The 68,110-nt window shown below is 56.4% G+C and overlaps 3 protein-coding genes and 3 gene segments (V, D, J or C); all 6 read right to left on the reverse strand.

The window, feature by feature from the left end:
• LOC130148194 (collagen alpha-1(I) chain-like) overlaps positions 1 to 921 on the reverse strand; it is a 1,423-nt gene extending 502 nt beyond the window's left edge. Inside the window, exons 1-2 of the mRNA XM_056336502.1 lie at positions 697 to 921; positions 1 to 173 (exon numbers count right to left, since the gene is read on the reverse strand). The exon at positions 1 to 173 is cut by the window's left edge and continues 502 nt beyond it. Of these exons, the coding sequence (XP_056192477.1) occupies positions 1 to 173; positions 697 to 748 (225 nt within the window). The 5' untranslated portion in view covers positions 749 to 921. The remainder of the gene's footprint in view (positions 174 to 696) is intronic.
• A 13,398-nt stretch (positions 922 to 14,319) lies between these two features.
• On the reverse strand, positions 14,320 to 15,843 carry LOC130148293 (collagen alpha-1(I) chain-like). The gene is made up of 2 exons (XM_056336736.1): positions 15,619 to 15,843; positions 14,320 to 14,994 (listed from the first exon to the last, which is right to left on the reverse strand). Exons 1-2 carry the CDS (start codon positions 15,668 to 15,670, stop codon positions 14,402 to 14,404), a joined length of 645 nt encoding a protein of 214 aa, XP_056192711.1. The 5' UTR covers positions 15,671 to 15,843; the 3' UTR covers positions 14,320 to 14,401.
• Positions 15,844 to 22,011: 6,168 nt separating this feature from the next.
• On the reverse strand, positions 22,012 to 24,240 carry LOC130149287 (T cell receptor alpha variable 13-1-like). The segment is given in 4 exon segments: positions 22,012 to 22,026; positions 22,445 to 22,604; positions 22,812 to 23,115; positions 23,908 to 24,240. Coding segments are annotated over 4 exon segments (525 nt in total).
• A 25,007-nt stretch (positions 24,241 to 49,247) lies between these two features.
• Positions 49,248 to 50,705, reverse strand: LOC130148522 (T cell receptor alpha variable 12-3-like). The segment is given in 2 exon segments: positions 49,248 to 49,739; positions 50,532 to 50,705. Coding segments are annotated over 2 exon segments (438 nt in total).
• Positions 50,706 to 54,965: 4,260 nt separating this feature from the next.
• On the reverse strand, positions 54,966 to 56,593 carry LOC130148283 (collagen alpha-1(I) chain-like). The gene is made up of 2 exons (XM_056336720.1): positions 56,366 to 56,593; positions 54,966 to 55,828 (listed from the first exon to the last, which is right to left on the reverse strand). Exons 1-2 carry the CDS (start codon positions 56,415 to 56,417, stop codon positions 55,236 to 55,238), a joined length of 645 nt encoding a protein of 214 aa, XP_056192695.1. The 5' UTR covers positions 56,418 to 56,593; the 3' UTR covers positions 54,966 to 55,235.
• A 7,520-nt stretch (positions 56,594 to 64,113) lies between these two features.
• On the reverse strand, positions 64,114 to 65,758 carry LOC130148475 (T cell receptor alpha variable 13-1-like). The segment is given in 2 exon segments: positions 64,114 to 64,633; positions 65,426 to 65,758. Coding segments are annotated over 2 exon segments (438 nt in total).
• Positions 65,759 to 68,110: the final 2,352 nt, after the last annotated feature.

The raw sequence follows: 68,110 nt of genomic DNA on the forward strand, positions 1-68,110 counted from the left end.
GGACCCTTTGTGACCGCTCGTGATGAATGCGGGGCCTCGGCCCGGGAGCTGGCGGTACCAGTAGATGAAGTCTGTTGTCAATATGCTGGGGTGTGAGCAGTTGATGGCGATGCCGGTGTCCTCGGTGGTCTCTGCCGACGGCTCCTGCTGCACCTGGGCTCTGCCCACAGCCACTGCCGAGGAGAAAAAGAAGGGGGAATCCTCAAAACCTGCTTTGTGCCCTGCCCCGCCTGCCGTTCGCCATGGCAAATCCCAGTCGGGAACATTCGGGCATGGCGGGGGAAGAAGAGTTTCCAGAGGATGTCTAGCGGTGCATTAACGGAGGTGTCCGTTAACGGCTGGCAGACATACGAACGCGAGAGTGACAGGTGGAGTCACTGGAGAAAAACAGGGACAAAGGGAAGGAGCCCGAGGGGAAGCAGCAGCGGGGAAGGAGCCCGAGGGGAAGCAGCAGCGGGGAAGGAGCGGCTGCAGGCGCTCCGCGGCAGAAGGCGGAGGGAAGGAGGCAGCGGGCAGGGCTGGACAGCGAGAGCACGGCGAGTTTCCGCAGGGAAGGCGGGATGGCAGCAGAGGGAGGGAGGGACGCGAGCCCGGCGCGGCGGCAGGGCTCCGTGCAGAAGCCCGAGGGGACGGCAGCCCCGCGGGGGCCCCCGCAGGCCGAGCCCCGGCCCGCCCCCCGCCGCCAGCCCCGCGCACCCAGCAGCAGCGCGGCCAGCCCCGCCAGCCCTGCGCCCCGGCCCCGCCGCATGCCGCCGCTCCGCCGCCCGCGCCTCGCTGCCCCGCGCCAGCCCCGGCTCTGGGCGGCGGCCGCGGCGCCTCCTCTCCGCCGCCTCCTCTGCTCCGCGCCGCCGCCAGCTCCGCCCCGGGGCTGAGCCCGGCGCCGGCGCCGCTCGGGGGCTCGCCGCAGCCTGGGGCAGCAGCGGGGCCTCGGCCCGGGAGATGGAGCAGCTTCCGGAGCTGCCTCCCCGCTCCGGGGCTGGAAGCGGCAGCCCCCGCTGCCCTGCGGGTGCCGGGGAGCAGCCTCAGAGCCTGCCTTCTGCTGCCTCTGCAGCCCACTTGGGTCATAGAGAAGGTGTGCGAGAAGATGCCGCTCCAGCTGTTGCCCAGCAGTGCTGAGAAAAGGGGAGCAATCGCCTCTCGGCCTCTTGGCAATGCTTTGTCTGAGGCGGCCGAGGATTCCCTTGGAACTCCTTGGCGCAGGGGCACAGTACTGGCTCATGGCCAGCTTGGTGTCTACCAGAAGCCCAGTTTGTTCTCTGCACAGGACTGCTTTCTATGGGTGACCCCGGGCTGCCCTGGTGCGTGGTGCTGTTCTTCCAAGGACAGGAGTTTTTCCCTTTCCCTTGTTTCCCTTGTTTCCCGCCCGCATCCCCACCGGGAGCTCTGAGAGAGCAGAGCTGCAGGAAACGACTCTGCCAGGGGAACCCAGAACGAGAAAGGGAGGAGAAAATTCTTGTTCTTAGCATGCCTGAAATGCCTGTGCTGTGCTCCTGCCTCCTCCAGCAGTGGCACCTGTTGCTCCTGCACTCAGCAGCTTCTGCCTTGCCAGGGTGGAGGGGCGACAGGCCTGCAGCTGGGGACCAACCTCTCTGACACATCCTCCCATGCAATGTCGTGGGAGTCTCTCCTTCCCTGATGCCTGTGTCCTCTCTCTCACAGCACAAGGCCTTGGTGGGGTTGGCCTGTCCTAGCGCCTTCACGGTGCCTAGCGCCAAGCTCCTGTCAGCACAGCCCAAGGCTGCAGCTCTTACAAACATCATCTTCAACACCCCCAAGCCCTGCAGACACCAACTGTCCCACTCAGCCCCACAGGCACTGTGGACTTTCTCCTTCTATCCAAAAGAAGATCGGTACTCGAGGAAGCAACACAGGAAGCTTTGTGCCCCGCTGCTCAACCCCTCTTATAAATCAGCTTCTGCCAAGCTCACCCAACACCACACAGCCTTTCCCGATGACCGTAACCCTGCCAATTTCCCTTTCCTCCAAACCAGCTGGATCTCCAGCTGTCCTGCCCTTACTTCCAGTCCCATCAAACAAACCTGCCAAACTGTTTCTGCTCTTCCCATAGCATGATGTAGGCTGGACAGGGCCGGTCAGGGCTGTGTCCAGACGAGTCTTGAAAACGTCCAAGGCCAGAGCCTGCACAACATTTATGGACAGTGCATTCCAGTCCTTGAGCTTTTTCAGGGTCAAAAAGAACTGGAAAATAAGGTCCTCACATGTCAGTAGAATTCCGCAGGTTCCAAACTGTGTCTGTGGCCTCTCGGCCTACCGGCACCGTGCACTTGGAGAAGAGCCTGGCTTCATCTTCTCCACGTGCTCAGAGCACGTAGCTGTAGACACCCATAAGGTCTCCCTTTGAGCCTTCTTTTGCTAAGGCCTCGTTCCCTCAGGCTCTGAGTGCATCATGCCCTCAAGCTCCCTGCCTGCCTTGGGGCCTCCCGCTGGACTCCCTCCAACACGCCTGTACCTTGCCTGCACACCGAGGAGCCCCAGCCTGAACGCAGGAGCCCAGGCATGGTCTCAGGAGTGCCAAAGAGAGGAGAAGGATGACTTCCCTGCCTGTGCTGGCTCCGCTTTCGCTGGCATCTCAGAGCGCAGTAGGTGTGCTTTGCCACAAGGGCACACTGCTGACTCACCTGCAGCCACTGGCCACCAGGCATCCCCTGCCTCCCCAGCTGCCTGACCTCCAACCTGTGTCTACAGCACGGTCCCAGCGCCCTCCAGAAGCTGAAAGGTGCCTCTCCCCGGAGGAAGTGCTCGATCATGGCTCAGGCCTTTGGAGAACAATCCTCTTCTGGTGTGTCCTACCTGCATGGTCGCTTCTGGTGGAACTGCAGCGTAAATTCCTTCTGCCTGTGATCTGTCAAGCCAGAAAGGTATTTCAGCATTGCCTGGCTCCGTGTCCGCCGTATCTATCCGTTTGTCAGCTTTGGCACTGGGCTCATGCTCCACCTCGCTTTCTATAAGCTGCCAAAGGCTGATCCATGCATCTGAACAGGGTGAGATTGCAGGCTCAGGGTTCAGCCAACCCCCAGGGGCAAGGCAAGGAGGGATCTTCCCTCCTTGGGCTCATTTGGCCAGGAATTAAGTCACGAGCATGATCATGCCTCCTGCCTAGAACCATTCTCTCCAACGGCAGCTCTCGGTGGATGCTGGGGGGAGCCTAGGAGCAAGACAAGTAGGATCCTTCTGCTGAGGATTCACTCCTGTGTTCCAAGCCCCTGGGCTTGGACTTGGCTGAAAAAGTCGCCCCCATACCAATCTCCACAGCTTTCCTCACTGGCACAGAGGCTGGGGAGGCACACGCCCAGCCTAACCACAACCCACAGCACCATGTTGCCCTCTGCTTTACAGCCAGGCTTCATCCATCCCTCCAAGTACCCACCTGGAGAACCCCTGGCGGCCTGTGCTGCCCTGGGCTCCAGGACACCACCGCTGAGGCAAGCGTGCTGGCTGGCCGCTTTGAACCGCATGCAAAGAATGCCTGGAGAAGGGATCCTTTACCACCGGTTCACGGCGAGGGCCTCTGCCGCTGCACAAACCAGGTTTTCCTCTGTGCTTCTGAAGCCCAAGAATGTCGACTCTGAACAGCTGAGTGCTGTTCAGAGCCGTGCAGGCTTCCTCTCCACCACAGACCTTGTGCTCAGGAATTGGCTGCAGTGCTGGGGGAAGAGGATTCTCTTACCTGTAAATCTCATCCCTTCTGGGAGATGGAATTGTCTCTTGGCAGCCACCACAGCCTCATATCCTATTTCCTCCACGAAAACCCCGATGTTTTGACAGAAATGTACAAGTGGAAGGATGGAAATCCCTACACCCCTGTCCTCCACCGAGAGGGGATTATGGCTAATGAAGCACATACAAGCATAGCAAAAATGTGAAAAGGCCAACACCATTATAAGGGCGTTTCTGTTGCATGCCTGGCAAGTAAGGCCTTTTGCCAAAGCCCTGCCAGAGCGCTGCTACTGGCTCTTGGCACGACCTCTAGCTTGCTTGCCCAACGGAGACCATGGAAAGATAGAAAAGGGGCACAGGACCCACCCAAGTTTTAGACCTCAAACTAAGGGCATTGCTGCCAGCGGTTGTCCTTTCCAATGGAGATTTAAATCATGCTGCAGCTCTTCTGTGCAGAAGACGGGCACTGAGCTGTCTCAGGCTGCGCTTCTCATTTCAATGCTGTGGCCTGGTTCTATGCCTCATGTGTCTTCACCTACACGGGAGCCCCCGAGAAAAGGTCACTAGGCAGAGTAGCGGCTGTTCTCTGCGTGGTTCTTCCTCTTCTGCTCAACACCTTGGTTTACACCCTAAGAAAGGAGGATGTGAAAGCTGCTCTGAGCAGGGTCAAGAGCTGGCATTTCTTCACATGAGGGAAACAACCAGCAGGGTGCCATCACCCTCACCCCCACATCACCGTAGGTCAGGGAGTTGGTGATCCAGGTATCCTGAGGAGGCCCTGGCCTCTGCTGTGCCCTGCTACAAGCAGAGCCTGGCCTTCAGGCCCGTGTTGTTCTGCACAGATCCCTTGGCCAGGGGACAAACTCAGCCCGTCCATTGCAGCCGATGAGCTTTCAGGCAGCTTCGGCTTGGTGCCAGTGATTGCACTGCCCTTGTGTCCTTGCCTCTATCTGAAGTGCAGCAGGAAGGTCTCATGTGAACATGGCTTCTGTTTCGCAGCAGAAATGCTGAATAGAGCTGTTTTATTTCATGACAATCGTCTTAGAGTTTGACTGACCAAGAAGGGGTGACCTTTTCATGGGCAGGACGAGCGTGGTGTGCTGTGCCCTGACTGGAGCCACCTATTTGACAGCACGTAGCTTAGGGCTCCCAGCGTCTGAAGGACATAGGATTATCTGTACTGCCATCTCTTTCTTCAGTGGCATTCTCTGGGATAAGAAATGGCCATTTACAGAGTCTGGGTGCCTTTCCACTGGGAATCAAACCAGCAGCTCCTGGTGCAAAACGTTTGGTGCAGCTGGCAGGTCCCCGTGGGAAATGCCTTTGCAGGGGAAGGACAGTGATTTAAAGAATCACTCTAGCAATATATGAGCAAGCGCAGGTTATCTTTATTTGGCAGCGGTGGGTGCATGGGGGATCGCTGCACCAAAGTCATGCACAGCAAGGGAACCTTTCAGCCCCTTCTTTATACAAGTCACTCATGTCTATTCATTAACTTTCCATGAACTCATTAACATATTTCACACCTGGACAATTAGCACAACATTCCCTCTGTCACCCATTCAAGGATTTAGTACATCTTCAAGTTAACAATATTAAGATATCTCATGCCTGGACAATTTAGCACCCTCCCTGTGTCACCCATTCAAGGATTTAGTACACCCTCAAGTTAACAATAAGGGTCTCCTCAGACAAACATGAGCACATGTTCTTTAAATAAATCGTATATGGCCCATTATTCAATAGTGAAGCAGAGACAGAGCAAATGCCCGACTGGGCCCGCGCACACAGCCATGGAAGGCTGTTACGGGACACGTGGCCTAGGTGGTTTTCCTGGTGAAGCGGGAAGTGAGGAGGGATTATCGGAATGTCCCAGCCCCCCTGAACAACTAACTTGTTTCAGGCAGCGTGGGCCCGCACAAGGAAAAGGCAAGGAGAACCTGTGCTGTGTTGGTTGTGGCATCCGTGCTGGAGGTGGACGTGGGGATGTTCGGAGCTGAAGCAGCAGCCCCAGGTGAGATGCAGGCGCGGTAGCTCAAACGCATCTGGGCAGCACATGGTGGTGTGGGAGCAGGGGGCACACGGGGGTGGCATCCCTCCTCACCTGCAAACCAGCCCAGGGAAGGGGTGTCCCCTCTTCAGCCCTGGGGCAGGGACAGGGCTGGCCAGGGGCGGGAATGAACACAGCCCTTGAGTTCTGCTTGTGACACTGCGGAGCCAGCACAACACTCGCCGTGTTACGGCTCTGCTGGATACTGGGGCAGAAGTAACCCTAATTCATGGCAATCTGCACCATCACCCCAAGACGAAAGCAATGACCGGTAACACAGTTGGGAAGGGGCTGTTGGGGGCAGAGGCAGAAGAGTTGTCTCCAAAAGTCTTTCTAACCTTGCAGCCAGGAGGAAACGAGCTACTTACAAGTTGGGGTGGGCTTCCAGAGTGCCCTGCTACATATCACAGGCCGTGATCCCTTAGCAGGAAAGGCTTTCCATATCCAGCGGGGGAAAATATTCCTCCCACATCCACCCAGCTCACGGCGGGGAGGACTTTGCCCCCCACATTATGCAGCCCCCTCCCTCCAGGACAGTAGCCTCAGAGCAGGACTGGCTGCCTTCAGGGCTTGCTGACAGGTCTCCACCAAGCCAAACACTCCTAGAGCCTGGGGTTATCCAGCAGGGGCATTTGCCTTTCAGTAACCCGGGCTGGCCTGTAAAGCAAGCGACTGGGTCCTGGTGTAGGACTGTAGGTCCCTGGCTTTTGGGCATGGTACAAAATGTTTTAACCAGAATGTATAAGCTAATGAACAATACTATATGGACATACGGTTTTGTTTAATAATCTGCACATCTTCTTGAAGAAAGAGAACATCCACATACTTTTGATTCAGGATGTGCCATGCAAAGAACTATCAAGGATAATTAGCTGAGGCAATTGCTGCTTGGGACAAGGTGACTCTGCAGAAGAATTACATCCAGGAAAGTTGTACCTCATCCTTGTTGCACAGGTAGCAAGAGATTTGTCCTTAAGCAAACTGCCTTCATTATAATACTATAACTCACAGCCCTTACACCAGATGCCTCGGCCCACAAAGACACCCTTCCTCAACGAGCATGTGTAGTTGACCAGTAAGATTGTGTAACCGTTAAGTAGATTACCCTCCACTCAGTGTTAGAGGGTTGGAAATTAACAAATTCATATTCATCTACTCTGACTGTGGAAACTACCAAGTTGTGTGAGTTCACTCACCACTGAAAGCTAGAGGAACTTTTTATTAAAAGCAGTATCTCGTAGACTCACATTACTCCCTCCTCTGGGAGGCAGTCCTTGACAAAGTTCTCCAGATGGGTCCTTCCCATGCACTGCCATTCTTCATAAAGTCCTTTCCACGGTCTGCAGTCCTTCAGGAATGGATTGTTCCAGTCTGGGTCCCCCCTGCTGTACAGGTCCTGCTAGAAAAATGTCTCCTCCGTAGGCTCCTCTCTGTGGGCCGCAGTTTCTCTGAGGAGCCTCCTCCAGCACAGGGTTCTCTATGCTCTGCAGCTTCCTTCAGGGCATCTCCACCTGTTGTGGCATGAGGTCCTCCGTGGGCTGCAGGGTGGGTATGTGCTGCATCATAGTCCTCCGTGGGTTGGCACAAGACAAGCTGTGTCACCAGTGTCTTCTCCATGGCTGCAGGGGAGTATCTGCTCTGGCACTTCAGGCACCGGCTCCCCCTCCTTCCTCAAAGACCTCGGTGCCTGCCAAGTTGTTTCTCTCACATTTTCTGACTCTTCTCTCGCAGGTGATGCACAGCACCTTTTACCCCTTCTTGCATATGTTATCAGAGAGGTGCTGCCAGCGCTGCTGATTAGCTCTGCTTTGGCCAGCAGCAGGACCGCCTTGGAGCCGGCTGTCATTGGCTCTGTCTATGGCTCTGACATGGGGGCAGCTTCTGGCAGCTTCTCGCAGAAGCCATCCCTGCAGCCCGTCCGCTACCACAGCCTTAGGTGAAACACGTGCACTGTCATTACCCTGGTGTGATTATGTGCAAAACCTGTTTTGTGTCTGCAGGATAAAGCCAGCCAGCTCAAGGCGCACAGAGGAGGCTGCTGGCAGCTCCCTCTTGCTACGGGCAATTACCGCACCCGCACCTGCAGGCAAAACAGCAGCAGAGCAAAGGCCAGCACATCAATTAAAACAGGGGAAAAATAACAAGAATGCGTGAGCATTCGCAGGGCAGCCAAACCATTTGCTCAGCTGCTCTGTAAATTAATGTTGCTCCTGCCTTTCTCTGCCTTTACAAGAGAGGGTATTTGCCTTCACGTGAGCCTAGAGACAGGCTCACTGCTACATCACTTCTGATGCCCCAGCCTCAGCGTCTGCGGCCCAAGGGGAGTCTGGCTTGTCCCAGACACACCCCTTCTGCGGCCACATGAGTGTGTCACTGTGGAACTGCTCCCTCTGCAAGGGCAGGGGCTGGTCCCAGACCCCTGAGGAGATCACCAAGGTCAGGCGGGAGCTGCTACCACTGAGGGATTTAATGTTTCTTTTCCTTTCTTTTCCTGGTACCATGGGAATTCTTTGGGTGGCTGCAGCAAAGGGGATGTTCTCCAGCTTTGCATTATCCTCCACACATAGGCTTGAGATGTGGACAGGCTCGATATCTGGAAGGGCCTTGAAAACGTCCACTCTGCGGTGCTTTCTTGAGCGCTTCTCATCATCAAAGAGCCTGGATCCAGACGCAGCTGCACAAGTCACACAGGCCTGTGCCTCACAGCAGTACAGGCTGGGGAGGCAGAGGCCCAGCCTCACCACAGCCCCCAGGTGCTGCTGCTGAGTAGGCTGAGCTCAGAGCTCCAGGCAAGCAGTGGCAGGGAGGGATGTGCCCCTCACAGCACCGCCCATGTTTCTATGCGCTGCTGCGTGCTGTGGGCACCACTGTGGGCTCAGTGCACAGAAATAGGCAGCGCTGTCCTGGAGCTCAGCATCCCGCACATGCAGAACCACCTGGGAGGTCTCCACAGACAGTGAAGACGAGAACCTCCCTGAATCCACCTGCGGTTTCCATTTGTGCACTCCCTGCAGCAGCATCTGAGGGGACTGTGTCTGGCGCTGCTGGTACCAGAAGATGTAGGGATTGGTAAAACTGGTGGAGAAATTGCAGCGCAGAGCTGTGCTGTGTCCTCTCTGGATGGTCATTTCTGCAGGGAACTGGAGCACAGAGTCCTTTTGGGCATGACCTGTAAAGCCAGAAACTTCTTTCAGCCTTGCTTGCCTGTGCACCAGTCCATCTGTCACTTCCTGGGCTTGCTCACTGTCCCCGCTCTCCATCTCACTTTTCCCAGGCTCTGAGATGCTGAGCTGCTTGTCCCTGCACCCTTCTTTCTGCAGCTGCTTGCCACTCCTCACCGCCCAGATCATCCTGCTTTCCAGCAGTGCGCACATGTCTTTCCAGCCACTCTTTCTCTCCGTATCTGCCTCTGAGCTATGTTAACTGCTGCTGTCTCCTTCAGCAGCGGCAGCCATGAGCTGTCCTTCTCCCACCTCTGACTGTATCTTCTTGCTAGCGAAGCTCCTCCATATGACACACCACGTCCTCTGCCCTTGCCCTGTCCCTGTACAGCATTTCAGCTCTCCTTGACTCTAGTTAGCCTTCTCTGTTTGTCCCCCGAGGTTTAGAGACAGCCCTGCAGAGGCTGGTAACCTTTTCTCCAGCACACCTAGGAGAGAAGCTCCTAGATGCCACACAGCTCCGTTCCCCAGCGTCTTCCCTCTTTCAGGCTTGGACTGTATTAGCAGCACACTCAAGAATGCTCGGTACCTGCAAATGCAGGGTAAAGTCTTGTCCTTCCTCTTATGCTCGTTACTCCTGACATCTCCCACATTATTTGCCATACCCACCTGCAGCCCCGGCTCTCCCTACAGAAACACTCCCTGATCCCCCAGGCCGTCAGGACTGACACCTCCGTGCTTCCACCACCAGCTGCGCAAACTCTTGCCTCCTTCACCCCAGCCTGGAAGTGGCATCTCACCAAAGGCTGCCAGTCCCGCCAGGGCTGCCAGCACAATCAGGGCCATGTCACGCTCTCCCTTCACGGGGTGTGCAGGCACCTGCCAGCCGGAGGGACCTGATGCTTGCAACTTCACCTCTTCCTCTGCCTCTGCCCGATCAAAGAGGCCTCCAAACCACAGCCCAGAGGGCGGAGCAAAACTCTCTCCCTGCTGCTCCAGGCAGGCCTCGTTGCACCTGTCCCCCAGCCTCTACCACCAGAACGTTCTCCAGAGCCTCGTGGTGTAGGTACCGTCCATCAGAGGGAATGGCATCCCTGGTGATCTTCTCCTGGCATCGGACCCAGGTGTCGCACACTCTCCCTTCCCCTCTGGCCGTGGAGCAGGAACCTGAAGAGAAACATCTCTGTAAAGAGCATCTGCTGCAGAAACCAGCCGCACAGGGACAGGCACGCTCCCGCACTCTGGCAGGGGGAGGACACTGCCACACAGCTCTCCGTTGTACAGGCAGTCCCCCTGTGTCCCTTCACCTGCCCACATTAGCCACAGGCGCCAGGTGCTTGTCCCACCCTGGGCCCCAGAACCGCTATCCCCAGGCAAGCCAAAGGGCTGCTCGGTTTTACTGCCTCCTGCTCCTGGAGCAGGGCTCCTCTGCCACTTCTCACCCAGGGCCCTTGGCTCACACAGCTGGCAGGGACTGCAGAAAACAGCTGGCGAGCGCAGCAGCCCCCATTCACAACCCCGCTCCCACAAGGCCTTCAGGGTCCTGCTGCTCAGCCGAGGCCGTGGCAGAAGGACGGTGGGCTGCCCTCTGCTCTCCAATGTCTGCAAACCTGCCAGGGGCTCCTGGTAATGCACTGTAGCTGCCACCACAGTCCCCAGCTGAGGCAGGACGAAGGGCTGAACCTTTCCCCTCTGCCTCTCAAGCCTGTGCACATGAACTTTCACAGCTGCGTCAGCTCCTGCAGCCGCACCAGCCTCGCTGGGGACTGGCTGGGACCAGGAGCCAACTTTGACATCTAGATGAACACGCCAACCAAATGTTTTATATATATATATATATATATATATCTGTATTTAGTATCCAATCATTGGTAAAATATGCATGATCATTAGTGAAAGATGTAGCTTAGATAGAATATAATCATTTGCAAAGATGGAGTGCATCCTTCCTTGCTTGGAGGCAGGTGGTCAAGGCTGTGAAACCAGATATATGGCCTTCTATGGAAACCGGTGGTTAAAATCAAGTAGGTAAGGGAGGCTCCCTGGGTTCCTCCTGGTAGCCCTGGCCAGGCTTTGGTGGGATCTGTGGGAGGAGTGTGAAACCAGATGTCTCTGCATTTGAAATCAGGTGATCTTGTTTATTCAACACTATAAGAGCTGGACCCTCTGACAGTGACTTTGGAGACCTCACCTACGAGTGGATGCCCTGTGTAGGACCTCCCAAATGCCGGGACAGGCTCTCCAAATCCTCACTGTAACCAGGGCTCCCAGCAGCTGTGGACCCGGATGACGGTAAAGTATTAAGGCAGTTGGTGATGTATCTTTCTTAACCGCTGTAGCCTGTCATAGGCAGCAGTGATTAGGTGCATTGCCTTGTTTTATTCTTGCTGTATCCTTTCACTTACTACTTGTTTCACTTCCTATTCTATTTTTTAAAATGTAAGTAAAGATAAACTCACTTCTTTAACTAGGGGTCTATTTCCTTTGTACTGACCCGGTCTATGGCAAAACACCTCTCTGCAGGAGGCCTTCCCACAGCAGCAGGAGCAGGCTGGAAGTGGACTGTGAAGCCGGGGCAGCCAGTTTGTAATTGTGTGCCTGAGCCAACGTTACAAAGGTACCAGCAAGAAACCACTTCTCCTTGTGGATTCAAAGCAATGGCTTGCCCCCAGGCTGTCTCAGTTGTGACTTTCTGTTCTAACAGGGCCTGGCTATGTTAGTGGGGTGGAAGAGATCCCCAGCCCCTGCCTGCTGAGCAGCAGCAATGCCCGGCTCATGTGGCAGGAGGACCTCTGCTGCCTGCCTCCCTGTGCTGACCCAAGAGGAGTCGCTCCTCGCCAGGGACCACGACTGAAGGGCAATGTTTTATCAGGGCATTTCACTTGCATGTCTGAAATCCTTTTTCCCTAGCTGTGCTACAAGGAACCATCACCTGCAGCAGCACAGCTGCACTTCCTAACCCAACCACAGTAAACCTTGTAACAAGCTGGAGTTCCTTCTTAATGAGGATAGCACCTGCAATGGTCCTTGTAGAAGAGGGAGGGATGGCATTTCTCCATACAGACGAGTAAGCCATTTGGCCACAGCACCGCCAAAGCGCTGCTCCTGGCCCTTGGCATGCCCCCTGGTTTGCCTGCCCAACCGAGGAGATCTTGGACATGGAGGAAACGGGTACAGAATCCATGCAGGTTTTACAGTCCAAACTAAGGGCGCTGCTGCCAGAGGTTCTGGGGTTTTTTGATGGTGATTTAAACCACCTACTGATGGAGCTGCCATGGTTCTTTACACCTCTCTTACTCCCCTGCTGATTGCCTTGATTTATACCCTGAGAACTCAGGTTGTCCCAGCTGCTACTATCTGCTGATTTGCAGTCAACTTCTGTCCAGCTTGTGGTGGTTCACAGTAGCAATGATGTCAGATCTGTTTCCAATGGAAGCAAATGCTCTAAAAGCATGACCAACCGCAATGGAGTAATCCTTCTGTGGACGCGATCTGCACAGTGTCCTGTGCCCTGGCTGTGGCCTGCTGATGTAAGGGGGAGTTTGTGAGCATTGTGGACTGTCTGAGAAGGGCATATATGACTGTTAATTGAAAACACTTGATTCACAGAGGTGAGGAGTGGAATGTATTTGGTTTATGGGGCAAGGTTATGGTAGCAGGGGGGCTGCCGGGGTGGCTTCTGTGAGAAGATGCCAGTCAGTGCCGCCCCATGTTGTTCAGAGCCAGTTTCAGGTGGCTACAAGACGGACCTGCCACTGACCAAAGCTGGGCCAGTCAGTGACGGTGGTGGTGCCTCCACAATAATACATTTAAGAAGGTTGAAAAAGTGGTGCACAAGAGCATGTGGGAGAGAGGAATGAGAATATGGGAGAGAAACAACTCTGCAGGCACTGAAGTCAGCAAAGAAGGAGGAGGGGATGAGGTGCTCCAGGTTCATGTGTGGCTCATGACACAGGTTGTCCCTGATGAGCTGGTGATGCAGCTTGTCCCCCTGCAGCCCATGGAGGTTAAGGGTGGGGCAGACATCCACCTGCAGCCCATGGAGGAGCCCATGCCACAGCAGGTGGATGTGCCCTGAAGGAAGCTGTGACCCCATGGAGATCCCATCATGGAGCAGGCTTCTGGCAAGATCTGTGGCCCCACGGGGGATCCACGCTGTAGCAGTTTGGGAAGAACTGCAGCCCACGGAAAGGACTCGTGTTGGAGAAGGACAGTCTCCCACGGGAGGGACCCCACACCGCAGCAGGGAAAGAGCATGAGGAGGAAGAGGCGGCAGAGGGAATGAGTTATGAACTGACTGCAGCACCCATTGCACATCCTCCTGTGTTCCTCTGGGGGAGGAAGTAGGGACGTCAGGACGGAAGGTGAGCCCAGGCATAAGGAAGTGTTGCAGGGAAGGTGTTTTAAAATTTATTCTCATTTCTCATTCTCCTACTCTGATTTGATTGGCAAGAAATTAATTTCTCCAAGCTGAGCCTGTTTGCCTGTGACACCAACTGCTGGGTCAAAATTTCCCTGTCCTTGCCACAAACCATGAGCCTTCTTATTTTTCCATCCTGGTGAGTAGTGGGAGTGATAGAGCAGAGTGGGGGAGACGTTGCAGCCAGGCAAGGTCAACCCAACCCCAACACGCCATGCTCATGCTGGCCCAGTACAGCAGTAGAAATGGTCTAACAACCTTCCTGGTGCAGAAGGGACATTGCAGCAGCAGAGCCACCTGGGAGGAGGTGACCAAAAAGCCCACTGCCCACACTCCCGGCGCTGGCAGGGAGCAGAGCTTCTTTGTCATGACAGTGCTTTTTGCCAAGCACTTTGCGTATGGTGACACCATGACTGAAGGCCATGGCTGAGAGGATCGGGAACTCAGGCATAGCCAGGAAGAAGCAGGAAAATAACAGCAGGAGACACAAAGGATTGTTCTGTTGGCAAGGAATCTTGGGGACAGCATCTGGGGGACGATGGTGGTGACACAGCAGATCTCCAGGAAGGAAAGCCTGACAGGAAGAAATGCACAAGGATCTGCAGGGAATTGCCTGATTTGAATGCCCAGGGAGCTTGTTAGTGTTAATAACAACTCCAAGCTGAGATCTTTGTGTGCGTCCTTGGGATGGGGAAAATTACCGGGTGGAAGCTGCTGCTGTGTTTGCCCAAGGCAGCCAGGCAAAGGTGAGACACCCACTAAGCTGAGCATCGTGCTGGAGCATTTGCGTTCGCTTTATTCTTGACATCGTGAACTCCCTGTGCCATGGCAGCACTTGGAGGACCTAGAGGTGTCACTTGGCCTTCCTAAAAGTCATGAAGAGCTCAGCATCCTTGGCAAGAGGAGAAGCAGCCTGAGGTGGCCTGGATGGGAATCGGTCCCCTCTGGGAAGGCGTTGCGGGACAATGCCGGCAGGCCTTTTCAGACAGGCCAGGGGACGCCACGGTACCCGCAAGGCTCTGACCCCGTGCTGGGCAAGCACGAGCGCGTGGTGGGAAACACGCTGCGCCCCGCTGCCTTGCACAGACCCTCTCAGGCTCCCCGTGCAGCGCGGCCCAAGCGCGGCTGTTTGCTGCCTCGGAGCACCGATGCGCAGCAGCCCTCGAGGAGGAGAGGTGCTGAGCCCGGGCAGCGACTGCAAGGGGCACCCGCTGATCCCGGTGCCGGTGCCGGTGCCGCAGGCGGTGGCGGGAAGCGCCCGCGGCCGGGCGGGCCGAGGCGGCAGCGCCCCCTGGCGGGCCCGGCCGGGGCTGTCCCCCCGCCCCCGACACACACGCCCGGCCCCGGCCGCCGAGGTTCGTGCCCGGCCGCAGCCCCGGCTCCGAGCCCCGTGTCTCCCACGGCGCAGTAATACACCGCCGCGTCCCTGCGCCGGGGCCGGGCGAGCCACAGGGCGCTGGACCGGCGGTCTGCCGCCACCGACATCCGCCCCGGAGGGTCCTGCACCTCTCTGGACCCTTTGTGACCGCTCGTGATGAATGCGGGGCCTCGGCCCGGGAGCTGGCGGTACCACACTATCGACTCTTCTGTCCGTATGCTGGGGTGTGAGCAGTTGATGGCGATGCCGGTGTCCTCGGTGGTCTCTGCCGACGGCTCCTGCTGCACCTGGGCTCTGCCCACAGCCACTGCCGAGGAGAAAAAGAAGGGGGAATCCTCAAAACCTGCTTGGTGCCCTGCCCCGCCTGCCGTTCGCCATGGCAAATCCCAGTCGGGAACATTCGGGCATGGGGGGGGGAGAAGAGTTTCCAGAGGATGTCTAGCGGTGCATTAACGGAGGTGTCCGTTAACGGCTGGCAGACATACGAACGCGAGAGTGACAGGTGGAGTCACTGGAGAAAAACAGGGACAAAGGGAAGGAGCCCGAGGGGAAGCAGCAGCGGGGAAGGAGCCCGAGGGGAAGCAGCAGCGGGGAAGCAGCAGCGGGGAAGGAGCCCGAGGGGAAGCAGCAGCGGGGAAGGAGCCCGAGGGGAAGCAGCAGCGGGGAAGGAGCCCGAGGGGAAGCAGCAGCGGGGAAGGAGCGGCTGCAGGCGCTCCGCGGCAGAAGGCGGAGGGAAGGAGGCAGCGGGCAGGGCTGGACAGCGAGAGCACGGCGAGTTTCCGCAGGGAAGGCGGGATGGCAGCAGAGGGAGGGAGGGACGCGAGCCCGGCGCGGCGGCAGGGCTCCGTGCAGAAGCCCGAGGGGACGGCAGCCCCGCGGGGGCCCCCGCAGGCCGAGCCCCGGCCCGCCCCCCGCCGCCAGCCCCGCGCACCCAGCAGCAGCGCGGCCAGCCCCGCCAGCCCTGCGCCCCGGCCCCGCCGCATGCCGCCGCTCCGCCGCCCGCGCCTCGCTGCCCCGCGCCAGCCCCGGCTCTGGGCGGCGGCCGCGGCGCCTCCTCTCCGCCGCCTCCTCTGCTCCGCGCCGCCGCCAGCTCCGCCCCGGGGCTGAGCCCGGCGCCGGCGCCGCTCGGGGGCTCGCCGCAGCCTGGGGCAGCAGCGGGGCCTCGGCCCGGGAGATGGAGCAGCTTCCGGAGCTGCCTCCCCGCTCCGGGGCTGGAAGCGGCAGCCCCCGCTGCCCTGCGGGTGCCGGGGAGCAGCCTCAGAGCCTGCCTTCTGCTGCCTCTGCAGCCCACTTGGGTCATAGAGAAGGTGTGCGAGAAGATGCCGCTCCAGCTGTTGCCCAGCAGTGCTGAGAAAAGGGGAGCAATCGCCTCTCTTGGCCTCTTGGCAATGCTTTGTCTGAGGCGGCCGAGGATTCCCTTGGAACTCCTTGGCGCAGGGGCACAGTACTGGCTCATGGCCAGCTTGGTGTCTACCAGAAGCCTAGTTTGTTCTCTGCACAGGACTGCTTTCTATGGGTGACCCCGGGCTGCCCTGGTGCGTGGTGCTGTTCTTCCAAGGACAGGAGTTTTTCCCTTTCCCTTGTTTCCCTTGTTTCCCGCCCGCGTCCCCACCGGGAGCTCTGAGAGAGCAGAGCTGCCAGAAACGACTCTGCCAGGGGAACCCAGAACGAGAAAGGGAGGAGAGAATTCTTGTTCTTAGCATGCCTGAAATGCCTGTGCTGTGCTCCTGCCTCCTCCAGCAGTGGCACCTGTTGCTCCTGCACTCAGCAGCTTCTGCCTTGCCAGGGTGGAGGGGCGACAGGCCTGCAGCTGGGGACCAACCTCTCTGACACATCCTCCCATGCAATGTCGTGGGAGTCTCTCCTTCCCTGATGCCTGTGTCCTCTCTCTCACAGCACAAGGCCTTGGTGGGGTTGGCCTGTCCTAGCGCCTTCACGGTGCCTAGCGCCAAGCTCCTGTCAGCACAGCCCAAGGCTGCAGCTCTTACAAACATCATCTTCAACACCCCCAAGCCCTGCAGACACCAACTGTCCCACTCAGCCCCACAGGCACTGTGGGCTTTCTCCTTCTATCCAAAAGAAGATCGGTACTCGAGGAAGCAACACAGGAAGCTTTGTGCCCCGCTGCTCAACCCCTCTTATAAATCAGCTTCTGCCAAGCTCACCCAACACCACACAGCCTTTCCCGATGACCGTAACCCTGCCAATTTCCCTTTCCTCCAAAGCAGCTGGATCTCCAGCTGTCCTCCCCTTACTTCCAGTCCCATCAAACAAACCTGCCAAACTGTTTCTGCTCTTCCCATAGCATGATGTAGGTTGGACAGGGCCGGTCAGGGCTGTGTCCAGACGAGTCTTGAAAACGTCCAAGGCCAGAGCCTGCACAACATTTATGGACAGTGCATTCCAGTCCTTGAGCTTTTTCAGGGTCAAAAAGAACTGGAAAATAAGGTCCTCACACGTCAGTAGAATTCCGCAGGTTCCAAACCTTGTTTCCCGCCCGCATCCCCACCGGGAGCTCTGAGAGAGCAGAGCTGCCAGAAACGACTCTGCCAGGGGAACCAAGAACGAGAAAGGGAGGAGAGAATTCTTGTTCTTAGCATTCCAATCTTCCCTCCTTGGGCTCATTTGGCCAGGAATTAAGTCACGAGCATGATCATGCCTCCTGCCTAGAACCATTCTCTCCAACGGCAGCTCTCGGTGGATGCTGGGGGGAGCCTAGGAGCAAGACAAGTAGGTTCCTTCTGCTGAGGATTCACTCCTGTGTTCCAAGCCCCTGGGCTTGGACTTGGCTGAAAAAGTCGCCCCCATACCAATCTCCACAGCTTTCCTCACTGGCACAGAGGCTGGGGAGGCACACGCCCAGCCTAACCACAACCCACAGCACCATGTTGCCCTCTGCTTTACAGCCAGGCTTCATCCATCCCTCCAAGTACCCACCTGGAGAACCCCTGGCGGCCTGTGCTGCCCTGGGCTCCGGGACACCACCGCTGAGGCAAGCGTGCTGGCTGGCTGCTTTGAACCGCATGCAAAGAATGCCTGGAGAAGGGATCCTTTACCACCGGTTCACGGCGAGGGCCTCTGCCGCTGCACAAACCAGGTTTTCCTCTGTGCTTCAGAAGCCCAAGAACGTCGACTCTGAACAGCTGAGTGCTGTTCAGAGCCGTGCAGGCTTCCTCTCCACCACAGACCTTGTGCTCAGGAATTGGCTGCAGTGCTGGGGGAAGAGGATTCTCTTACCTGTAAATCTCATCCCTTCTGGGAGATGGAATTGTCTCTTGGCAGCCACCACAGCCTCATATCCTATTTCCTCCACGAAAACCCCGATGTCTTGACAGAAATGTACAAGTGGAAGGATGGAAATCCCTACACCCCTGTCCTCCACCGAGAGGGGATTATGGCTAATGAAGCACATACAAGCATAGCAAAAATGTGAAAAGGCCAACACCATTATAAGGGCGTTTCTGTTGCGTGCCTGGCAAGTAAGGCCTTTTGCCAAAGCCCTGCCAGAGCGCTGCTACTGGCTCTTGGCACGACCTCTAGCTTGCTTGCCCAACGGAGACCATGGAAAGATAGAAAAGGGGCACAGGATCCACCCAAGTTTTAGACCTCAAACTAAGGGCATTGCTGCCAGCGGTTGTCCTTTCCAATGGAGATTTAAATCATGCTGCAGCTCTTCTGTGCAGAAGACGGGCACTGAGCTGTCTCAGGCTGTGCTTCTCATTTCAATGCTGTGGCCTGGTTCTATGCCTCATGTGTCTTCACCTACACGGGAGCCCCCGAGAAAAGGTCACTAGGCAGAGTAGCGGCTGTTCTCTGCGTGGTTCTTCCTCTTCTGCTCAACACCTTGGTTTACACCCTAAGAAAGGAGGATGTGAAAGCTGCTCTGAGCAGGGTCAAGAGCTGGCATTTCTTCACATGAGGGAAACAACCAGCAGGGTGCCATCACCCTCACCCCCACATCACCGTAGGTCAGGGAGTTGGTGATCCAGGTATCCTGAGGAGGCCCTGGCCTCTGCTGTGCCCTGCTACAAGCAGAGCCTGGCCTTCAGGCCCGTGTTGTTCTGCACAGATCCCTTGGCCAGGGGACAAACTCAGCCCGTCCATTGCAGCCGATGAGCTTTCAGGCAGCTTCGGCTTGGTGCCAGTGATTGCACTGCCCTTGTGTCCTTGCCTCTATCTGAAGTGCAGCAGGAAGGTCTCATGTGAACATGGCTTCTGTTTCGCAGCAGAAATGCTGAATAGAGCTGTTTTATTTCATGACAATCGTCTTAGAGTTTGACTGACCAAGAAGGGGTGACCTTTTCATGGGCAGGACGAGCGTGGTGTGCTGTGCCCTGACTGGAGCCACCTATTTGACAGCACGTAGCTTAGGGCTCCCAGCGTCTGAAGGACATAGGATTATCTGTACTGCCATCTCTTTCTTCAGTGGCATTCTCTGGGATAAGAAATGGCCATTTACAGAGTCTGGGTGCCTTTCCACTGGGAATCAAACCAGCAGCTCCTGGTGCAAAACGTTTGGTGCAGCTGGCAGGTCCCCGTGGGAAATGCCTTTGCAGGGGAAGGACAGTGATTTAAAGAATCACTCTAGCAATATATGAGCAAGCGCAGGTTATCTTTATTTGGCAGCGGTGGGTGCATGGGGGATCGCTCCACCAAAGTCATGCACAGCAAGGGAACCTTTCAGCCCCTTCTTTATACAAGTCACTCATGTCTATTCATTAACTTTCCATGAACTCATTAACATATTTCACACCTGGACAATTAGCACAACATTCCCTCTGTCACCCATTCAAGGATTTAGTACATCTTCAAGGTAACAATATTAAGATATCTCATGCCTGGACAATTAGCACCCTCCCTGTGTCACCCATTCAAGGATTTAGTACACCCTCAAGTTAACAATAAGGGTCTCCTCAGACAAACATGAGCACATGTTCTTTAAATAAATCGTATATGGCCCATTATTCAATAGTGAAGCAGAGACAGAGCAAATGCCCGACTGGGCCCGCGCACACAGCCATGGAAGGCTGTTACGGGACACGTGGCCTAGGTGGTTTTCCTGGTGAAGCGGGAAGTGAGGAGGGATTATCGGAATGTCCCAGCCCCCCTGAACAATTAACTTGTTTCAGGCAGCGTGGGCCCGCACAAGGAAAAGGCAAGGAGAACCTGTGCTGTGTTGGTTGTGGCATCCGTGCTGGAGGTGGACGTGGGGATGTTCGGAGCTGAAGCAGCAGCCCCAGGTGAGATGCAGGCGCGGTAGCTCAAACGCATCTGGGCAGCACATGGTGGTGTGGGAGCAGGGGGCACACGGGGTGGCATCCCTCCTCACCTGCAAACCAGCCCAGGGAAGGGGTGTCCCCTCTTCAGCCCTGGGGCAGGGACAGGGCTGGCCAGGGGCGGGAATGAACACAGCCCTTGAGTTCTGCTTGTGACACTGCGGAGCCAGCACAACACTCGCCGTGTTACGGCTCTGCTGGATACTGGGGCAGAAGTAACCCTAATTCATGGCAATCTGCACCATCACCCCAAGACGAAAGCAATGACCGGTAACACAGTTGGGAAGGGGCTGTTGGGGGCAGAGGCAGAAGAGTTGTCTCCAAAAGTCTTTCTAACCTTGCAGCCAGGAGGAAACGAGCTACTTACAAGTTGGGGTGGGCTTCCAGAGTGCCCTGCTACATATCACAGGCCGCGATCCCTTAGCAGGAAAGGCTTTCCATATCCAGCGGGGGAAAATATTCCTCCCACATCCACCCAGCTCACAGCGGGGAGGACTTTGCCCCCCACATTATGCAGCCCCCTCCCTCCAGGACAGTAGCCTCAGAGCAGGACTGGCTGCCTTCAGGGCTTGCTGACAGGTCTCCACCAAGCCAAACACTCCTAGAGCCTGGGGTTATCCAGCAGGGGCATTTGCCTTTCAGTAACCCGGGCTGGCCTGTAAAGCAAGCGACTGGGTCCTGGTGTAGGACTGTAGGTCCCTGGCTTTTGGGCATGGTACAAAATGTTTTAACCAGAATGTATAAGCTAATGAACAATACTATATGGACATACGGTTTTGTTTAATAATCTGCACATCTTCTTGAAGAAAGAGAACATCCACATACTTTTGATTCAGGATGTGCCATGCAAAGAACTATCAAGGATAATTAGCTGAGGCAATTGCTGCTTGGGACAAGGTGACTCTGCAGAAGAATTACATCCAGGAAAGTTGTACCTCATCCTTGTTGCACAGGTAGCAAGAGATTTGTCCTTAAGCAAACTGCCTTCATTATAATACTATAACTCACAGCCCTTACACCAGATGCCTCGGCCCACAAAGACACCCTTCCTCAACGAGCATGTGTAGTTGACCAGTAAGATTGTGTAACCGTTAAGTAGATTACCCTCCACTCAGTGTTAGAGGGTTGGAAATTAACAAATTCATATTCATCTACTCTGACTGTGGAAACTACCAAGTTGTGCGAGTTCACTCACCACTGAAAGCTAGAGGAACTTTTTATTAAAAGCGGTATCTCGTAGACTTACATTACTCCCTCCTCTGGGAGGCAGTCCTTGACAAAGTTCTCCAAATGGGTCCTTCCCATGCACTGCCATTCTTCATAAAGTCCTTTCCACGGTCTGCAGTCCTTCAGGAATGGATTGTTCCAGTCTGGGTCCCCCCTGCTGTACAGGTCCTGCTAGAAAAATGTCTCCTCCGTAGGCTCCTCTCTGTGGGCCGCAGTTTCTCTGAGGAGCCTCCTCCAGCACAGGGTTCTCTATGCTCTGCAGCTTCCTTCAGGGCATCTCCACCTGTTGTGGCATGAGGTCCTCCGTGGGCTGCAGGGTGGGTATGTGCTGCATCATAGTCCTCCGTGGGTTGGCACAAGACAAGCTGTGTCACCAGTGTCTTCTCCATGGCTGCAGGGGAGTATCTGCTCTGGCACTTCAGGCACCGGCTCCCCCTCCTTCCTCAAAGACCTCGGTGCCTGCCAAGTTGTTTCTCTCACATTTTCTGACTCTTCTCTCGCAGGTGATGCACAGCACCTTTTACCCCTTCTTGCATATGTTATCAGAGAGGCGCTGCCAGCGCTGCTGATTAGCTCTGCTTTGGCCAGCAGCAGGCTGTCATTGGCTCTGTCTATGGCTCTGACATGGGGGCAGCTTCTGGCAGCTTCTCGCAGAAGCCATCCCTGCAGCCCGTCCGCTACCACAGCCTTAGGTGAAACACGTGCACTGTCATTACCCTGGTGTGATTATGTGCAAAACCTGTTTTGTGTCTGCAGGATAAAGCCAGCCAGCTCAAGGCGCACAGAGGAGGCTGCTGGCAGCTCCCTCTTGCTACGGGCAATTACCGCACCCGCACCTGCAGGCAAAACAGCAGCAGAGCAAAGGCCAGCACATCAATTAAAACAGGGGAAAAATAACAAGAATGCGTGAGCATTCGCAGGGCAGCCAAACCATTTGCTCAGCTGCTCTGTAAATTAATGTTGCTCCTGCCTTTCTCTGCCTTTACAAGAGAGGGTATTTGCCTTCACGTGAGCCTAGAGACAGGCTCACTGCTACATCACTTCTGATGCCCCAGCCTCAGCGGCTGCGCCCCAAGGGGAGTCTGGCTTGTCCCAGACACACCCCTTCTGCGGCCACATGAGTGTGTCACTGTGGAACTGCTCCCTCTGCAAGGGCAGGGGCTGGTCCCAGACCCCTGAGGAGATCACCAAGGTCAGGCGGGAGCTGCTACCACTGAGGGATTTAATGTTTCTTTTCCTTTCTTTTCCTGGTACCATGGGAATTCTTTGGGTGGCTGCAGCAAAGGGGATGTTCTCCAGCTTTACATTATCCTCCACACATAGGCTTGAGATGTGGACAGGCTCGATATCTGGAAGGGCCTTGAAAACGTCCACTCTGCGGTGCTTTCTCGAGCGCTTCTCATCATCAAAGAGCCTGGATCCAGACGCAGCTGCACAAGTCACACAGGCCTGTGCCTCACAGCAGTACAGGCTGGGGAGGCAGAGGCCCAGCCTCACCACAGCCCCCAGGTGCTGCTGCTGAGTAGGCTGAGCTCAGAGCTCCAGGCAAGCAGTGGCAGGGAGGGATGTGCCCCTCACAGCACCACCCATGTTTCTATGCGCTACTGCGTGCTGTGGGCACCACTGTGGGCTCAGTGCACAGAAATAGGCAGCGCTGTCCTGGAGCTCAGCATCCCGCACATGCAGAACCACCTGGGAGGTCTCCACAGACAGTGAAGACGAGAACCTCCCTGAATCCACCTGCGGTTTCCATTTGTGCACTTCCTGCAGCAGCATCTGAGGGGACTGCGTCTGGCGCTGCTGGTACCAGAAGATGTAGGGATTGGCAGAACTGGTGGAGAAATTGCAGCGCAGAGCTGTGCTGTGTCCTCTCTGGATGGTCATTTCTGCAGGGAACTGGAGCACAGAGTCCTTTTGGGCATGACCTGTAAAGCCAGAAATATCTTTCAGCCTTGCTTGCCTGTGCACCAGTCCATCTGTCACTTCCTGGGCTTGCTCACTGTCCCCGCTCTCCATCTCACTTTTCCCAGGCTCTGAGATGCTGAGCTGCTTGTCCCTGCACCCTTCTTTCTGCAGCTGCTTGCCACTCCTCACCGCCCAGATCATCCTGCTTTCCAGCAGTGCGCACATGTCTTTCCAGCCACTCTTTCTCTCCGTATCTGCCTCTGAGCTATGTTAACTGCTGCTGTCTCCTTCAGCAGCGGCAGCCATGAGCTGTCCTTCTCCCACCTCTGACTGTATCTTCTTGCTAGCGAAGCTCCTCCATATGACACAGCACGTCCTCTGCCCTTGCCCTGTCCCTGTACAGCATTTCAGCTCTCCTTGACTCTAGTTAGCCTTCTCTGTTTGTCCCCCGAGGTTTAGAGACAGCCCTGCAGAGGCTGGTAGCCTTTTCTCCAGCACACCTAGGAGAGAAGCTCCTAGATGCCACACAGCTCCGTTCCCCAGCGTCTTCCCTCTTTCAGGCTTGGACTGTATTAGCAGCACACTCAAGAATGCTCGGTACCTGCAAATGCAGCGTAAAGTCTTGTCCTTCCTCTTATGCTCGTTACTCCTGACATCTCCCACATTATTTGCCATACCCACCTGCAGCCCCGGCTCTCCCTACAGAAACACTCCCTGATCCCCCAGGCCGTCAGGACTGACACCTCCGTGCTTCCACCACCAGCTGCGCAAACTCTTGCCTCGTTCACCCCAGCCTGGAAGTGGCATCTCACCAAAGGCTGCCAGTCCCGCCAGGGCTGCCAGCACAATCAGGGCCATGTCACGCTCTCCCTTCACGGGGTGTGCAGGCACCTGCCAGCCGGAGGGACCTGATGCTTGCAACTTCACCTCTTCCTCTGCCTCTGCCCGATCAAAGAGGCCTCCAAACCACAGCCCAGAGGGTGGAGCAAAACTCTCTCCCTGCTGCTCCAGGCAGGCCTCGTTGCACCTGTCCCCCAGCCTCTACCACCAGAACGTTCTCCAGAGCCTCGTGGTGTAGGTACCGTCCATCAGAGGGAATGGCATCCCTGGTGATCTTCTCCTGGCATCGGACCCAGGTGTCGCACACTCTCCCTTCCCCTCTGGCCGTGGAGCAGGAACCTGAAGAGAAACATCTCTGTAAAGAGCATCTGCTGCAGAAACCAGCCGCACAGGGACAGGCACGCTCCCGCACTCTGGCAGGGGGAGGACACTGCCACACAGCTCTCCGTTGTACAGGCAGTCCCCCTGTGTCCCTTCGCCTGCCCACATTAGCCACAGGCGCCAGGTGCTTGTCCCACCCTGGGCCCCAGAACCGCTATCCCCAGGCAAGCCAAAGGGCTGCTCGGTTTTACTGCCTCCTGCTCCTGGAGCAGGGCTCCTCTGCCACTTCTCACCCAGGGCCCTTGGCTCACACAGCTGGCAGGGACTGCAGAAAACAGCTGGCGAGCGCAGCAGCCCCCATTCACAACCCCGCTCCCACAAGGCCTTCAGGGTCCTGCTGCTCAGCCGAGGCCGTGGCAGAAGGACGGTGGGCTGCCCTCTGCTCTCCAATGTCTGCAAACCTGCCAGGGGCTCCTGGTAATGCACTGTAGCTGCCACCACAGTCCCCAGCTGAGGCAGGACGAAGGGCTGAACCTTTCCCCTCTGCCTCTCAAGCCTGTGCACATGAACTTTCACAGCTGCGTCAGCTCCTGCAGCCGCACCAGCCTCGCTGGGGACTGGCTGGGACCAGGAGCCAACTTTGACATCTAGATGAACACGCCAACCAAATGTTTTACATATATATATATATATATCTGTATTTAGTATCCAATCATTGGTAAAATATGCATGATCATTAGTGAAAGATGTAGCTTAGATAGAATATAATCATTTGCAAAGATGGAGTGCATCCTTCCTTGCTTGGAGGCAGGTGGTCAAGGCTGTGAAACCAGATATATGGCCTTCTATGGAAACCGGTGGTTAAAATCAAGTAGGTAAGGGAGGCTCCCTTGGTTCCTCCTGGTAGCCCGGGCCAGGCTTTGGTGGGATCTGAGAGGAGAGTGAAACCAGATGTCTCTGCATTTGAAATTAGGTGATCTTGTTTATTCAGCACTATAAGAGCTGGACCCTCTGACAGTGACTTTGGAGACCTCACCTATGAGTGGATGCCCTGTGTAGGACCTCCCAAATGCTGGGACAGGCTCTCCAAATCCTCACTGTAACCAGGGCTCCCAGCAGCTGTGGACCCGGATGACGGTAAAGTATTAAGGCAATTGGTGATGTATCTTTCTTAACCGCTGTAGCCTGTCATAGGCAGCAGTGATTAGGTGCATTGCCTTGTTTTATTCTTGCTGTATCCTTTCACTTACTACTTGTTTCACTTCCTATTCTATTTTTTAAAATGTAAGTAAAGATAAACTCACTTCTTTAACTAGGGGTCTCTTTTCGTTGTACTGACCCGGTCTATGGCAAAACACCTCTCTGCAGGAGGCCTTCCCACAGCAGCAGGAGCAGGCTGGAAGTGGACTGTGAAGCCGGGGCAGCCAGTTTGTAATTGTGTGCCTGAGCCAACGTTACAAAGGTACCAGCAAGAAACCACTTCTCCTTGTGGATTCAAAGCAATGGCTTGCCCCCAGGCTGTCTCAGTTGTGACTTTCTGTTCTAACAGGGCCTAGCTATGTTAGTGGGGTGGAAGAGATCCCCAGCCCCTGCCTGCTGAGCAGCAGCAATGCCCGGCTCATGTGGCAGGAGGACCTCTGCTGCCTGCCTCCCTGTGCAGACCCAAGAGGAGTCGCTCCTCGCCAGGGACCACGACTGAAGGGCAATGTTTTATCAGGGCATTTCACTTGCATGTCTGAAATCCTTTTTCCCTAGCTGTGCTACAAGGAACCATCACCTGCAGCAGCACAGCTGCACTTCCTAACCCAACCACAGTAAACCTTGTAACAAGCTGGAGTTCCTTCTTAATGAGGATAGCACCTGCAATGGTCCTTGTAGAAGAGGGAGGGATGGCATTTCTCCATACAGACGAGTAAGCCATTTGGCCACAGCACCGCCAAGGCGCTGCTCCTGGCCCTTGGCATGCCCCCTGGTTTGCCTGCCCGACCGAGGAGATCTTGGACATGGAGGAAACGGGTACAGAATCCATGCAGGTTTTACAGTCCAAACTAAGGGCGCTGCTGCCAGAGGTTCTGGGGGTTTTTTGATGGTGATTTAAACCACCTACTGATGGAGCTGCCATGGTTCTTTACACCTCTCTTACTCCCCTGCTGATTGCCTTGATTTATACCCTGAGAACTCAAGTTGTCCCAGCTGCTACTATCTGCTGATTTGCAGTCAACTTCTGTCCAGCTTGCGGTGGTTCACAGTAGCAATGATGTCAGATCTGTTTCCAATGGAAGCAAATGCTCTAAAAGCATGACCAACCGCAATGGAGTAATCCTTCTGTGGACGCGATCTGCACAGTGTCCTGTGCCCTGGCTGTGGCCTGCTGATGTAAGGGGGAGTTTGTGAGCATTGTGGACTGTCTGAGAAGGGCCTATATGACTGTTAATTGAAAACACTTGATTCACAGAGGTGAGGAGTGGAATGTATTTGGTTTATGGGGCAAGGTTATGGTAGCAGGGGGGCTGCCGGGGTGGCTTCTGTGAGAAGATGCCAGTCAGTGCCGCCCCATGTTGTTCAGAGCCAGTTTCAGGTGGCTACAAGACGGACCTGCCACTGACCAAAGCTGGGCCAGTCAGTGACGGTGGTGGCGCCTCCACAATAATACATTTAAGAAGGTTGAAAAAGTGGTGCACAAGAGCATGTGGGAGAGAGGAATGAGAATATGGGAGAGAAACAACTCTGCAGGCACTGAAGTCAGCAAAGAAGGAGGAGGGGATGAGGTGCTCCAGGTTCATGTGTGGCTCATGACACAGGTTGTCCCTGATGAGCTGGTGATGCAGCTTGTCCCCCTGCAGCCCATGGAGGTTAAGGGTGGGGCAGACATCCACCTGCAGCCCATGGAGGAGCCCATGCCACAGCAGGTGGATGTGCCCTGAAGGAAGCTGTGACCCCATGGAGATCCCATCATGGAGCAGGCTTCTGGCAAGATCTGTGGCCCCACGGGGGATCCACGCTGTAGCAGTTTGGGAAGAACTGCAGCCCACGGAAAGGACTCGTGTTGGAGAAGGACAGTCTCCCACGGGAGGGACCCCACACCGCAGCAGGGAAAGAGCATGAGGAGGAAGAGGCGGCAGAGGGAATGAGTTATGAACTGACTGCAGCACCCATTGCACATCCTCCTGTGTTCCTCTGGGGGAGGAAGTAGGGACGTCAGGACGGAAGGTGAGCCCAGGCATAAGGAAGTGTTGCAGGGAAGGTGTTTTAAAATTTATTCTCATTTCTCATTCTCCTACTCTGATTTGATTGGCAAGAAATTAATTTCTCCAAGCTGAGCCTGTTTGCCTGTGACACCAACTGCTGGGTCAAAATTTCCCTGTCCTTGCCACAAACCATGAGCCTTCTTATTTTTCCATCCTGGTGAGTAGTGGGAGTGATAGAGCAGAGTGGGGGAGACGTTGCAGCCAGGCAAGGTCAACCCAACCCCAACACGCCATGCTCATGCTGGCCCAGTACAGCAGTAGAAATGGTCTAACAACCTTCCTGGTGCAGAAGGGACATTGCAGCAGCAGAGCCACCTGGGAGGAGGTGACCAAAAAGCCCACTGCCCACACTCCCGGCGCTGGCAGGGAGCAGAGCTTCTTTGTCATGACAGTGCTTTTTGCCAAGCACTTTGCGTATGGTGACACCATGACTGAAGGCCATGGCTGAGAGGATCGGGAACTCAGGCATAGCCAGGAAGAAGCAGGAAAATAACAGCAGGAGACACAAAGGATTGTTCTGTTGGCAAGGAATCTTGGGGACAGCATCTGGGGGACGATGGTGGTGACACAGCAGATCTCCAGGAAGGAAAGCCTGACAGGAAGAAATGCACAAGGATCTGCAGGGAATTGCCTGATTTGAATGCCCAGGGAGCTTGTTAGTGTTAATAACAACTCCAAGCTGAGATCTTTGTGTGTGTCCTTGGGATGGGGAAAATTACCGGGTGGAAGCTGCTGCTGTGTTTGCCCAAGGCAGCCAGGCAAAGGTGAGACACCCACTAAGCTGAGCATCGTGCTGGAGCATTTGCGTTCGCTTTATTCTTGACATCGTGAACTCCCTGTGCCATGGCAGCACTTGGAGGACCTAGAGGTGTCACTTGGCCCTCCTAAAAGTCATGAAGAGCTCAGCATCCTTGGCAAGAGGAGAAGCAGCCTGAGGTGGCCTGGATGGGAATCGGTCCCCTCTGGGAAGGCGTTGCGGGACAATGCCGGCAGGCCTTTTCAGACAGGCCAGGGGACGCCACGGTACCCGCAAGGCTCTGACCCCGTGCTGGGCAAGCACGAGCGCGTGGTGGGAAACACGCTGCGCCCCGCTGCCTTGCACAGACCCTCTCAGGCTCCCCGTGCAGCGCGGCCCAAGCGCGGCTGTTTGCTGCCTCGGAGCACCGATGCGCAGCAGCCCTCAAGGAGGAGAGGTGCTGAGCCCGGGCAGCGACTGCAAGGGGCACCCGCTGATCCCGGTGCCGGTGCCGGTGCCGCAGGCGGTGGCGGGAAGCGCCCGCGGCCGGGCGGGCCGAGGCGGCAGCGCCCCCTGGCGGGCCCGGCCGGGGCTGTCCCCCCGCCCCCGACACACACGCCCGGCCCCGGCCGCCGAGGTTCGTGCCCGGCCGCAGCCCCGGCTCCGAGCCCCGTGTCTCCCACGGCGCAGTAATACACCGCCGCGTCCCTGCGCCGGGGCCGGGCGAGCCACAGGGCGCTGGACCGGCGGTCTGCCGCCACCGACATCCGCCCCGGAGGGTCCTGCACCTCTCTGGACCCTTTGTGACCGCTCGTGATGAATGCGGGGCCTCGGCCCGGGAGCTGGCGGTACCACACTATCGACTCTTCTGTCCGTATGCTGGGGTGTGAGCAGCTGATGGCGATGCCGGTGTCCTCGGTGGTCTCTGCCGACGGCTCCTGCTGCACCTGGGCTCTGCCCACAGCCACTGCCAAGGAGAAAAAGAAGGGGGAATCCTCAAAACCTGCTTGGTGCCCTGCCCCGCCTGCCGTTCGCCATGGCAAATCCCAGTCGGGAACATTCGGGCATGGCGGGGGGAGAAGTGTTTCCAGAGGATGTCTAGCGGTGCATTAACGGAGGTGTCCGTTAACGGCTGGCAGACATACGAACGCGAGAGTGACAGGTGGAGTCACTGGAGAAAAACAGGGACAAAGGGAAGGAGCCCGAGGGGAAGCAGCAGCGGGGAAGGAGCCCGAGGGGAAGCAGCAGCGGGGAAGCAGCAGCGGGGAAGGAGCCCGAGGGGAAGCAGCAGCGGGGAAGGAGCCCGAGGGGAAGCAGCAGCGGGGAAGCAGCAGCGGGGAAGCAGCAGCGGGGAAGGAGCCCGAGGGGAAGCAGCAGCGGGGAAGGAGCGGCTGCAGGCGCTCCGCGGCAGAAGGCGGAGGGAAGGAGGCAGCGGGCAGGGCTGGACAGCGAGAGCACGGCGAGTTTCCGCAGGGAAGGCGGGATGGCAGCAGAGGGAGGGAGGGACGCGAGCCCGGCGCGGCGGCAGGGCTCCGTGCAGAAGCCCGAGGGGACGGCAGCCCCGCGGGGGCCCCCGCAGGCCGAGCCCCGGCCCGCCCCCCGCCGCCAGCCCCGCGCACCCAGCAGCAGCGCGGCCAGCCCCGCCAGCCCTGCGCCCCGGCCCCGCCGCATGCCGCCGCTCCGCCGCCCGCGCCTCGCTGCCCCGCGCCAGCCCCGGCTCTGGGCGGCGGCCGCGGCGCCTCCTCTCCGCCGCCTCCTCTGCTCCGCGCCGCCGCCAGCTCCGCCCCGGGGCTGAGCCCGGCGCCGGCGCCGCTCGGGGGCTCGCCGCAGCCTGGGGCAGCAGCGGGGCCTCGGCCCGGGAGATGGAGCAGCTTCCAGAGCTGCCTCCCCGCTCCGGGGCTGGAAGCGGCAGCCCCCGCTGCCCTGCGGGTGCCGGGGAGCAGCCTCAGAGCCTGCCTTCTGCTGCCTCTGCAGCCCCAGCCCTGGGCCGCAGTGTCCTGTGCAGGCAAAGGCAGCGTGAGGACGCGTGTGCCCACGGGCTTGCGGGGCTCAGGCTGAGCAGGGGTGTTGGGGAAGCACAGCGTTGGGCACAACGGACCTCCAGAGCTCATCGAGATCCACCCCTGCTTGCAACAATGCCCACTGCATGAGGTTACGCGAGGTCACAGTCGGTCCAGCCTTGGACAGGCTCGCTCAGGTTGGTACTGCAGGAACGTCCAGGCACATCCATTCCAGTTCTTGTTGTTGCTGTTGGCCTGTTGTTTAAGCACACCTCCCCGTGTTCCAGCAGTTCTTCATTGCCTTGGCTTCTGTTGCAGAGCACTTCCCGAGTGCAGTCCCTCTTCTCTGTTTCCTTTGAACAGGTAGATCCTGCCCCTGCTGGGAACAATTTTGGCTCCACAGAGATACCGTCTGTTCCTGTGGTTGGCTTTCATCCCTAAACTTGTGGTAAGCATCCTCCTTTCCATTTCCCCTGGCATTCATGAAAACATTGGAGTGTGGGTCCTGCTGCCTATCCCTGAGAGGCCCTGCTATTGTCTGCCTGCTGGGCTTTGCACCACTGCTCACAACTCCTGGAGCCTGCTAGTCCAGGCCCTTTGCTACTCACCTCTTCTTGATCCCTTTTGTCACCACTTTGGGGATCAACAAAGTATGGGAGAAGACGCCACTCCAGCTGTTGCCCAGCAGTGCTGAGAAAAGGGGAGCAATCGCCTCTCTTGGCCTCTTGGCAATGCTTTGTCTGAGGCGGCCGAGGATTCCCTTGGAACTCCTTGGCGCAGGGGCACAGTACTGGCTCATGGCCAGCTTGGTGTCTACCAAGGCAAAGGCAGCCTTCAGCACCTCAGTTTTTCCCCTATTCTGTGCCACCAGGGCCCTCATCTCATTGAGCATGCTCCTTCATTTGCTGTATTCTTCCTTTTGTTACCCATGCCCTTAGAGGAGCCCTTCTTGCCTTTGACATCCCTCCCTCGACTGACTTCCAGCTGGGCTTTCCCTTCCTTAACCTCATTGGAGGTTGTCTCTGTACGCCTCCCAGGTTACTTGTTGTGGCTTCCACCTTGCGTATGCTTCCTTTTTGTGTTTGAGATTGACCAGGAGCTCCTTGTTCATCCATGTAGGCCTCCTGGCATTCTTTCCAGACTTCTTCCTTGTTGGCATGGGCTGCTCTTTGTAGAGGAATGAAGGCAGAGGGTTAATTAGCATTGATAACATGCATCTGTGGCCTTTCCTCAGCAGCAGCAGGTTGATTGACATGGATGATGTGCAGCTGTAGCTCGTTCCCACTAAGTGGTTAAATAGCCCAGAGGATTGTGGAGAAAAGGTCAGATGGAACAGGAGGAGTGTGGTCTGATCTCTGGAGGAAGGTGATACAGCACTGACAATAGAATCTGACCAACGGGTAAAGCCTTGTTGCAGCAGCACTTGAGCCCGGAGAATGCAATTCTTGACTAGGAACCAGCTTTCTTGGGCCCCTGTTGCCTCTAGGGCCTTATCCCAGGGGACTCTTCTGAGTACATCTTTGAAGCAGCCAAAGATTCAGCCTCCCCTTCCCTTTCAGGCTGAGGAAGACACAGCCAGCTCCTCCCAAGTCAGTGACAATCAGACCCTGTATCCTGGCATCTCTGCTCAGGAGCAGCCCCTTGGCCTCAGAGCATGTCCTGCAGATGGGCAGCCCAACCACGGCTGTCCCTCAGTGAGGATCCTGGTGCTGCTGGCGTGCCTGAGCTGTCAGCAGCTCTCAGGCCTATGAGGAATGGTATTCCTCATGGTTTCAGTAGCGTAGTGCTGCAAAAGGAAGCTCAGTGAGAAGATGGCTCCAAAGGAAGCAGGAGTGGGGCTGGAGTGAGGAAAAAGCATTTACAAGAGCCCAAGACATTCTCCTCCTCCTCCTCCTGCCACCTGTCCCCATAATGATGGGCCATGGCCTGCACCCAAGGGCAAGGATAGCAAGGGCAGGTGACCTGTACACCCTCTATGCCAGAAACAGTTCCCTGCACAGCACGGCAGTTGCACGCATGGGCAGGGCTTAAGGCGACTCACAGGCTGATGCTGAAATCAGCCTGGCCAGGCCACAGACGACGGCACCCAGTGCCCAAGCCCCCGCAGCTGCTCTGTGCTGCCTGGCCTTCCCCCAGGCAGGAAGCAGCTTTCCCCCAGGCCAGCTTTTCTCCTGGAGGACATGTTGCCCACCTCTGCCTGCTGGTCTGCTCCCCCATTCAGCTCTTGGATAGACTTGTACAGCATGGTCCCACTGCAGAAGAGATGAGGCAGGGCTGAGGGCAGCACACAAGGTAGGGCATAAGAAAGGCTCCAGGGACGGACAGAGCGCACTGAGAAGAGACTTCCTCAGGCTCCCAACACACAGCAGCCGGAGGGTTTTCCAAAATCCTTGTCATCATGTCGTTCCAGGAAGGAGCATTGCCACGTGGCATGTCACTTATGTACCTTTCCTCTTACCTTGAGCTCTGACCTGTGAGGGACGCATCCTCGAGCAGCTGCTCTAAGAGACAGGCCTGCAGGAATACCTGAAGAAGCAACGTGCCGCAGGGAAACCAGAAAGCAAAGAGCAGCAGCAAGGCACCAATGCAGAAACTGCGCTGATCTCCTGCATTGCCTGTCACCTCAGCAGAGCCATTGGGCAGAATACTCACGTAAGCCACAGCGAAGGCACGGGGACCTCAGATTCTTTCACCGCCTTCTGCTGCCTCTCAGGCCACTGACACCGGCCCTCCCTGGAAGAGGGTCTTGGCCTGCAGAGCTCTGGGTGGACGGGGGAAGGAGCGCTGCCCGGGGACACCTGAGGGCCCCTTCCCCCAAGCTCAGCCTTGCACAGGCACGTCCCCTCCCTCCCCTGGCTCGTCGCACAGCCGGAGCATCTCCCTGTGCCAGGGTGTCTTGCACAGCAGCGAGGTGCACGGCACTGGCCGAGACCTCGACTTGCGCTGGCTGCAGGACGCTCTATTTCCCTGTGGTGTTCAGCAACGTGGTGAAATGGCCGCTCTGCCTGGGACTACCCGCTGCCTGCTACGAGACGTGCTGTGGGGCTTAGCCTTTCTTCTGCTGGTACCAGAGCAGACGAGGAATCGTACCGTCAGTCAAAGCCAAGGCTTACCCAGCGGTTGCCTCAGGAAGTCAACGATGACGAGATACGCAAGGACCATGCTGAGATGGATCGTCCTGCATGTGTGAGAGCGACTCAAAGACCGCCCGCGTCCCCACCGGGAGCTCTGAGAGAGCAGAGCTGCCAGAAACGACTCTGCCAGGGGAACCCAGAACGAGAAAGGGAGGAGAGAATTCTTGTTCTTAGCATGCCTGAAATGCCTGTGCTGTGCTCCTGCCTCCTCCAGCAGTGGCACCTGTTGCTCCTGCACTCAGCAGCTTCTGCCTTGCCAGGGTGGAGGGGCGACAGGCCTGCAGCTGGGGACCAACCTCTCTGACACATCCTCCCATGCAATGTCGTGGGAGTCTCTCCTTCCCTGATGCCTGTGTCCTCTCTCTCACAGCACAAGGCCTTGGTGGGGTTGGCCTGTCCTAGCGCCTTCACGGTGCCTAGCGCCAAGCTCCTGTCAGCACAGCCCAAGGCTGCAGCTCTTACAAACATCATCTTCAACACCCCCAAGCCCTGCAGACACCAACTGTCCCACTCAGCCCCACAGGCACTGTGGACTTTCTCCTTCTATCCAAAAGAAGATCGGTACTCGAGGAAGCAACACATGAAGCTTTGTGCCCCGCTGCTCAACCCCTCTTATAAATCAGCTTCTGCCAAGCTCACCCAACACCACACAGCCTTTCCCGATGACCGTAACCCTGCCAATTTCCCTTTCCTCCAAACCAGCTGGATCTCCAGCTGTCCTGCCCTTACTTCCAGTCCCATCAAACAAACCTGCCAAACTGTTTCTGCTCTTCCCATAGCATGATGTAGGTTGGACAGGGCCGGTCAGGGCTGTGTCCAGACGAGTCTTGAAAACGTCCAAGGCCAGAGCCTGCACAACATTTATGGACAGTGCATTCCAGTCCTTGAGCTTTTTCAGGGTCAAAAAGAACTGGAAAATAAGGTCCTCACACGTCAGTAGAATTCCGCAGGTTCCAAACTGTGTCTGTGGCCTCTCGGCCTACCGGCACCGTGCACTTGGAGAAGAGCCTGGCTTCATCTTCTCCACGTGCTCAGAGCACGTAGCTGTAGACACCCATAAGGTCTCCCTTTGAGCCTTCTTTTGCTAAGGCCTCGTTCCCTCAGGCTCTGAGTGCATCATGCCCTCAAGCTCCCTGCCTGCCTTGGGGCCTCCCGCTGGACTCCCTCCAACACGCCTGTACCTTGCCTGCACACCGAGGAGCCCCAGCCTGAACGCAGGAGCCCAGGCATGGTCTCAGGAGTGCCAAAGAGAGGAGAAGGATGACTTCCCTGCCTGTGCTGGCTCCGCTTTCGCTGGCATCTCAGAGCGCAGTAGGTGTGCTTTGCCACAAGGGCACACTGCTGACTCACCTGCAGCCACTGGCCACCAGGCATCCCCTGCCTCCCCAGCTGCCTGACCTCCAACCTGTGTCTACAGCACGGTCCCAGGGCCCTCCAGAAGCTGAAAGGTGCCTCTCCCCGGAGGAAGTGCTCGATCATGGCTCAGGCCTTTGGAGAACAATCCTCTTCTGGTGTGTCCTACCTGCATGGTCGCTTCTGGTGGAACTGCAGCGTAAATTCCTTCTGCCTGTGATCTGTCAAGCCAGAAAGGTATTTCAGCATTGCCTGGCTCCGTGTCCGCCGTATCTATCCGTTTGTCAGCTTTGGCACTGGGCTCATGCTCCACCTCGCTTTCTATAAGCTGCCAAAGGCTGATCCATGCATCTGAACAGGGTGAGATTGCAGGCTCAGGGTTCAGCCAACCCCCAGGTGCAAGGCAAGGAGGGGAATTGCTCAGGAATTGGCTGCAGTGCTGGGGGAACATACCTAGAATTCCCTTTACCTGTAAATCTCATCCCTTCGGGTGGGGAGAAGTGTCTCTTGGCAGCCACCACAGTCTCATATCCTATTTCCTCCATGAAAATCCCGACGTCTTGACAAAAGTGTACAAGTGGAAGGATGGAAATCCCTACATCCCTGTCCTCCACCAAGAGGGGATTATGAGTGTTTCACTGTGGAACGGCTCCCTCTGCAAGGGCAGGGGCTGGTCCCAGACCCCTGAGGAGATCACCAAGGTCAGGCGGGAGCTGCTACCACTGAGGGATTTAATGTTTCTTTTCCTTTCTTTTCCTGGTACCATGGGAATTCTTTGGGTGGCTGCAGCAAAGGGGATGTTCTCCAGCTTTACATTATCCTCCACACATAGGCTTGAGATGTGGACAGGCTCGATATCTGGAAGGGCCTTGAAAACGTCCACTCTGCGGTGCTTTCTTGAGCGCTTCTCATCATCAAAGAGCCTGGATCCAGACGCAGCTGCACAAGTCACACAGGCCTGTGCCTCACAGCAGTACAGGCTGGGGAGGCAGAGGCCCAGCCTCACCACAGCCCCCAGGTGCTGCTGCTGAGTAGGCTGAGCTCAGAGCTCCAGGCAAGCAGTGGCAGGGAGGGATGTGCCCCTCACAGCACCGCCCATGTTTCTATGCACTGCTGTGTGCTGTGGGCACCACTGTGGGCTCAGTGCACAGAAATAGGCAGCGCTGTCCTGGAGCTCAGCATCCCACACATGCAGAACCACCTGGGAGGTCTCCACAGACAGTGAAGACAAGAACCTCCCTGAATCCACCTGCAGTTTCCATTTGTACACTCCCTGCAGCAGCATCTGAGGGGACTGCGTCTGGCGCTGCTGGTACCAGAAGATGTAGGGACTGGCAGAACTGGTGGAGAAATTGCAGCGCAGAGCTGTGCTGTGTCCTCTCTGGATGGTCATTTCTGCGGGGAACTGGAGCACAGAGTCCTTTTGGGCATGACCTGTAAAGCCAGAAATATCTTTCAGCCTTGCTTGCCTGTGCACCAGTCCATCTGTCACTTCCTGGGCTTGCTCACTGTCCCCGCTCTCCATCTCACTTTTCCCAGGCTCTGAGATGCTGAGCTGCTTGTCCCTGCACCCTTCTTTCTGCAGCTGCTTGCCACTCCTCACCGCCCAGATCATCCTGCTTTCCAGCAGTGCGCACATGTCTTTCCAGCCACTCTTTCTCTCCGTATCTGCCTCTGAGCTATGTTAACTGCTGCTGTCTCCTTCAGCAGCAGCAGCCATGAGCTGTCCTTCTCCCACCTCTGACTGTATCTTCTTGCTAGCGAAGCTCCTCCATATGACACACCACGTCCTCTGCCCTTGCCCTGTCCCTGTACAGCATTTCAGCTCTCCTTGACTCTAGTTAGCCTTCTCTGTTTGTCCCCCGAGGTTTACAGACAGCCCTGCAGAGGCTGGTAACCTTTTCTCCAGCACACCTAGGAGAGAAGCTCCTAGATGCCACACAGCTCCGTTCCCCAGCGTCTTCCCTCTTTCAGGCTTGGACTGTATTAGCAGCACACTCAAGAATGCTCGGTACCTGCAAATGCAGCGTAAAGTCTTGTCCTTCCTCTTATGCTCGTTACTCCTGACATCTCCCACATTATTTGCCATACCCACCTGCAGCCCCGGCTCTCCCTACAGAAACACTCCCTGATCCCCCAGGCCGTCAGGACTGACACCTCCGTGCTTCCACCACCAGCTGCGCAAACTCTTGCCTCGTTCACCCCAGCCTGGAAGTGGCATCTCACCAAAGGCTGCCAGTCCCGCCAGGGCTGCCAGCACAATCAGGGCCATGTCACGCTCTCCCTTCACGGGGTGTGCAGGCACCTGCCAGCCGGAGGGACCTGATGCTTGCAACTTCACCTCTTCCTCTGCCTCTGCCCGATCAAAGAGGCCTCCAAACCACAGCCCAGAGGGTGGAGCAAAACTCTCTCCCTGCTGCTCCAGGCAGGCCTCGTTGCACCTGTCCCCCAGCCTCTACCACCAGAACGTTCTCCAGAGCCTCGTGGTGTAGGTACCGTCCATCAGAGGGAATGGCATCCCTGGTGATCTTCTCCTGGCATCGGACCCAGGTGTCGCACACTCTCCCTTCCCCTCTGGCCGTGGAGCAGGAACCTGAAGAGAAACATCTCTGTAAAGAGCATCTGCTGCAGAAACCAGCCGCACAGGGACAGGCACGCTCCCGCACTCTGGCAGGGGGAGGACACTGCCACACAGCTCTCCGTTGTACAGGCAGTCCCCCTGTGTCCCTTCACCTGCCCACATTAGCCACAGGCGCCAGGTGCTTGTCCCACCCTGGGCCCCAGAACCGCTATCCCCAGGCAAGCCAAAGGGCTGCTCGATTTTACTGCCTCCTGCTCCTGGAGCAGGGCTCCTCTGCCACTTCTCACCCAGGGCCCTTGGCTCACACAGCTGGCAGGGACTGCAGAAAACAGCTGGCGAGCGCAGCAGCCCCCATTCACAACCCCGCTCCCACAAGGCCTTCAGGGTCCTGCTGCTCAGCCGAGGCCGTGGCAGAAGGACGGTGGGCTGCCCTCTGCTCTCCAATGTCTGCAAACCTGCCAGGGGCTCCTGGTAATGCACTGTAGCTGCCACCACAGTCCCCAGCTGAGGCAGGACGAAGGGCTGAACCTTTCCCCTCTGCCTCTCAAGCCTGTGCACATGAACTTTCACAGCTGCGTCAGCTCCTGCAGCCGCACCAGCCTCGCTGGGGACTGGCTGGGACCAGGAGCCAACTTTCACATCTAGATGAACACGCCAACCAAATGTTTTATATATATATATCTGTATTTAGTATCCAATCATTGGTAAAATATGCATGATCATTAGTGAAAGATGTAGCTTAGATAGAATATAATCATTTGCAAAGATGGAGTGCATCCTTCCTTGCTTGGAGGCAGGTGGTCAAGGCTGTGAAACCAGATATATGGCCTTCTATGGAAACCGGTGGTTAAAATCAAGTAGGTAAGGGAGGCTCCCTTGGTTCCTCCTGGTAGCCCGGGCCAGGCTTTGGTGGGATCTGTGGGAGGAGTGTGAAACCAGATGTCTCTGCATTTGAAATCAGGTGATCTTGTTTATTCAACACTATAAGAGCTGGACCCTCTGACAGTGACTTTGGAGACCTCACCTATGAGTGGATGCCCTGTGTAGGACCTCCCAAATGCTGGGACAGGCTCTCCAAATCCTCACTGTAACCAGGGCTCCCAGCAGCTGTGGACCCGGATGACGGTAAAGTATTAAGGCAGTTGGTGATGTATCTTTCTTAACCGCTGTAGCCTGTCATAGGCAGCAGTGATTAGGTGCATTGCCTTGTTTTATTCTTGCTGTATCCTTTCACTTACTACTTGTTTCACTTCCTATTCTATTTTTTAAAATGTAAGTAAAGATAAACTCACTTCTTTAACTAGGGGTCTCTTTTCGTTGTACTGACCCGGTCTATGGCAAAACACCTCTCTGCAGGAGGCCTTCCCACAGCAGCAGGAGCAGGCTGGAAGTGGACTGTGAAGCCGGGGCAGCCAGTTTGTAATTGTGTGCCTGAGCCAACGTTACAAAGGTACCAGCAAGAAACCACTTCTCCTTGTGGATTCAAAGCAATGGCTTGCCCCCAGGCTGTCTCAGTTGTGACTTTCTGTTCTAACAGGGCCTGGCTATGTTAGTGGGGTGGAAGAGATCCCCAGCCCCTGCCTGCTGAGCAGCAGCAATGCCCGGCTCATGTGGCAGGAGGACCTCTGCTGCCTGCCTCCCTGTGCAGACCCAAGAGGAGTCGCTCCTCGCCAAGGACCACGACTGAAGGGCAATGTTTTATCAGGGCATTTCACTTGCATGTCTGAAATCCTTTTTCCCTAGCTGTGCTACAAGGAACCATCACCTGCAGCAGCACAGCTGCACTTCCTAACCCAACCACAGTAAACCTTGTAACAAGCTGGAGTTCCTTCTTAATGAGGATAGCACCTGCAATGGTCCTTGTAGAAGAGGGAGGGATGGCATTTCTCCATACAGACGAGTAAGCCATTTGGCCACAGCACCGCCAAGGCGCTGCTCCTGGCCCTTGGCATGCCCCCTGGTTTGCCTGCCCGACCGAGGAGATCTTGGACATGGAGGAAACGGGTACAGAATCCATGCAGGTTTTACAGTCCAAACTAAGGGCGCTGCTGCCAGAGGTTCTGGGGGTTTTTTGATGGTGATTTAAACCACCTACTGATGGAGCTGCCATGGTTCTTTACACCTCTCTTACTCCCCTGCTGATTGCCTTGATTTATACCCTGAGAACTCAGGTTGTCCCAGCTGCTACTATCTGCTGATTTGCAGTCAACTTCTGTCCAGCTTGCGGTGGTTCACAGTAGCAATGATGTCAGATCTGTTTCCAATGGAAGCAAATGCTCTAAAAGCATGACCAACCGCAATGGAGTAATCCTTCTGTGGACGCGATCTGCACAGTGTCCTGTGCCCTGGCTGTGGCCTGCTGATGTAAGGGGGAGTTTGTGAGCATTGTGGACTGTCTGAGAAGGGCATATATGACTGTTAATTGAAAACACTTGATTCACAGAGGTGAGGAGTGGAATGTATTTGGTTTATGGGGCAAGGTTATGGTAGCAGGGGGGCTGCCGGGGTGGCTTCTGTGAGAAGGTGCCAGTCAGTGCCGCCCCATGTTGTTCAGAGCCAGTTTCAGGTGGCTACAAGACGGACCTGCCACTGACCAAAGCTGGGCCAGTCAGTGACGGTGGTGGCGCCTCCACAATAATACATTTAAGAAGGTTGAAAAAGTGGTGCACAAGAGCATGTGGGAGAGAGGAATGAGAATATGGGAGAGAAACAACTCTGCAGGCACTGAAGTCAGCAAAGAAGGAGGAGGGGATGAGGTGCTCCAGGTTCATGTGTGGCTCATGACACAGGTTGTCCCTGATGAGCTGGTGATGCAGCTTGTCCCCCTGCAGCCCATGGAGGTTAAGGGTGGGGCAGACATCCACCTGCAGCCCATGGAGGAGCCCATGCCACAGCAGGTGGATGTGCCCTGAAGGAAGCTGTGACCCCATGGAGATCCCATCATGGAGCAGGCTTCTGGCAAGATCTGTGGCCCCACGGGGGATCCACGCTGTAGCAGTTTGTGAAGAACTGCAGCCCACGGAAAGGACTCGTGTTGGAGAAGGACAGTCTCCCACGGGAGGGACCCCACACCGCAGCAGGGAAAGAGCATGGGGAGGAAGAGGCGGCAGAGGGAATGAGTTATGAACTGACTGCAGCACCCATTGCACATCCTCCTGTGTTCCTCTGGGGGAGGAAGTAGGGACGTCAGGACGGAAGGTGAGCCCAGGCATAAGGAAGTGTTGCAGGGAAGGTGTTTTAAAATTTATTCTCATTTCTCATTCTCCTACTCTGATTTGATTGGCAAGAAATTAATTTCTCCAAGCTGAGCCTGTTTGCCTGTGACACCAACTGCTGGGTCAAAATTTCCCTGTCCTTGCCACAAACCATGAGCCTTCTTGTTTTTCCATCCTGGTGAGGAGTGGGAGTGATAGAGCAGAGTGGGGGAGACGTTGCATCCAGGCAAGGTCAACCCAACCCCAACACGCCATGCTCATGCTGGCCCAGTACAGCAGTAGAGATAGTTAACTGTCACAGCAGTATCCAAACTAGCCGGCTGCAACAAGGCTTTTACCATCACATACCCCCTTAACTTCAATAAGTAGCTCCCGCATCTTGCCCCGGCAGAGCTGCCAATCCCTCACAAGGTTTCACAAGGTCATCTACTGTCCATGCTGTTTCCTCATCCTCTTCAGGCCAGTCCACCCTGCTGCGTTCCTCTGCTGCATCTGGATTCTCTCTTCACCCAGGGCTCCTCTTGCAGCCAGCCTCTACCTTATCCAGCCCCCCCTTCTACTTCACACATCTCCCTGGCACTCTCCTTGGTTTTTTATACATCCAGAACACACGTGCACTCTTTCTCCTCCCTCTGCTTCTTCCAGGTCTCTCTTCATCCAGTGGTCCCCTTCCATACCCCTTAGAGCTATTTAACTACTTAGCAGGAACCAGCCACAGCTGCGCATTATCCACATCAGCCAACCCACCGACCCTGAAGGCAGCCCACAGCTGTGTATTATCAATGTTAATTAACAGGTTAATTGTATAATTAGGTTAATTATGTAAGGTTAATTGTATAATTGCTCTATAATTCCTCTATAGCTACCAAACTTCCCTTTGCAGAAGGGACATTGCAGCAGCAGAGCCACCTGGGAGGAGGTGACCAAAAAGCCCACTGCCCACACTCCCGGCGCTGGCAGGGAGCAGAGCTTCTTTGTCATGACAGTGCTTTTTGCCAAGCACTTTGCGTATGGTGACACCATGACTGAAGGCCATGGCTGAGAGGATCGGGAACTCAGGCATAGCCAGGAAGAAGCAGGAAAATAACAGCAGGAGACACAAAGGATTGTTCTGTTGGCAAGGAATCTTGGGGACAGCATCTGGGGGACGATGGTGGTGACACAGCAGATCTCCAGGAAGGAAAGCCTGACAGGAAGAAATGCACAAGGATCTGCAGGGAATTGCCTGATTTGAATGCCCAGGGAGCTTGTTAGTGTTAATAACAACTCCAAGCTGAGATCTTTGTGTGCGTCCTTGGGATGGGGAAAATTACCGGGTGGAAGCTGCTGCTGTGTTTGCCCAAGGCAGCCAGGCAAAGGTGAGACACCCACTAAGCTGAGCATCGTGCTGGAGCATTTGCGTTCGCTTTATTCTTGACATCGTGAACTCCCTGTGCCATGGCAGCACTTGGAGGACCTAGAGGTGTCACTTGGCCTTCCTAAAAGTCATGAAGAGCTCAGCATCCTTGGCAAGAGGAGAAGCAGCCTGAGGTGGCCTGGATGGGAATCGGTCCCCTCTGGGAAGGCGTTGCGGGACAATGCCGGCAGGCCTTTTCAGACAGGCCAGGGGACGCCACGGTACCCGCAAGGCTCTGACCCCGTGCTGGGCAAGCACGAGCGCGTGGTGGGAAACACGCTGCGCCCCGCTGCCTTGCACAGACCCTCTCAGGCTCCCCGTGCAGCGCGGCCCAAGCGCGGCTGTTTGCTGCCTCGGAGCACCGATGCGCAGCAGCCCTCAAGGAGGAGAGGTGCTGAGCCCGGGCAGCGACTGCAAGGGGCACCCGCTGATCCCGGTGCCGGTGCCGGTGCCGCAGGCGGTGGCGGGAAGCGCCCGCGGCCGGGCGGGCCGAGGCGGCAGCGCCCCCTGGCGGGCCCGGCCGGGGCTGTCCCCCCGCCCCCGACACACACGCCCGGCCCCGGCCGCCGAGGTTCGTGCCCGGCCGCAGCCCCGGCTCCGAGCCCCGTGTCTCCCACGGCGCAGTAATACACCGCCGCGTCCCTGCGCCGGGGCCGGGCGAGCCACAGGGCGCTGGACCGGCGGTCTGCCGCCACCGACATCCGCCCCGGAGGGTCCTGCACCTCTCTGGACCCTTTGTAACCGCTCGTGATGAATGCGGGGCCTCGGCCCGGGAGCTGGCGGTACCACTGGATGAAGTCTCCTGTCCCTATGCTGGGGTGTGAGCAGTTGATGGCGATGCCGGTGTCCTCGGTGGTCTCTGCCGACGGCTCCTGCTGCACCTGGGCTCTGCCCACAGCCACTGCCGAGGAGAAAAAGAAGGGGGAATCCTCAAAACCTGCTTTGTGCCCTGCCCCGCCTGCCGTTCGCCATGGCAAATCCCAGTCGGCAACATTCGGGCATGGCGGGGGGAGAAGAGTTTCCAGAGGATGTCTAGCGGTGCATTAACGGAGGTGTCCGTTAACGGCTGGCAGACATACGCACGCGAGAGCGACAGGTGGAGTCACTGGAGAAAAACAGGGACAAAGGGAAGGAGCCCGAGGGGAAGCAGCAGCGGGGAAGCAGCAGCGGGGAAGGAGCCCGAGGGGAAGCAGCAGCGGGGAAGGAGCGGCTGCAGGCGCTCCGCGGCAGAAGGCGGAGGGAAGGAGGCAGCGGGCAGGGCTGGACAGCGAGAGCACGGCGAGTTTCCGCAGGGAAGGCGGGATGGCAGCAGAGGGAGGGAGGGACGCGAGCCCGGCGCGGCGGCAGGGCTCCGTGCAGAAGCCCGAGGGGACGGCAGCCCCGCGGGGGCCCCCGCAGGCCGAGCCCCGGCCCGCCCCCCGCCGCCAGCCCCGCGCACCCAGCAGCAGCGCGGCCAGCCCCGCCAGCCCTGCGCCCCGGCCCCGCCGCATGCCGCCGCTCCGCCGCCCGCGCCTCGCTGCCCCGCGCCAGCCCCGGCTCTGGGCGGCGGCCGCGGCGCCTCCTCTCCGCCGCCTCCTCTGCTCCGCGCCGCCGCCAGCTCCGCCCCGGGGCTGAGCCCGGCGCCGGCGCCGCTCGGGGGCTCGCCGCAGCCTGGGGCAGCAGCGGGGCCTCGGCCCGGGAGATGGAGCAGCTTCCGGAGCTGCCTCCCCGCTCCGGGGCTGGAAGCGGCAGCCCCCGCTGCCCTGCGGGTGCCGGGGAGCAGCCTCAGAGCCTGCCTTCTGCTGCCTCTGCAGCCCACTTGGGTCATAGAGAAGGTGTGCGAGAAGATGCCGCTCCAGCTGTTGCCCAGCAGTGCTGAGAAAAGGGGAGCAATCGCCTCTCTTGGCCTCTTGGCAATGCTTTGTCTGAGGCGGCCGAGGATTCCCTTGGAACTCCTTGGCGCAGGGGCACAGTACTGGCTCATGGCCAGCTTGGTGTCTACCAGAAGCCTAGTTTGTTCTCTGCACAGGACTGCTTTCTATGGGTGACCCCGGGCTGCCCTGGTGCGTGGTGCTGTTCTTCCAAGGACGGGAGTTTTTCCCTTTCCCTTGTTGAACTGCATGAGGTTCCCATCAGCCCATTTCTCCAGCCTGGTGTGGTCCCTGTGGCCAGTGGCCAGACCCTCTGGAACAGCAGCCACTCCTCCCAGGTTGGGGTGCTCTGCAACCCTGCTGCGGGCACGCTCTGTTCCATCATAGAGATCATTAGAGAAGGGGTTGAACAGGGCCCACTATTGATCCATGGAACACCCACTACTCAGTGGCCTGTGACTCAGTTTTGCGCCACTGACCAGCCCCCCCTGGGCCTGGACATTCAGAGAGTTTTCAATCCACCTCACTGTCTGCTCATGCAGCGCTCTATGTCAATGGCTTCTTTAATGAGGACGGCATCAAAGGCCTTGCTCAAGTGGAGCCAGATGAGATCCACTGCTCTCCCATCATCTCCCAAGCCAGCCTCTTCATCGCAGAAGCTTACCAGCTTGGTCAGGCGTGAGTTCCCTTTGGTGAAGCCATACTGACTACTCATGGTGGCTTTCTCATCGCTATCATGCCTGCATTAATCAGGCTTTCTGGGATTACCTGCTCCATCCCCTTCACAGAGACTGAGGTGAGGCTGAAAAGCCTGTGGTTCCTTGGATTCTCCTTCTTTTTTCTTGAATGAAGGAGCAACATTGGCTTTCCTCCAGTGCTCAGGCACGTCTTCCAGTCACCGTGGTCATTTGAAGATACTCGTGAGTGACCTGGCAATGACATGAGCCAGCTCCCTCAGCTCTTGCGGTGCATGCTGTCAGAGCCCACGGACAGTTTCTATGTGCAGTTTGCTTCAGTATTCCCTGACCTGATCTCCTTCTGCCAAGGGCAGGTCTCCCTTACTCCCGACTTTCCCCAGGTCTGCAATTGGGATTCCTGAAGGCCAGTCTTGCTAGTAAGGAGTGAGGCAAAAGCGGCCTTCAGCACCTCAGTTTTTCCCCTATTCTGTGCCACCAGGGCCCTCATCTCATTGAGCATGCTCCTTCATTTGCCGTATTCTTCCTTTTGTTACCCATGCCCTTAGAGGAGCCCTTCTTGCCTTTGACATCCCTCCCTCGACTGACTTCCAGCTGGGCTTTCTCTTCCTTAACCTCATTGGAGGTTGTCTCTGTACGCCTCCCAGGTTACTTGTTGTGGCTTCCACCTTCCGTATGCTTCCTTTTTGTGTTTGAATTCCACCAGGAGCTCCTTGTTCATCCATGTAGGCCTCCTGGCGTTCTTTCCAGACTTCTTCCTTGTTGGGATGGGCTGCTCTTGAGCCCGGAGAATGCAATTCTTGACTAGGAACCAGCTTTCTTGGGCCCCTGTTGCCTCTAGGGCCTTATCCCAGGGGACTCTTCTGAGTACATCTTTGAAGCAGCCAAAGATTCAGCCTCCCCTTCCCTTTCAGGCTGAGGAAGACACAGCCAGCTCCTCCCAAGTCAGTGACAATCAGACCCTGTATCCTGGCATCTCTGCTCAGGAGCAGCCCCTTGGCCTCAGAGCATGTCCTGCAGATGGGCAGCCCAACCACGGCTGTCCCTCAGTGAGGATCCTGGTGCTGCTGGCGTGCCTGAGCTGTCAGCAGCTCTCAGGCCTATGAGGAATGGTATTCCTCATGGTTTCGGTAGCGTAGTGCTGCAAAAGGAAGCTCAGTGAGAAGATGGCTCCAAAGGAAGCAGGAGTGGGGCTGGAGTGAGGAAAAGCATTTACAAGAGCCCAAGACATTCTCCTCCTCCTCCTCCTCCCACCTGTCCCCATAATGATGGGCCATGGCCTGCACCCAAGGGCAAGGATAGCAAGGGCAGGTCACCTGTACACCCTCTATGCCAGAAACAGTTCCCTGCACAGCACGGCAGTTGCACGCATGGGCAGGGCTAAGGCGACTCACAGGCTGACGCTGAAATCAGCCTGGCCAGGCCACAGACGACGGCACCCAGTGCCCAAGCCCCCGCAGCTGCTCTGTGCTGCCTGGCCTTCCCCCAGGCAGGAAGCAGCTTTCCCCCAGGCCAGCTCTTCTCCTGGAGGACATGTTGCCCACCTCTGCCTGCTGGTCTGCTCCCCCATTCAGCTCTTGGATAGACTTGTACAGCATGGTCCCGCTGCAGAAGAGATGAGGCAGGGCTGAGGGCAGCACACAAGGTAGGGCATAAGAAAGGCTCCAGGGACGGACAGAGCGCACTGAGAAGAGACTTCCTCAGGCTCCCAACACACAGCAGCCGGAGGGTTTTCCAAAATCCTTGTCATCATGTCGTTCCAGGAAGGAGCATTGCCACGTGGCATGTCACTTATGTACCTTTCCTCTTACCTTGAGCTCTGACCTGTGAGGGACGCATCCTCGAGCAGCTGCTCTAAGAGACAGGCCTGCAGGAATACCTGAAGAAGCAACGTGCCGCAGGGAAACCAGAAAGCAAAGAGCAGCAGCAAGGCACCAATGCAGAAACTGCGCTGATCTCCTGCATTGCCTGTCACCTCAGCAGAGCCATTGGGCAGAATACTCACGTAAGCCACAGCGAAGGCACGGGGACCTCAGATTCTTTCACCGCCTTCTGCTGCCTCTCAGGCCACTGACACCGGCCCTCCCTGGAAGAGGGTCTTGGCCTGCAGAGCTCTGGGTGGACGGGGGAAGGAGCGCTGCCCGGGGACACCTGAGGGCCCCTTCCCCCAAGCTCAGCCTTGCACAGGCACGTCCCCTCCCTCCCCTGGCTCGTCGCACAGCCGGAGCATCTCCCTGTGCCAGGGTGTCTTGCACAGCAGCGAGGTGCACGGCACTGGCCGAGACCTCGACTTGCGCTGGCTGCAGGACGCTCTATTTCCCTGTGGTGTTCAGCAACGTGGTGAAATGGCCGCTCTGCCTGGGACTACCCGCTGCCTGCTACGAGACGTGCTGTGGGGCTTAGCCTTTCTTCTGCTGGTACCAGAGCAGACGAGGAATCGTACCGTCAGTCAAAGCCAAGGCTTACCCAGCGGTTGCCTCAGGAAGTCAACGATGACGAGATACGCAAGGACCATGCTGAGATGGATCGTCCTGCATGTGTGAGAGCGACTCAAAGACCGCCCGCGTCCCCACCGGGAGCTCTGAGAGAGCAGAGCTGCAGGAAACGACTCTGCCAGGGGAACCCAGAACGAGAAAGGGAGGAGAGAATTCTTGTTCTTAGCATGCCTGAAATGCCTGTGCTGTGCTCCTGCCTCCTCCAGCAGTGGCACCTGTTGCTCCTGCACTCAGCAGCTTCTGCCTTGCCAGGGTGGAGGGGCGACAGGCCTGCAGCTGGGGACCAACCTCTCTGACACATCCCCCCATGCAATGTCGTGGGAGTCTCTCCTTCCCTGATGCCTGTGTCCTCTCTCTCACAGCACAAGGCCTTGGTGGGGTTGGCCTGTCCTAGCGCCTTCACGGTGCCTAGCGCCAAGCTCCTGTCAGCACAGCCCAAGGCTGCAGCTCTTACAAACATCATCTTCAACACCCCCAAGCCCTGCAGACACCAACTGTCCCACTCAGCCCCACAGGCACTGTGGACTTTCTCCTTCTATCCAAAAGAAGATCGGTACTCGAGGAAGCAACACAGGAAGCTTTGTGCCCCGCTGCTCAACCCCTCTTATAAATCAGCTTCTGCCAAGCTCACCCAACACCACACAGCCTTTCCCGATGACCGTAACCCTGCCAATTTCCCTTTCCTCCAAAGCAGCTGGATCTCCAGCTGTCCTCCCCTTACTTCCAGTCCCATCAAACAAACCTGCCAAACTGTTTCTGCTCTTCCCATAGCATGATGTAGGTTGGACAGGGCCGGTCAGGGCTGTGTCCAGACGAGTCTTGAAAACGTCCAAGGCCAGAGCCTGCACAACATTTATGGACAGTGCATTCCAGTCCTTGAGCTTTTTCAGGGTCAAAAAGAACTGGAAAATAAGGTCCTCACACGTCAGTAGAATTCCGCAGGTTCCAAACTGTGTCTGTGGCCTCTCGGCCTACCGGCACCGTGCACTTGGAGAAGAGCCTGGCTTCATCTTCTCCACGTGCTCAGAGCACGTAGCTGTAGACACCCATAAGGTCTCCCTTTGAGCCTTCTTTTGCTAAGGCCTCGTTCCCTCAGGCTCTGAGTGCATCATGCCCTCAAGCTCCCTGCCTGCCTTGGGGCCTCCCGCTGGACTCCCTCCAACACGCCTGTACCTTGCCTGCACACCGAGGAGCCCCAGCCTGAACGCAGGAGCCCAGGCATGGTCTCAGGAGTGCCAAAGAGAGGAGAAGGATGACTTCCCTGCCTGTGCTGGCTCCGCTTTCGCTGGCATCTCAGAGCGCAAGTAGGTGTGCTTTGCCACAAGGGCACACTGCTGACCCACCTGCAGCCACTGGCCACCAGGCATCCCCTGCCTCCCCAGCTGCCTGACCTCCAACCTGTGTCTACAGCACGGTCCCAGCGCCCTCCAGAAGCTGAAAGGTGCCTCTCCCCGGAGGAAGTGCTCGATCATGGCTCAGGCCTTTGGAGAACAATCCTCTTCTGGTGTGTCCTACCTGCATGGTCGCTTCTGGTGGAACTGCAGCGTAAATTCCTTCTGCCTGTGATCTGTCAAGCCAGAAAGGTATTTCAGCATTGCCTGGCTCCGTGTCCGCCGTATCTATCCGTTTGTCAGCTTTGGCACTGGGCTCATGCTCCACCTCGCTTTCTATAAGCTGCCAAAGGCTGATCCATGCATCTGAACAGGGTGAGATTGCAGGCTCAGGGTTCAGCCAACCCCCAGGTGCAAGGCAAGGAGGGGAATTGCTCAGGAATTGGCTGCAGTGCTGGGGGAACATACCTAGAATTCCCTTTACCTGTAAATCTCATCCCTTCGGGTGGGGAGAAGTGTCTCTTGGCAGCCACCACAGTCTCATATCCTATTTCCTCCATGAAAATCCCGACGTCTTGACAAAAGTGTACAAGTGGAAGGATGGAAATCCCTACATCCCTGTCCTCCACCAAGAGGGGATTATGAGTGTTTCACTGTGGAACGGCTCCCTCTGCAAGGGCAGGGGCTGGTCCCAGACCCCTGAGGAGATCACCAAGGTCAGGCGGGAGCTGCTACCACTGAGGGATTTAATGTTTCTTTTCCTTTCTTTTCCTGGTACCATGGGAATTCTTTGGGTGGCTGCAGCAAAGGGGATGTTCTCCAGCTTTGCATTATCCTCCACACATAGGCTTGAGATGTGGACAGGCTCGATATCTGGAAGGGCCTTGAAAACGTCCACTCTGCGGTGCTTTCTTGAGCGCTTCTCATCATCAAAGAGCCTGGATCCAGAGGCAGCTGCACAAGTCACACAGGCCTGTGCCTCACAGCAGTACAGGCTGGGGAGGCAGAGGCCCAGCCTCACCACAGCCCCCAGGTGCTGCTGCTGAGTAGGCTGAGCTCAGAGCTCCAGGCAAGCAGTGGCAGGGAGGGATGTGCCCCTCACAGCACCGCCCATGTTTCTATGCGCTGCTGCGTGCTGTGGGCACCACTGTGGGCTCAGTGCACAGAAATAGGCAGCGCTGTCCTGGAGCTCAGCATCCCGCACATGCAGAACCACCTGGGAGGTCTCCACAGACAGTGAAGACAAGAACTTCCCTGAATCCACCTGCAGTTTCCATTTGTACACTCCCTGCAGCAGCATCTGAGGGGACTGCGTCTGGCGCTGCTGGTACCAGAAGATGTAGGGACTGGCAGAACTGGTGGAGAAATTGCAGCGCAGAGCTGTGCTGTGTCCTCTCTGGATGGTCATTTCTGCGGGGAACTGGAGCACAGAGTCCTTTTGGGCATGACCTGTAAAGCCAGAAATATCTTTCAGCCTTGCTTGCCTGTGCACCAGTCCATCTGTCACTTCCTGGGCTTGCTCACTGTCCCCGCTCTCCATCTCACTTTTCCCAGGCTCTGAGATGCTGAGCTGCTTGTCCCTGCACCCTTCTTTCTGCAGCTGCTTGCCACTCCTCACCGCCCAGATCATCCTGCTTTCCAGCAGTGCGCACATGTCTTTCCAGCCACTCTTTCTCTCCGTATCTGCCTCTGAGCTATGTTAACTGCTGCTGTCTCCTTCAGCAGCAGCAGCCATGAGCTGTCCTTCTCCCACCTCTGACTGTATCTTCTTGCTAGCGAAGCTCCTCCATATGACACACCACGTCCTCTGCCCTTGCCCTGTCCCTGTACAGCATTTCAGCTCTCCTTGACTCTAGTTAGCCTTCTCTGTTTGTCCCCCGAGGTTTAGAGACAGCCCTGCAGAGGCTGGTAACCTTTTCTCCAGCACACCTAGGAGAGAAGCTCCTAGATGCCACACAGCTCCGTTCCCCAGCGTCTTCCCTCTTTCAGGCTTGGACTGTATTAGCAGCACACTCAAGAATGCTCGGTACCTGCAAATGCAGGGTAAAGTCTTGTCCTTCCTCTTATGCTCGTTACTCCTGACATCTCCCACATTATTTGCCATACCCACCTGCAGCCCCGGCTCTCCCTACAGAAACACTCCCTGATCCCCCAGGCCGTCAGGACTGACACCTCCGTGCTTCCACCACCAGCTGCGCAAACTCTTGCCTCGTTCACCCCAGCCTGGAAGTGGCATCTCACCAAAGGCTGCCAGTCCCGCCAGGGCTGCCAGCACAATCAGGGCCATGTCACGCTCTCCCTTCACGGGGTGTGCAGGCACCTGCCAGCCGGAGGGACCTGATGCTTGCAACTTCACCTCTTCCTCTGCCTCTGCCCGATCAAAGAGGCCTCCAAACCACAGCCCAGAGGGCGGAGCAAAACTCTCTCCCTGCTGCTCCAGGCAGGCCTCGTTGCACCTGTCCCCCAGCCTCTACCACCAGAACGTTCTCCAGAGCCTCGTGGTGTAGGTACCGTCCATCAGAGGGAATGGCATCCCTGGTGATCTTCTCCTGGCATCGGACCCAGGTGTCGCACACTCTCCCTTCCCCTCTGGCCGTGGAGCAGGAACCTGAAGAGAAACATCTCTGTAAAGAGCATCTGCTGCAGAAACCAGCCGCACAGGGACAGGCACGCTCCCGCACTCTGGCAGGGGGAGGACACTGCCACACAGCTCTCCGTTGTACAGGCAGTCCCCCTGTGTCCCTTCACCTGCCCACATTAGCCACAGGCGCCAGGTGCTTGTCCCACCCTGGGCCCCAGAACCGCTATCCCCAGGCAAGCCAAAGGGCTGCTCGGTTTTACTGCCTCCTGCTCCTGGAGCAGGGCTCCTCTGCCACTTCTCACCCAGGGCCCTTGGCTCACACAGCTGGCAGGGACTGCAGAAAACAGCTGGCGAGCGCAGCAGCCCCCATTCACAACCCCGCTCCCACAAGGCCTTCAGGGTCCTGCTGCTCAGCCGAGGCCGTGGCAGAAGGACGGTGGGCTGCCCTCTGCTCTCCAATGTCTGCAAACCTGCCAGGGGCTCCTGGTAATGCACTGTAGCTGCCACCACAGTCCCCAGCTGAGGCAGGACGAAGGGCTGAACCTTTCCCCTCTGCCTCTCAAGCCTGTGCACATGAACTTTCACAGCTGCGTCAGCTCCTGCAGCCGCACCAGCCTCGCTGGGGACTGGCTGGGACCAGGAGCCAACTTTCACATCTAGATGAACACGCCAACCAAATGTTTTATATATATATATCTGTATTTAGTATCCAATCATTGGTAAAATATGCATGATCATTAGTGAAAGATGTAGCTTAGATAGAATATAATCATTTGCAAAGATGGAGTGCATCCTTCCTTGCTTGGAGGCAGGTGGTCAAGGCTGTGAAACCAGATATATGGCCTTCTATGGAAACCGGTGGTTAAAATCAAGTAGGTAAGGGAGGCTCCCTTGGTTCCTCCTGGTAGCCCGGGCCAGGCTTTGGTGGGATCTGTGGGAGGAGTGTGAAACCAGATGTCTCTGCATTTGAAATCAGGTGATCTTGTTTATTCAACACTATAAGAGCTGGACCCTCTGACAGTGACTTTGGAGACCTCACCTATGAGTGGATGCCCTGTGTAGGACCTCCCAAATGCTGGGACAGGCTCTCCAAATCCTCACTGTAACCAGGGCTCCCAGCAGCTGTGGACCCGGATGACGGTAAAGTATTAAGGCAGTTGGTGATGTATCTTTCTTAACCGCTGTAGCCTGTCATAGGCAGCAGTGATTAGGTGCATTGCCTTGTTTTATTCTTGCTGTATCCTTTCACTTACTACTTGTTTCACTTCCTATTCTATTTTTTAAAATGTAAGTAAAGATAAACTCACTTCTTTAACTAGGGGTCTCTTTTCGTTGTACTGACCCGGTCTATGGCAAAACACCTCTCTGCAGGAGGCCTTCCCACAGCAGCAGGAGCAGGCTGGAAGTGGACTGTGAAGCCGGGGCAGCCAGTTTGTAATTGTGTGCCTGAGCCAACGTTACAAAGGTACCAGCAAGAAACCAATTCTCCTTGTGGATTCAAAGCAATGGCTTGCCCCCAGGCTGTCTCAGTTGTGACTTTCTGTTCTAACAGGGCCTGGCTATGTTAGTGGGGTGGAAGAGATCCCCAGCCCCTGCCTGCTGAGCAGCAGCAATGCCCGGCTCATGTGGCAGGAGGACCTCTGCTGCCTGCCTCCCTGTGCAGACCCAAGAGGAGTCGCTCCTCGCCAAGGACCACGACTGAAGGGCAATGTTTTATCAGGGCATTTCACTTGCATGTCTGAAATCCTTTTTCCCTAGCTGTGCTACAAGGAACCATCACCTGCAGCAGCACAGCTGCACTTCCTAACCCAACCACAGTAAACCTTGTAACAAGCTGGAGTTCCTTCTTAATGAGGATAGCACCTGCAATGGTCCTTGTAGAAGAGGGAGGGATGGCATTTCTCCATACAGACGAGTAAGCCATTTGGCCACAGCACCGCCAAGGCGCTGCTCCTGGCCCTTGGCATGCCCCCTGGTTTGCCTGCCCGACCGAGGAGATCTTGGACATGGAGGAAACGGGTACAGAATCCATGCAGGTTTTACAGTCCAAACTAAGGGCGCTGCTGCCAGAGGTTCTGGGGGTTTTTTGATGGTGATTTAAACCACCTACTGATGGAGCTGCCATGGTTCTTTACACCTCTCTTACTCCCCTGCTGATTGCCTTGATTTATACCCTGAGAACTCAGGATGTCCCAGCTGCTACTATCTGCTGATTTGCAATCAACTTCTGTCCGGCTTGCGGTGGTTCACAGTAGCAATGATGTCAGATCTGTTTCCAATGGAAGCAAATGCTCTAAAAGCATGACCAACCGCAATGGAGTAATCCTTCTGTGGACGCGATCTGCACAGTGTCCTGTGCCCTGGCTGTGGCCTGCTGATGTAAGGGGGAGTTTGTGAGCATTGTGGACTGTCTGAGAAGGGCATATATGACTGTTAATTGAAAACACTTGATTCACAGAGGTGAGGAGTGGAATGTATTTGGTTTATGGGGCAAGGTTATGGTAGCAGGGGGGCTGCCGGGGTGGCTTCTGTGAGAAGATGCCAGTCAGTGCCGCCCCATGTTGTTCAGAGCCAGTTTCAGGTGGCTACAAGACGGACCTGCCACTGACCAAAGCTGGGCCAGTCAGTGACGGTGGTGGCGCCTCCACAATAATACATTTAAGAAGGTTGAAAAAGTGGTGCACAAGAGCATGTGGGAGAGAGGAATGAGAATATGGGAGAGAAACAACTCTGCAGGCACTGAAGTCAGCAAAGAAGGAGGAGGGGATGAGGTGCTCCAGGTTCATGTGTGGCTCATGACACAGGTTGTCCCTGATGAGCTGGTGATGCAGCTTGTCCCCCTGCAGCCCATGGAGGTTAAGGGTGGGGCAGACATCCACCTGCAGCCCATGGAGGAGCCCATGCAGCAGGAGCCACAGCAGGTGCCCTGAAGGAAGCTGTGACCCCATGGAGATCCCATCATGGAGCAGGCTTCTGGCAAGATCTGTGGCCCCACGGGGGATCCACGCTGTAGCAGTTTGGGAAGAACTGCAGCCCACGGAAAGGACTCGTGTTGGAGAAGGACAGTCTCCCACGGGAGGGACCCCACACCGCAGCAGGGAAAGAGCATGAGGAGGAAGAGGCGGCAGAGGGAATGAGTTATGAACTGACTGCAGCACCCATTGCACATCCTCCTGTGTTCCTCTGGGGGAGGAAGTAGGGACGTCAGGACGGAAGGTGAGCCCAGGCATAAGGAAGTGTTGCAGGGAAGGTGTTTTAAAATTTATTCTCATTTCTCATTCTCCTACTCTGATTTGATTGGCAAGAAATTAATTTCTCCAAGCTGAGCCTGTTTGCCTGTGACACCAACTGCTGGGTCAAAATTTCCCTGTCCTTGCCACAAACCATGAGCCTTCTTATTTTTCCATCCTGGTGAGGAGTGGGAGTGATAGAGCAGAGTGGGGGAGACGTTGCAGCCAGGCAAGGTCAACCCAACCCCAACACGCCATGCTCATGCTGGCCCAGTACAGCAGTAGAAATGGTCTAACAACCTTCCTGGTGCAGAAGGGACATTGCAGCAGCAGAGCCACCTGGGAGGAGGTGACCAAAAAGCCCACTGCCCACACTCCCGGCGCTGGCAGGGAGCAGAGCTTCTTTGTCATGACAGTGCTTTTTGCCAAGCACTTTGCGTATGGTGACACCATGACTGAAGGCCATGGCTGAGAGGATCGGGAACTCAGGCATAGCCAGGAAGAAGCAGGAAAATAACAGCAGGAGACACAAAGGATTGTTCTGTTGGCAAGGAATCTTGGGGACAGCATCTGGGGGACGATGGTGGTGACACAGCAGATCTCCAGGAAGGAAAGCCTGACAGGAAGAAATGCACAAGGATCTGCAGGGAATTGCCTGATTTGAATGCCCAGGGAGCTTGTTAGTGTTAATAACAACTCCAAGCTGAGATCTTTGCGTGCGTCCTTGGGATGGGGAAAATTACCGGGTGGAAGCTGCTGCTGTGTTTGCCCAAGGCAGCCAGGCAAAGGTGAGACACCCACTAAGCTGAGCATCGTGCTGGAGCATTTGCGTTCGCTTTATTCTTGACATCGTGAACTCCCTGTGCCATGGCAGCACTTGGAGGACCTAGAGGTGTCACTTGGCCTTCCTAAAAGTCATGAAGAGCTCAGCATCCTTGGCAAGAGGAGAAGCAGCCTGAGGTGGCCTGGATGGGAATCGGTCCCCTCTGGGAAGGCGTTGCGGGACAATGCCGGCAGGCCTTTTCAGACAGGCCAGGGGACGCCACGGTACCCGCAAGGCTCTGACCCCGTGCTGGGCAAGCACGAGCGCGTGGTGGGAAACACGCTGCGCCCCGCTGCCTTGCACAGACCCTCTCAGGCTCCCCGTGCAGCGCGGCCCAAGCGCGGCTGTTTGCTGCCTCGGAGCACCGATGCGCAGCAGCCCTCGAGGAGGAGAGGTGCTGAGCCCGGGCAGCGACTGCAAGGGGCACCCGCTGATCCCGGTGCCGGTGCCGGTGCCGCAGGCGGTGGCGGGAAGCGCCCGCGGCCGGGCGGGCCGAGGCGGCAGCGCCCCCTGGCGGGCCCGGCCGGGGCTGTCCCCCCGCCCCCGACACACACGCCCGGCCCCGGCCGCCGAGGTTCGTGCCCGGCCGCAGCCCCGGCTCCGAGCCCCGTGTCTCCCACGGCGCAGTAATACACCGCCGCGTCCCTGCGCCGGGGCCGGGCGAGCCACAGGGCGCTGGACCGGCGGTCTGCCGCCACCGACATCCGCCCCGGAGGGTCCTGCACCTCTCTGGACCCTTTGTGACCGCTCGTGATGAATGCGGGGCCTCGGCCCGGGAGCTGGCGGTACCAGTAGATTAAGTCTCCTGTCCCTATGCTGGGGTGTGAGCAGTTGATGGCGATGCCGGTGTCCTCGGTGGTCTCTGCCGACGGCTCCTGCTGCACCTGGGCTCTGCCCACAGCCACTGCCGAGGAGAAAAAGAAGGGGGAATCCTCAAAACCTGCTTTGTGCCCTGCCCCGCCTGCCGTTCGCCATGGCAAATCCCAGCCAGGACCGTTCGGGCATGGGGGGGGGAGAAGAGTTTCCAGAGGATGTCTACAGGTGCATTAACGGAGGTGTCCGTTAACGGCTGGCAGACATACGAACGCGAGAGTGACAGGTGGAGTCACTGGACAAAAACAGGGACAAAGGGAAGGAGCCCGAGGGGAAGCAGCAGCGGGGAAGCAGCAGCGGGGAAGGAGCCCGAGGGGAAGCAGCAGCGGGGAAGGAGCGGCTGCAGGCGCTCCGCGGCAGAAGGCGGAGGGAAGGAGGCAGCGGGCAGGGCTGGACAGCGAGAGCACGGCGAGTTTCCGCAGGGAAGGCGGGATGGCAGCAGAGGGAGGGAGGGACGCGAGCCCGGCGCGGCGGCAGGGCTCCGTGCAGAAGCCCGAGGGGACGGCAGCCCCGCGGGGGCCCCCGCAGGCCGAGCCCCGGCCCGCCCCCCGCCGCCAGCCCCGCGCACCCAGCAGCAGCGCGGCCAGCCCCGCCAGCCCTGCGCCCCGGCCCCGCCGCATGCCGCCGCTCCGCCGCCCGCGCCTCGCTGCCCCGCGCCAGCCCCGGCTCTGGGCGGCGGCCGCGGCGCCTCCTCTCCGCCGCCTCCTCTGCTCCGCGCCGCCGCCAGCTCCGCCCCGGGGCTGAGCCCGGCGCCGGCGCCGCTCGGGGGCTCGCCGCAGCCTGGGGCAGCAGCGGGGCCTCGGCCCGGGAGATGGAGCAGCTTCCAGAGCTGCCTCCCCGCTCCGGGGCTGGAAGCGGCAGCCCCCGCTGCCCTGCGGGTGCCGGGGAGCAGCCTCAGAGCCTGCCTTCTGCTGCCTCTGCAGCCCACTTGGGTCATAGAGAAGGTGTGCGAGAAGATGCCGCTCCAGCTGTTGCCCAGCAGTGCTGAGAAAAGGGGAGCAATCGCCTCTCTTGGCCTCTTGGCAATGCTTTGTCTGAGGCGGCCGAGGATTCCCTTGGAACTCCTTGGCGCAGGGGCACAGTACTGGCTCATGGCCAGCTTGGTGTCTACCAGAAGCCTAGTTTGTTCTCTGCACAGGACTGCTTTCTATGGGTGACCCCGGGCTGCCCTGGTGCGTGGTGCTGTTCTTCCAAGGACAGGAGTTTTTCCCTTTCCCTTGTTTCCCTTGTTTCCCGCCCGCGTCCCCACCGGGAGCTCTGAGAGAGCAGAGCTGCAGGAAACGACTCTGCCAGGGGAACCCAGAACGAGAAAGGGAGGAGAGAATTCTTGTTCTTAGCATGCCTGAAATGCCTGTGCTGTGCTCCTGCCTCCTCCAGCAGTGGCACCTGTTGCTCCTGCACTCAGCAGCTTCTGCCTTGCCAGGGTGGAGGGGCGACAGGCCTGCAGCTGGGGACCAACCTCTCTGACACATCCCCCCATGCAATGTCGTGGGAGTCTCTCCTTCCCTGATGCCTGTGTCCTCTCTCTCACAGCACAAGGCCTTGGTGGGGTTGGCCTGTCCTAGCGCCTTCATGGTGCCTAGCGCCAAGCTCCTGTCAGCACAGCCCAAGGCTGCAGCTCTTACAAACATCATCTTCAACACCCCCAAGCCCTGCAGACACCAACTGTCCCACTCAGCCCCACAGGCACTGTGGACTTTCTCCTTCTATCCAAAAGAAGATCGGTACTCGAGGAAGCAACACATGAAGCTTTGTGCCCCGCTGCTCAACCCCTCTTATAAATCAGCTTCTGCCAAGCTCACCCAACACCACACAGCCTTTCCCGATGGCCGTAACCCTGCCAATTTCCCTTTCCTCCAAACCAGCTGGATCTCCAGCTGTCCTGCCCTTACTTCCAGTCCCATCAAACAAACCTGCCAAACTGTTTCTGCTCTTCCCATAGCATGATGTAGGTTGGACAGGGCCGGTCAGGGCTGTGTCCAGACGAGTCTTGAAAACGTCCAAGGCCAGAGCCTGCACAACATTTATGGACAGTGCATTCCAGTCCTTGAGCTTTTTCAGGGTCAAAAAGAACTGGAAAATAAGGTCCTCACACGTCAGTAGAATTCCGCAGGTTCCAAACTGTGTCTGTGGCCTCTCGGCCTACCGGCACCGTGCACTTGGAGAAGAGCCTGGCTTCATCTTCTCCACGTGCTCAGAGCACGTAGCTGTAGACACCCATAAGGTCTCCCTTTGAGCCTTCTTTTGCTAAGGCCTCGTTCCCTCAGGCCCTGAGTGCATCATGCCCTCAAGCTCCCTGCCTGCCTTGGGGCCTCCCGCTGGACTCCCTCCAACACGCCTGTACCTTGCCTGCACACCGAGGAGCCCCAGCCTGAACGCAGGAGCCCAGGCATGGTCTCAGGAGTGCCAAAGAGAGGAGAAGGATGACTTCCCTGCCTGTGCTGGCTCCGCTTTCGCTGGCATCTCAGAGCGCAGTAGGTGTGCTTTGCCACAAGGGCACACTGCTGACTCACCTGCAGCCACTGGCCACCAGGCATCCCCTGCCTCCCCAGCTGCCTGACCTCCAACCGGTGTCTACAGCACGGTCCCAGCGCCCTCCAGAAGCTGAAAGGTGCCTCTCCCCGGAGGAAGTGCTCGATCATGGCTCAGGCCTTTGGAGAACAATCCTCTTCTGGTGTGTCCTACCTGCATGGTCGCTTCTGGTGGAACTGCAGCGTAAATTCCTTCTGCCTGTGATCTGTCAAGCCAGAAAGGTATTTCAGCATTGCCTGGCTCCGTGTCCGCCGTATCTATCCGTTTGTCAGCTTTGGCACTGGGCTCATGCTCCACCTCGCTTTCTATAAGCTGCCAAAGGCTGATCCATGCATCTGAACAGGGTGAGATTGCAGGCTCAGGGTTCAGCCAACCCCCAGGTGCAAGGCAAGGAGGGATCTTCCCTCCTTGGGCTCATTTGGCCAGGAATTAAGTCACGAGCATGATCATGCCTCCTGCCTAGAACCATTCTCTCCAACGGCAGCTCTCGGTGGATGCTGGGGGGAGCCTAGGAGCAAGACAAGTAGGTTCCTTCTGCTGAGGATTCACTCCTGTGTTCCAAGCCCCTGGGCTTGGACTTGGCTGAAAAAGTCGCCCCCATACCAATCTCCACAGCTTTCCTCACTGGCACAGAGGCTGGGGAGGCACACGCCCAGCCTAACCACAACCCACAGCACCATGTTGCCCTCTGCTTTACAGCCAGGCTTCATCCATCCCTCCAAGTACCCACCTGGAGAACCCCTGGCGGCCTGTGCTGCCCTGGGCTCCAGGACACCACCGCTGAGGCAAGCGTGCTGGCTGGCCACTTTGAACCACATGCAAAGAATGCCTGGAGAAGGGATCCTTTACCACCGGTTCACGGCGAGGGCCTCTGCCGCTGCACAAACCAGGTTTTCCTCTGTGCTTCTGAAGCCCAAGAACGTCGACTCTGAACAGCTGAGTGCTGTTCAGAGCCGTGCAGGCTTCCTCTCCACCACAGACCTTGTGCTCAGGAATTGGCTGCAGTGCTGGGGGAAGAGGATTCTCTTACCTGTAAATCTCATCCCTTCTGGGAGATGGAATTGTCTCTTGGCAGCCACCACAGCCTCATATCCTATTTCCTCCACGAAAACCCCGATGTCTTGACAGAAATGTACAAGTGGAAGGATGGAAATCCCTACACCCCTGTCCTCCACCGAGAGGGGATTATGGCTAATGAAGCACATACAAGCATAGCAAAAATGTGAAAAGGCCAACACCATTATAAGGGCGTTTCTGTTGCGTGCCTGGCAAGTAAGGCCTTTTGCCAAAGCCCTGCCAGAGCGCTGCTACTGGCTCTTGGCACGACCTCTAGCTTGCTTGCCCAACGGAGACCATGGAAAGATAGAAAAGGGGCACAGGATCCACCCAAGTTTTAGACCTCAAACTAAGGGCATTGCTGCCAGCGGTTGTCCTTTCCAATGGAGATTTAAATCATGCTGCAGCTCTTCTGTGCAGAAGACGGGCACTGAGCTGTCTCAGGCTGCGCTTCTCATTTCAATGCTGTGGCCTGGTTCTATGCCTCATGTGTCTTCACCTACACGGGAGCCCCCGAGAAAAGGTCACTAGGCAGAGTAGCGGCTGTTCTCTGCGTGGTTCTTCCTCTTCTGCTCAACACCTTGGTTTACACCCTAAGAAAGGAGGATGTGAAAGCTGCTCTGAGCAGGGTCAAGAGCTGGCATTTCTTCACATGAGGGAAACAACCAGCAGGGTGCCATCACCCTCACCCCCACATCACCGTAGGTCAGGGAGTTGGTGATCCAGGTATCCTGAGGAGGCCCTGGCCTCTGCTGTGCCCTGCTACAAGCAGAGCCTGGCCTTCAGGCCCGTGTTGTTCTGCACAGATCCCTTGGCCAGGGGACAAACTCAGCCCGTCCATTGCAGCCGATGAGCTTTCAGGCAGCTTCGGCTTGGTGCCAGTGATTGCACTGCCCTTGTGTCCTTGCCTCTATCTGAAGTGCAGCAGGAAGGTCTCATGTGAACATGGCTTCTGTTTCGCAGCAGAAATGCTGAATAGAGCTGTTTTATTTCATGACAATCGTCTTAGAGTTTGACTGACCAAGAAGGGGTGACCTTTTCATGGGCAGGACGAGCGTGGTGTGCTGTGCCCTGACTGGAGCCACCTATTTGACAGCACGTAGCTTAGGGCTCCCAGCGTCTGAAGGACATAGGATTATCTGTACTGCCATCTCTTTCTTCAGTGGCATTCTCTGGGATAAGAAATGGCCATTTACAGAGTCTGGGTGCCTTTCCACTGGGAATCAAACCAGCAGCTCCTGGTGCAAAACGTTTGGTGCAGCTGGCAGGTCCCCGTGGGAAATGCCTTTGCAGGGGAAGGACAGTGATTTAAAGAATCACTCTAGCAATATATGAGCAAGCGCAGGTTATCTTTATTTGGCAGCGGTGGGTGCATGGGGGATCGCTCCACCAAAGTCATGCACAGCAAGGGAACCTTTCAGCCCCTTCTTTATACAAGTCACTCATGTCTATTCATTAACTTTCCATGAACTCATTAACATATTTCACACCTGGACAATTAGCACAACATTCCCTCTGTCACCCATTCAAGGATTTAGTACATCTTCAAGGTAACAATATTAAGATATCTCATGCCTGGACAATTTAGCACCCTCCCTGTGTCACCCATTCAAGGATTTAGTACATCTTCAAGTTAACAATATTAAGATATCTCATGCCTGGACAATTAGCACACTCCCTGTGTCACCCATTCAAGGATTTAGTACACCCTCAAGTTAACAATAAGGGTCTCCTCAGACAAACATGAGCACATGTTCTTTAAATAAATCGTATATGGCCCATTATTCAATAGTGAAGCAGAGACAGAGCAAATGCCCGACTGGGCCCGCGCACACAGCCATGGAAGGCTGTTACGGGACACGTGGCCTAGGTGGTTTTCCTGGTGAAGCGGGAAGTGAGGAGGGATTATCGGAATGTCCCAGCCCCCCTGAACAATTAACTTGTTTCAGGCAGCGTGGGCCCGCACAAGGAAAAGGCAAGGAGAACCTGTGCTGTGTTGGTTGTGGCATCCGTGCTGGAGGTGGACGTGGGGATGTTCGGAGCTGAAGCAGCAGCCCCAGGTGAGATGCAGGCGCGGTAGCTCAAACGCATCTGGGCAGCACATGGTGGTGTGGGAGCAGGGGGCACACGGGGTGGCATCCCTCCTCACCTGCAAACCAGCCCAGGGAAGGGGTGTCCCCTCTTCAGCCCTGGGGCAGGGACAGGGCTGGCCAGGGGCGGGAATGAACACAGCCCTTGAGTTCTGCTTGTGACGCTGCGGAGCCAGCACAACACTCGCCGTGTTACGGCTCTGCTGGATACTGGGGCAGAAGTAACCCTAATTCATGGCAATCTGCACCATCACCCCAAGACGAAAGCAATGACCGGTAACACAGTTGGGAAGGGGCTGTTGGGGGCAGAGGCAGAAGAGTTGTCTCCAAAAGTCTTTCTAACCTTGCAGCCAGGAGGAAACGAGCTACTTACAAGTTGGGGTGGGCTTCCAGAGTGCCCTGCTACATATCACAGGCCGCGATCCCTTAGCAGGAAAGGCTTTCCATATCCAGCGGGGGAAAATATTCCTCCCACATCCACCCAGCTCACAGCGGGGAGGACTTTGCCCCCCACATTATGCAGCCCCCTCCCTCCAGGACAGTAGCCTCAGAGCAGGACTGGCTGCCTTCAGGGCTTGCTGACAGGTCTCCACCAAGCCAAACACTCCTAGAGCCTGGGGTTATCCAGCAGGGGCATTTGCCTTTCAGTAACCCGGGCTGGCCTGTAAAGCAAGCGACTGGGTCCTGGTGTAGGACTGTAGGTCCCTGGCTTTTGGGCATGGTACAAAATGTTTTAACCAGAATGTATAAGCTAATGAACAATACTATATGGACATACGGTTTTGTTTAATAATCTGCACATCTTCTTGAAGAAAGAGAACATCCACATACTTTTGATTCAGGATGTGCCATGCAAAGAACTATCAAGGATAATTAGCTGAGGCAATTGCTGCTTGGGACAAGGTGACTCTGCAGAAGAATTACATCCAGGAAAGTTGTACCTCATCCTTGTTGCACAGGTAGCAAGAGATTTGTCCTTAAGCAAACTGCCTTCATTATAATACTATAACTCACAGCCCTTACACCAGATGCCTCGGCCCACAAAGACACCCTTCCTCAACGAGCATGTGTAGTTGACCAGTAAGATTGTGTAACCGTTAAGTAGATTACCCTCCACTCAGTGTTAGAGGGTTGGAAATTAACAAATTCATATTCATCTACTCTGACTGTGGAAACTACCAAGTTGTGCGAGTTCACTCACCACTGAAAGCTAGAGGAACTTTTTATTAAAAGCGGTATCTCGTAGACTTACATTACTCCCTCCTCTGGGAGGCAGTCCTTGACAAAGTTCTCCAAATGGGTCCTTCCCATGCACTGCCATTCTTCATAAAGTCCTTTCCACGGTCTGCAGTCCTTCAGGAATGGATTGTTCCAGTCTGGGTCCCCCCTGCTGTACAGGTCCTGCTAGAAAAATGTCTCCTCCGTAGGCTCCTCTCTGTGGGCCGCAGTTTCTCTGAGGAGCCTCCTCCAGCACAGGGTTCTCTATGCTCTGCAGCTTCCTTCAGGGCATCTCCACCTGTTGTGGCATGAGGTCCTCCGTGGGCTGCAGGGTGGGTATGTGCTGCATCATAGTCCTCCGTGGGTTGGCACAAGACAAGCTGTGTCACCAGTGTCTTCTCCATGGCTGCAGGGGAGTATCTGCTCTGGCACTTCAGGCACCGGCTCCCCCTCCTTCCTCAAAGACCTCGGTGCCTGCCAAGTTGTTTCTCTCACATTTTCTGACTCTTCTCTCGCAGGTGATGCACAGCACCTTTTACCCCTTCTTGCATATGTTATCAGAGAGGCGCTGCCAGCGCTGCTGATTAGCTCTGCTTTGGCCAGCAGCAGGCTGTCATTGGCTCTGTCTATGGCTCTGACATGGGGGCAGCTTCTGGCAGCTTCTCGCAGAAGCCATCCCTGCAGCCCGTCCGCTACCACAGCCTTAGGTGAAACACGTGCACTGTCATTACCCTGGTGTGATTATGTGCAAAACCTGTTTTGTGTCTGCAGGATAAAGCCAGCCAGCTCAAGGCGCACAGAGGAGGCTGCTGGCAGCTCCCTCTTGCTACGGGCAATTACCGCACCCGCACCTGCAGGCAAAACAGCAGCAGAGCAAAGGCCAGCACATCAATTAAAACAGGGGAAAAATAACAAGAATGCGTGAGCATTCGCAGGGCAGCCAAACCATTTGCTCAGCTGCTCTGTAAATTAATGTTGCTCCTGCCTTTCTCTGCCTTTACAAGAGAGGGTATTTGCCTTCACGTGAGCCTAGAGACAGGCTCACTGCTACATCACTTCTGATGCCCCAGCCTCAGCGGCTGCGCCCCAAGGGGAGTCTGGCTTGTCCCAGACACACCCCTTCTGCGGCCACATGAGTGTGTCACTGTGGAACTGCTCCCTCTGCAAGGGCAGGGGCTGGTCCCAGACCCCTGAGGAGATCACCAAGGTCAGGCGGGAGCTGCTACCACTGAGGGATTTAATGTTTCTTTTCCTTTCTTTTCCTGGTACCATGGGAATTCTTTGGGTGGCTGCAGCAAAGGGGATGTTCTCCAGCTTTACATTATCCTCCACACATAGGCTTGAGATGTGGACAGGCTCGATATCTGGAAGGGCCTTGAAAACGTCCACTCTGCGGTGCTTTCTCGAGCGCTTCTCATCATCAAAGAGCCTGGATCCAGACGCAGCTGCACAAGTCACACAGGCCTGTGCCTCACAGCAGTACAGGCTGGGGAGGCAGAGGCCCAGCCTCACCACAGCCCCCAGGTGCTGCTGCTGAGTAGGCTGAGCTCAGAGCTCCAGGCAAGCAGTGGCAGGGAGGGATGTGCCCCTCACAGCACCGCCCATGTTTCTATGCGCTGCTGCGTGCTGTGGGCACCACTGTGGGCTCAGTGCACAGAAATAGGCAGCGCTGTCCTGGAGCTCAGCATCCCGCACATGCAGAACCACCTGGGAGGTCTCCACAGACAGTGAAGACAAGAACTTCCCTGAATCCACCTGCAGTTTCCATTTGTACACTCCCTGCAGCAGCATCTGAGGGGACTGCGTCTGGCGCTGCTGGTACCAGAAGATGTAGGAACTGGCAGAACTGGTGGAGAAATTGCAGCGCAGAGCTGTGCTGTGTCCTCTCTGGATGGTCATTTCTGCGGGGAACTGGAGCACAGAGTCCTTTTGGGCATGACCTGTAAAGCCAGAAACTTCTTTCAGCCTTGCTTGCCTGTGCACCAGTCCATCTGTCACTTCCTGGGCTTGCTCACTGTCCCCGCTCTCCATCTCACTTTTCCCAGGCTCTGAGATGCTGAGCTGCTTGTCCCTGCACCCTTCTTTCTGCAGCTGCTTGCCACTCCTCACCGCCCAGATCATCCTGCTTTCCAGCAGTGCGCACATGTCTTTCCAGCCACTCTTTCTCTCCGTATCTGCCTCTGAGCTATGTTAACTGCTGCTGTCTCCTTCAGCAGCAGCAGCCATGAGCTGTCCTTCTCCCACCTCTGACTGTATCTTCTTGCTAGCGAAGCTCCTCCATATGACACACCACGTCCTCTGCCCTTGCCCTGTCCCTGTACAGCATTTCAGCTCTCCTTGACTCTAGTTAGCCTTCTCTGTTTGTCCCCCGAGGTTTAGAGACAGCCCTGCAGAGGCTGGTAACCTTTTCTCCAGCACACCTAGGAGAGAAGCTCCTAGATGCCACACAGCTCCGTTCCCCAGCGTCTTCCCTCTTTCAGGCTTGGACTGTATTAGCAGCACACTCAAGAATGCTCGGTACCTGCAAATGCAGGGTAAAGTCTTGTCCTTCCTCTTATGCTCGTTACTCCTGACATCTCCCACATTATTTGCCATACCCACCTGCAGCCCCGGCTCTCCCTACAGAAACACTCCCTGATCCCCCAGGCCGTCAGGACTGACACCTCCGTGCTTCCACCACCAGCTGCGCAAACTCTTGCCTCGTTCACCCCAGCCTGGAAGTGGCATCTCACCAAAGGCTGCCAGTCCCGCCAGGGCTGCCAGCACAATCAGGGCCATGTCACGCTCTCCCTTCACGGGGTGTGCAGGCACCTGCCAGCCGGAGGGACCTGATGCTTGCAGCTTCACCTCTTCCTCTGCCTCTGCCCGATCAAAGAGGCCTCCAAACCACAGCCCAGAGGGTGGAGCAAAACTCTCTCCCTGCTGCTCCAGGCAGGCCTCGTTGCACCTGTCCCCCAGCCTCTACCACCAGAACGTTCTCCAGAGCCTCGTGGTGTAGGTACCGTCCATCAGAGGGAATGGCATCCCTGGTGATCTTCTCCTGGCATCGGACCCAGGTGTCGCACACTCTCCCTTCCCCTCTGGCCGTGGAGCAGGAACCTGAAGAGAAACATCTCTGTAAAGAGCATCTGCTGCAGAAACCAGCCGCACAGGGACAGGCACGCTCCCGCACTCTGGCAGGGGGAGGACACTGCCACACAGCTCTCCGTTGTACAGGCAGTCCCCCTGTGTCCCTTCACCTGCCCACATTAGCCACAGGCGCCAGGTGCTTGTCCCACCCTGGGCCCCAGAACCGCTATCCCCAGGCAAGCCAAAGGGCTGCTCGGTTTTACTGCCTCCTGCTCCTGGAGCAGGGCTCCTCTGCCACTTCTCACCCAGGGCCCTTGGCTCACACAGCTGGCAGGGACTGCAGAAAACAGCTGGCGAGCGCAGCAGCCCCCATTCACAACCCCGCTCCCACAAGGCCTTCAGGGTCCTGCTGCTCAGCCGAGGCCGTGGCAGAAGGACGGTGGGCTGCCCTCTGCTCTCCAATGTCTGCAAACCTGCCAGGGGTTCCTGGTAATGCACTGTAGCTGCCACCACAGTCCCCAGCTGAGGCAGGACGAAGGGCTGAACCTTTCCCCTCTGCCTCTCAAGCCTGTGCACATGAACTTTCACAGCTGTGTCAGCTCCTGCAGCCGCACCGGCCTCGCTGGGGACTGGCTGGGACCAGGAGCCAACTTTGACATCTAGATGAACACGCCAACCAAATGTTTTATATATATATATATCTGTATTTAGTATCCAATCATTGGTAAAATATGCATGATCATTAGTGAAAGATGTAGCTTAGATAGAATATAATCATTTGCAAAGATGGAGTGCATCCTTCCTTGCTTAGAGGCAGGTGGTCAAGGCTGTGAAACCAGATATATGGCCTTCTATGGAAACCGGTGGTTAAAATCAAGTAGGTAAGGGAGGCTCCCTTGGTTCCTCCTGGTAGCCCTGGCCCGGCTTTGGTGGGATCTGTGGAAGGAGTGTGAAACCAGATGTCTCTGCATTTGAAATCAGGTGATCTTGTTTATTCAACACTATAAGAGCTGGACCCTCTGACAGTGACTTTGGAGACCTCACCTATGAGTGGATGCCCTGTGTAGGACCTCCCAAATGCTGGGACAGGCTCTCCAAATCCTCACTGTAACCAGGGCTCCCAACAGCTGTGGACCCGGATGACGGTAAAGTATTAAGGCAGTTGGTGATGTATCTTTCTTAACCGCTGTAGCCTGTCATAGGCAGCAGTGATTAGGTGCATTGCCTTGTTTTATTCTTGCTGTATCCTTTCACTTACTACTTGTTTCACTTCCTATTCTATTTTTTAAAATGTAAGTAAAGATAAACTCACTTCTTTAACTAGGGGTCTCTTTTCGTTGTACTGACCCGGTCTATGGCAAAACACCTCTCTGCAGGAGGCCTTCCCACAGCAGCAGGAGCAGGCTGGAAGTGGACTGTGAAGCCGGGGCAGCCAGTTTGTAATTGTGTGCCTGAGCCAACGTTACAAAGGTACCAGCAAGAAACCACTTCTCCTTGTGGATTCAAAGCAATGGCTTGCCCCCAGGCTGTCTCAGTTGTGACTTTCTGTTCTAACAGGGCCTGGCTATGTTAGTGGGGTGGAAGAGATCCCCAGCCCCTGCCTGCTGAGCAGCAGCAATGCCCGGCTCATGTGGCAGGAGGACCTCTGCTGCCTGCCTCCCTGTGCAGACCCAAGAGGAGTCGCTCCTCGCCAGGGACCACGACTGAAGGGCAATGTTTTATCAGGGCATTTCACTTGCATGTCTGAAATCCTTTTTCCCTAGCTGTGCTACAAGGAACCATCACCTGCAGCAGCACAGCTGCACTTCCTAACCCAACCACAGTAAACCTTGTAACAAGCTGGAGTTCCTTCTTAATGAGGATAGCACCTGCAATGGTCCTTGTAGAAGAGGGAGGGATGGCATTTCTCCATACAGACGAGCAAGCCATTTGGCCACAGCACCGCCAAGGCGCTGCTCCTGGCCCTTGGCATGCCCCCTGGTTTGCCTGCCCGACCGAGGAGATCTTGGACATGGAGGAAACGGGTACAGAATCCATGCAGGTTTTACAGTCCAAACTAAGGGCGCTGCTGCCAGAGGTTCTGGGGGTTTTTGATGGTGATTTAAACCACCTACTGATGGAGCTGCCATGGTTCTTTACACCTCTCTTACTCCCCTGCTGATTGCCTTGATTTATACCCTGAGAACTCAGGATGTCCCAGCTGCTACTATCTGCTGATTTGCAATCAACTTCTGTCCAGCTTGTGGTGGTTCACAGTAGCAATGATGTCAGATCTGTTTCCAATGGAAGCAAATGCTCTAAAAGCATGACCAACCGCAAAGGAGTAATCCTTCTGTGGACGCGATCTG

The sequence above is a fragment of the Falco biarmicus genome, chromosome 4 (genome assembly GCF_023638135.1).
Source record: "Falco biarmicus isolate bFalBia1 chromosome 4, bFalBia1.pri, whole genome shotgun sequence".
Taxonomy (NCBI): domain Eukaryota; kingdom Metazoa; phylum Chordata; class Aves; order Falconiformes; family Falconidae; genus Falco; species Falco biarmicus.

Excerpts from the sequence above, each read along its gene's own strand:
- LOC130148283 (XM_056336720.1), bottom strand. The coding sequence starts at position 56,417 with ATGCGGCGGGGCCGGGGCGCAGGGCTGGCGGGGCTGGCCGCGCTGCTG. Across the intron at positions 55,829-56,365 it reads GCTGGCCGCGCTGCTGCTGG|TGGCTGTGGGCAGAGCCCAG; the intron begins GTGCGCGGGGCT and ends TCTCCTCGGCAG.
- LOC130148293 (XM_056336736.1), bottom strand. The coding sequence starts at position 15,670 with ATGCGGCGGGGCCGGGGCGCAGGGCTGGCGGGGCTGGCCGCGCTGCTG. Across the intron at positions 14,995-15,618 it reads GCTGGCCGCGCTGCTGCTGG|TGGCTGTGGGCAGAGCCCAG; the intron begins GTGCGCGGGGCT and ends TCTCCTCGGCAG.